Here is a 61,879-nt window from a genome sequence, read left to right as displayed (position 1 = left end):
GTTGTAGGAAGAAGTATTATTCCAGGGCAGGATGAAGTGTGCATTGTGTAAGAACTACATTGAGACTGAGGTTCTAGCTTGGCTTAAGGGAGGAAAAGAGTGGGGGTGGCAGAGGAAGGTGGGGAAATCAGAGGTTGGGAGCATAGACAGGATTTTATCAGAGGAAAACAGAGAGCAGATCCAAAACACCCTCAGGGCTGAAAGAGACCCCATAAGAAGTCTAAAAGCCTGCTCTCCACCCTCCTAATAGCCCTCCTAAAGGCAGACAGCCACATTCAGGGTCATAGTCAAGTTCCCTTATTCTCTCCTTGAGAGGTACAGTGAATTTTACATGCATTCAGCAGCCTGACCATTTGGGAAAATGCCTAATTATCCTTATTATTCCTCCAACCAGTATTTATTAAGCTTCCCCTATCCCAGGCACTGGGAACCAGTTACCTGCCATCAGGGAGCTTATACTCTGATACAGTTATTGAATGACCCACCTTCAAGGTGATCTTCTTTGACTGTTCCTCATATTCTCTTTATAAGCTCACACATAATCTAGAGTTTGCTTGAAGGGTAATGAGTTAATGATTTGACGAACCATAACAATCAACAGACTGAAGAGGGCATAGGAGTAAGTCAAGATCATTTCAACATCCGAAATGCGTTTTTAAGAAGACAGTTTGGAGGAGGTAATGGCTTTCTTAATTCCAAGTAATAAAATATTTATTTTTTAGATAGCCATACTCAAACCCAAAATCATTTATGTGATGGCTAAACTTTAATATGTGCTCAACTAGTTATGTTCATGTCAAAGTAATTACTGTTATAATCATCTAAATACATTTTTTTTTCTTTTTTTGGAAACTGCCTCTGTAGTGACAACAGGTCTTTTCAGCTTCATCATCCAAACTCTGAAGGCCTTCTCCATCACCACCTGCCTGGTGCCTCATCTGCTGGTCTCTCTTTTGGGGCCACAGTTACCACCAAAGAAGGCATAGGAAGTACCCAAAACAGGATTCACCTAGTTCAAGTAAGAGTATATGTTATGTTAACAAGTTCATGATAAATATGGATTTAGATGGCTTCTTAGTTGTCTGAGCCATGGGTTAGGGTTTTAGGCAGCTGAAGGTTTTTGTCCCTTTTATAGGAAGAAGTTACTCTTTTCTTAATTTTCTTATCCTTCTATGGATTTCTTTATTATTATTATTTGAAGTTTATTATACTCCCATAAAAATGTGAGGGCAGGTGGTGCAGAGGCTGTAACACCCCATCTGTGTCACCTTGAACCATCTCATTGTCTCGGGAAGGAATCCTCCCTCCAGGAAGGCTCTGGGTCTTGTGCACACAGAAAGGGGACAATTCACACTTTAAAGTTCCTATAATAAATGAGAAAAACAAGGATGCATATTCTATGTTTGGTCTGTGTAAATAGCCATGCTGCAACCTCTACCAGAAAAAAATACTTTTGTGATTTGGATATTTGAATTGGGCATGTCGTGTAATAGTCTTTAATCAAAACTACATATGTTCAGTTGCCCCCAAACTAAGTTATAAAGCTCTTGGGAGCAAGGATTATGTCTTGTTCTAAAAATACCTTTCTAGACTATAAAGAATTGATGTGTCCTAAAGGTTGCTGTTAGACCACTGTTCCAGAGGCCAGAGGGAAGAAATATCACTGGTCTGTCCTTTTGCCTTCAAGAAACTCCTCAGATCATCAGAGGTACAGAGCTGGGCACATTAATCTCAAGGCCCAGTTGTATGGGATTTTTTAACTCATGTACTTAAGATGCATTAGTAAAAATGTCCCATAGTGAATGAACATCAAATAGCCCTCCAACATCAGAACAAGAAATGAATAGTAGAAAAGCTGGAGCTCTCTTTATGAGCAGAAGACTTTACAATAAATCCCTCCAATTCAGGTGCTGTTTTTTCCCCCAAGCAGTAGCAAAATGAGGGAGAGAACAAAATAGAAGCAGATACTCTCAGTGTCTGTGGTCTTCAGATAAATCCAAACTGTGCTCTTGAAGTCATGCCCTGGGTTGACTTTGAAGGCTTCCTCTCCCAGCTACCTCCATAGAGTCTGTACCCAGAAAGCTTCTGTTGGCATCTTAAATGTGAACAATCACAGCACTTCCAGTTGATACCTGACAGGTCTGTGCCTACCTCTACCTGTACCAATCAGGAGCTTCCTACCCTTCACTTTCAGGGTGGATCCTCTGTGTTCCTTGCTTTTAGGAAAAGATTACTAAAGGCCATCCACCCAGCATGGATTCCACACCACAGGCCTGATGATGAGTGTCTGTATTTGCTAAGGAACTACCTGGAGCCCTCCACAGAGCAGTCCGTGGGGTGAGTCACAAACCACTACACAATAGAATGAACATTGTCTTTACAAGAGGAGCAGAGATGCTTGAACATTTTTCTCTGAGGAAATAGGTCAAAGGGCTTGGCCTTTGATCTGTATGATCCATGCCTCTCAAGCAATGTTAGCAAGTATTATCTATCCCTATTTACCAGGAAAGGAAACTGAGGCAGCCAGCCAGAGAATAAAGTGAATTTTCCATATGACTGTTACCTTCTTGGCACTATATCAGTTGTTCCTGATCATTTTAGAGTAATGTATGTTTCACTAGCATATGCTCGTTGAATCAGTCTGCATGGGTAACTGATGCAATTGCAATGTTATTGGAATGGTGTTTGGAAATATTACGGCTTTAAAAATCTTTTAATTATGTATTTACAGCTAGCCAAAAAAAAAAAAAAAAAAAGCAATGACCTTTGGGTTGTTTTTATTTCATTGTGGCTGTTACTGCTACAATTGTGATTTTAGGATTAATGCTTAGGAAATCATAGACCCTTAGGAATTAGGAAAAAATCATTTATGACTCATAAACTTACATTCAGTTGAAATGCCTTAAGACTTTTAAGGTAGTATTTCCCCCTTTTGCCTTTTGGAAACTAAAATTCTCATTAAATTTCATATATGCATTCTGTTCTTTTAAGATATTTTTAAACTTCTATTATTTGAAAATCTGATGAATGTTGCTTTCTATGTGATATGTCCTTAATTAAAATATTGAACACAATAAGCCAAGCAAAAAAAACAGAAGAAAATTAACCAACATTGTTAACATTGAGCTGTTGTTCAGTCAAGTACAAACCCTTCTGTGGTATTGTGCATTTAGATTTTTCTATCCCCTCCAAAGACTGAGCACAGACTCTGTCAGATGCCTTGTGAAATCCCTGTGCACTGTGTCTACAGCACTGATGAGTTTCTCATTCTAGAAATCTCATCTCAAAAAGGGAATGAGGCTAGTTTTCTTGAGTACCCAGTCTCCTCTTTGGGACCACTGCTCTAGGCCCTCTCATCAATAATCCATTCCAGAAGAGCTCCAGAAAGTTGCCTGGGAGCAAAGTCAACTTCAGCGAAATCCATCTTTTTGGAAACCAGGAACAATAGTTGCCTATCTCCGGTGTTCTAGCACTGCTCTGTTTTCTGTGATGTCTCAAAAAGATTACTCACCATGGTTTCACAATCTAATTAACAAACTATGGTAAGGTCAGAGGACATAATTCACCTTGATTGATCTGACCACTTGAACAAATTTAAAGGCCAAGTGCTTTCTTAGCATCTCCACATATCCTGGGCTTCAAGTCTTTTTTTTTTTTTAACTGTGCTTGTCTGATCCTTTCAGTTTACAAAGCATTCCTTTGGTGAGAAATATGGAAGAAAAAATAGGAATAAGAGAGTTCTGCCTTCTGACTTCTGTAAATATTACTCTATCTTCATTGAGCAGTATATTTGGTCTCTGTTTGATACATTTTATGGTTGGTAGTGTTTTCTGCAAAATATATCTCTTAGACAACTTGACACTGCTCTGCATCACACTTTAGCCTCTGTTGTCAGTTTGACCCATTACTTCCATCATTTGTTCATGTCCTTTCTTTATCTTGGCTAGTCAGAGTGCAGTCTGGTTACAGTGCCTTCCTAATTCCTTAGTTCTTCCTCATTTACAATTACATCTTCCAAATTTCATTTCTGAGAGCTTCCTGTGTATTTTGTGCTATATTTTCTTGTTATAGTTTCTGGTAAATGGGAGAAAGTCCATCATTGTGCTGTACTTTCTGAAACTGGCTTTTTATAATATAAGCCTCCAGCCCTGAATAACAACATTTATGTTCTTCTCTTTCTCATGTTATAAACCCAAGCATGTTCTCCCCAAACATTTTGTTACAGGCTTTATGGTTAGCTTGACAGCCACCCCCCTCATTTATTCCCCTCATTTTTGAGCCAGAAGAGAACCTTTTCTATCCCCTCTTCTTTAGAAATGGTAGAATTTTTCAAACCTGGGTAATTCCCAGCTGTATCCTTCCTCTGTTCCAGTTTTTTAATTTGCTTTAGGGAAGCCCCATCCATTCTTTGGTTGGAACGAGTGGCCTGTGTTGTCCACCCTGCTGAGAACTAGATGTTGGTTCAACTGGTAAGATGGGGTCAGAGGTGTGAAGAGATCCCGTATTGGGGCTGCAGAGGATGCTTCAGACAAAGGAAGCTGGGTTCAATAAGGCAGGAGTAGAATTCTCAACATTTAGCCAAAAACTGAGGACCTGGAGACAGATCTAAAAATCCAGTAAAGGCCAATAAAGGGGAGTCAGGTTAAAAAAGACACAAAAGAAGAAGTAGTGAATCTAGACAGTTACCTTCAGCAAGCACTGTGTGTAGGCACATTTCTGTTCATTTCTCTTTAAGCTCTCACCCAAAAAGTTTCTATCCTCTTCTTTCCTTTGAGGTTCCTGGATTTCCACTCATGTTTATATTTCATGAGTATATCATCTCTGCCTTCTTTGTTAGTTGTTTTGTTTTGTTTTTTTGTCAGATACTATTAGTGGGTCTCATCACTCTAGGTTTTTGGTGATGTCTGTTAGACAACAGCATCATTTTTTAAATTATTATTATTTTAATGTGTATTTATTTTTGAGAGCGGGTAAGAGGGCATGAGCAGAGAAGGGGCAGAGAGAAAGGGAGACAGAATCCAAAGCAGGCTCCAAGCTCTGAGCTGTCATCACAGAGCCCGATTCAGGGCTTAAACCCACAAGCTGTGAGATCATGACCTGAGCCGAAGTCGGACACTTAATTGACTGAGCCACCCAGGTGCACCGACAACAGTAGCATCATTGCCCCCAAATTGCAAGTCCTCTTTTCTTTATCACCCATAGTCTGTGCTTTCATATCTAGACACCACCATAAAAGCTAACTTTTACTGAGTACTTTATACCAGCCATATACTATGGCAGTTACTATGTGCCAATTGTGCAGATGACAAAACTGAAGTACAGAGTGCTTAACCTATTGCCCAAGATCACATCACTAGCAAGTGGAATAGTCAGGATTGGAACCCAGGCAATCTGGTTGTAGAATCTGTGTTCTTTTTTTTTTGGGGGGGGGGGTAGGGAGCTGCATTTTGCTTCCTTTTTTTTTCATAAAATTTATTGTCAAATTGGTTTCCATACAACACCCAGTGCTCATCCCAACAGGTGCCCTCCTCAATGCCCATGACCCACTTTCCCCTCCCCCCCACCCCCCATCAACTGTCAGTTTGTTCTCAGTATTTAAGAGTCTCTTATGGTTTGCCTCCTTCTCTCTCTGTAACTTTCCCCACCCCTTCCCCTCCCACCTGGTCTTCGGTTGAGTTTCTCAGGATCCACATATGAGTGAAAACATTTGGTATCTGTCTTTCTCTGCCTAATTTATTTCACTTAGCGTAACACTCTCCAGTTCCATCCACGTTGGTACAAATGGCCAGATTTCATTCTTTCTCATTGCCAAGTAGTCTTCCATTGTATATATAAACCACATCTTCTTTATCCATTCGTCAGTTGATGGACATTTAGGCTTTTTCCATAATTTGGCTATTGTTGAAAGTGCTACTATAAACATTGGGGTACAAGTGCCCCTATGCATCAGCACTCCTGTACCGCTTGGGTAAATTCCTAGCAGTGCTATTGCTGGGTCATAGGGTAGATCTATTTTAAATTTTTTGAGGAACCTCCACACTGTTTTCCAGAGCGGCTGCACCAGTTTGCATTCCCACCAACAGTGCAAGAGGGTTCTGTTTCTCCACATCCTCGTCAGCATCTGTAGTCTCCTGATTTGTTCATTTGGCGTGAGGTGGAATCTCAGCGTGGTTTTGATTTGTACTATCCTGATGAGGAGTGACGTTGAACATCTTTTCACATGCCTGTTGGCCATCTGGATGTCTTCTTTAGAAAAGTGTCTATTCATGTCTTCTGCCCATTTCTTCACTGGATTATTTGTTTTTCATGTGTGGCGTTTGGTGAGTTCTTTATAGATTTTGGATACTAGCCCTTTGTCCGATATGTCATTTGCAAATATCTTTTCCCATTCCGTTGGTTGCCTTTTAGTATTGTTGATTGTTTCCTTTCTGTGCAGAAGCTTTTTATCTTCATGAGGTCCCAGTAGTTCCTTTTTGCTTTTAATTGCCTTGCCTTTGGGGATGTGTCAAGTAAGAAATTGCTGCAGCTGAGGTCAGAGAGGTTTTTTCCTGCTTTCTCCTCTAGGATTTTGATGGTTTCCTGTCTCACATTCAGGTCCTTTATCCATTTTGAGTTTATTTTTGTGAATGGTGTGAGAAAGTGGTCTAGTTTCAACTTTCTGCATGTTGCTGTCCAGTTCTCCCAGCACCATTTGTTAAAGAGACTGTCTTTTTTCCATTGGATATTCTTTCCTGCTTTGTCAAAGATTAGTTGGCCATACTTTTGTGGGTCCAATTCTGGAGTCTCTATTCTATTCCATTGGTCTATGTGTCTGTTTTTGTGCCAGTACTAAGGTGTCTTGATGATTACAACTTTGTAGTAGAGGCTAAAGTCTGGGATTGTGATGCCTCCCGCTTTGGTCTTCTTCTTCAATATTACTTAGGCTATTCGGGGTCTTTTGTGGTTCCATACAAATTTTAGGAGTGCTTGTTCTAGCTTCGAGAAGAATGCTGGTGCAATTTTGATTGGGATTGCATTGAATGTGTAGATTGCTTTAGGTAGTATTGACATTTTAACAATATTTATTCTTCCAATCCATGAGCATGGAATGTTTTTCCATTTCTTTGTATCTTCTTCAATTTCCTTCATAAGCTTGCTATAGTTTTCAGCATACAGGTCTTTTACATCTTTGGTTAGGTTTATTCCTAGGTATTTTATGATTCTTGGTGCAATTGTGAATGGGATCAGTTTCTTTATTTGTCTTTCTGTTGCTTCATTATTAGTGTATAAGAATGCAACTGATTTCTGTACATTAATTTTGTATCCTGCGACTTTGCTGAATTCATGTATCAGTTCTAGCAGACTTTTGATGGAGTCTCTTGGGTTTTCCATGTATAGTATCATGTCATCTGCAAAAAGTGAAAGCTTGACTTCATCTTTGCCAATTTTGATGGCTTTGATTTCCTTTTGTTGTCTGATTGCTGATGCTAGCACTTCCAACACTATGTTAAATAACAGTGGTGAGAGTGGACATCCCTGTCGTATTCCTGATCTCAGGGGGAAAGCTCTCAGTTTTTCCCCGCTGAGGATGATATTAGCTGTGGGCTTTTTATAAATGGGTTTTATGATGTTTAAGTGTGTTCCTTCTATCCCGACTTTCTTGAGGGTTTTTATTTAGAAAGGATGCTGAATTTTGTCAAATGCTTTTTCTGCATCGATTGACAGAATCATCTGGTTCTTTTCTTTTATTAATGTGATGTTTCACATTGATTGATTTGCGAATATTGAACCAGCCCTGCATCCCAGGAATGAATCCCACTTGATCATGGTGAATAATTCTTTTTATATACTGTTGAATTCGATTTGCTAGTATCTTGTTAAGAATTTTTACATCCATAGTCATCAGGGATATTGGCCTGTAGTTCTCTTTTTTGCTGGGTCTCTGTCTGGTTTAGGAATCAAAGTAATGCTGGCTTCATAGAAAGAGTTTGGAAGTTTTCCTTCCTTTTCTATTTTTTGGAACAGCTTGAGAAGGATAGGTATTATCTCTGCTTTAAATGTCTGGTAGAATTCCCCAGGGAAGCCATCTGGTCCTGGACTCTTATTTGTTGGGAGATTTTTGATAACTTATTCAATTTCTTCACTGGTTATGGGTATGTTCAAATTTTTTATTTCTTCCTATTTGAGTTTTGGAAGTGTGTGGTGCTTAGGAATTTGTCCATTTCTTCCAGGTTATCCAGTTTGTTGGCATATAATTTTTCATAGTATTCTCTGATAATTGCTTGTATTTCTGAGGGATTGGTTTTAATGATACCATTTTCATTCATGACTTTATCTATTTGGGTCATCTCCCTTTTCTTTTTGAGAAGCCTGGCTAGAGGATTATCAATGTTTTTTATTTTTCTGAAAAACCAAGTCTTGGTTTCATTGATCTGCTCTACTGTTTTTTAGATTCCATATTGTGTATTTCTGCTCTGATTTTTATTATTTCTCTTCTTCTGCTGGGTTTGGGGTGTCTTTGCTGTTCTGCTTCCTATTTCCTTTAGGTGTGCTGTTAGATTTTGTATTTGGGATTTTTCTTGTTTCTTGAGATAGGCCTGGATTGCAACATATTTTCCTCTCAGGACTGCCTTCACTGCATCCCAAAGCATTTGGATTGTTGTTTTTTCATTTTCATTTGTTTCCATATATTTTTTAATTTCTTCTCTAATTGCCTGGTTGACCCATTCATTCTTTAGTAGGATGTTCTTTAACCTCCATGCTTTTGGAGGTTTTCCAGACTTTTTCCTGTGGTTGATTTCAGGTTTCATAGTATTGTGGTCTGAAAGTGTGCATGGTATGATCTCAATTCTTTTATACTTATTAAGGGCTGTTTTGTGACCCAGAATGTGATCTATCTTGGAGAATGTTCCATGTGCACTCGAGAAGAAAGTATATTCTGTTGCTTTGGGATGCAGAGTTCTAAATATATCTGTCAAGTCCATCTGATCCAATATATCATTCAGGGCCCTTGTTTCTTTATTTATTCTCTGTCTAGATCTTCTATCCGTTTTTGTACATGGAGTATTAAAGTCTCCTCAAATTACCACATTCTTACCAATAAGGTTGCTTATGTTCGTGATTAATTGTTTTATATATTTGGGGGCTTTCGAATTCGGTGCATAGACATTTATAATTGTTAGCTCTTCCTGATGGATAGACCCCGTAATTATTATATAATGCCCTTCTTCATCCCTTATTACAGCCTTTAATTTAAAGTCTAGTTTGTCTAATGTAAGTATGGCTACTCCAGCTTTCTTTTGACTTCCAGTAGCATGATAGATAGTTCTCCATCCCCTCACTTTCAATCTGAAGGTGTCCTCAGGTCTAAAATGAGTCTCTTGTAGACAGAAAATAGGTGGGTCTGATTTTTTTATCCATTCTGATACCCTATGTCTTTTGGTTGGGGCATTTAGTCCATTTACATTCAGTGTTATAATTGAAAGATATGGGTTTGGAGTCATTGTGCTATCTGTAGGTTTCATGCTTGTAGCGATGTCTCTGGTACTTTGTGGTCCTTGCAACATTTCATTCAGAGTCCCTCTTAGGATCTCTTGTAGGGCTGGTTTGGTGGTGATGAATTCCTTCAGTTTTTGTTTGCTTGGGAAAACCTTTACCTCTCCTTCTATTCTGAATGACGGACTTGCTGGGTAAAGGATTCTTGGCTGCATATTTTTTTTTCTGTTCATCACATTGAAGATTTCCCGCCACTCCTTTCTGGCCTGCCAAGTTTCAGTAGATAGGTCTGCTACTTCCCTTATGTGTCTACCTTTGTATGTTAAGGCCCGTTTATCCCTAGCTGCTTTCAGAATTCTCTCTTTATCCTTGTATTTTGCTAGTTTCACCTATGATATGTCATGCGGAAGATTGATTCAAATTATGTCTGAAGGGAGTTCTCTGTGCCTCTTGGATTTCAATGCCTTTTTCCTTCCCCAGATCAGGGAAGTTCTCAGCTATGATTTGTTCAAGTACACCTTCAGCCCCTTTCTCTCTCTTCTTCTTCTTCTGGAATTCCTATGATATGGATATTGTTGTGTTTGATTGCATCACTTAGTTCTCTAATTCTCCCCTCATACTCCTCGATTTTTTTATCTCTCTTTTTCTCAGCTTCCTCTTTTTCCATAATTTTATCTTCTAATTTACCTATTCTCCCCTCTGCCTCTTCAATCTGCACTGTAACCACCTCCATTTTATTTTTCATCTCATTTATAGCATTTTTAAATTCATCATGACCATTTTTTAGTCCCTTAATCTCTGTAGCAATAGATTCTCTGCTGTCCTCTATGGTTTTTTCAAGACCAGTGATTAATTTTATGACTATTATTCTAAATTCTTGTTCCATTATATTGCTTAAATCGGTTTTGATTAATTCGGTAGCTGTTCCTACTTCCTGGGATTTCTTTTGAGGAGAATTCTTCTGTTTCATCATTTTGGCTAGTATTCTGTCCCCTATTCATTTTAAAAGCTTGTTGTATGCTCTGCACCTGCGAGCACTGCTATATTAAAGGAGGGTAATACACTGTACAGGGCCTGGCCCTTCAGGAGGTATTTTTTCAGGGATTGTTACTTGCTCTGTGTTGTAACTTTGGTTATTTTATTACCCTGCTTGTAGTAATATTTTGGACCCTCCACCAGATGTGCTTTGATTTGTTCCTGGAGTAGCCCTGTAAAGGAAAACAGATAGACAAACAGAACACAAAAACATGCAAACACACAAACAAATAACACAAATAAACAAAAACAAAAACCTAAAGACTAAAAACAAAAAACCCAAAAACACTGACTACAAGTAAAGAAGAGGGTGGAGGCTGTGCTGATGGTAGAGCACATACAAAGAGAGAAATGACAGGAGCGAGGGTGGGAGGGGGAGAGGAGAAAAAATAAACATTGATTAGGCAGAGAGACTAAAAGGCTTAATCCAGAGAGAGAAAGGAAAATAAAGAAGGAGGTGGGGAAAATGAAATGAAGATATAGTTACTCATACAGAGAAACTATATGGCTTGATTATTTCAGAGAGAAAGGAGTGTAAAGAAGAAGGTGTAGAACATGTATCAAGACAATGGATTAAATATGTCTGTTTAGACAGACCAATAATCAGAGTAACCAGCCTAGTGGAGGGAAGAGATAAGGAGGAGAATTGGGGGGAGGGGGTCGTGGAATATATCTATATATCCAGAATTGACCTAGAGTTAATCCAGGCAACGCTGCATTGCTTGTAGGTAGTAGCTGTCTGAAGGGTCTGTGCTGCTCCCGTGCATGTGCTACAAAGGGGCGTGGTTTGGCATTATCTGGACCCACCTCTACTATGGGTCCAGGAAGTGATCCCTGAGGCCCCGCCTTGGGGGGGGGGGGGAAATAGTGATTTCCCCCCCCCCCCCCCCAGTCTCTTCTCCATGGAGCCAGACCCGGTGGACTCAGTTTGAGTCATCTTCACTGTGCTGCGGGCGCAGATGGGTGGTCCTTCTCGCTCCACCAACTTCCCTGACCCTACGCTTGGCTACGATTCAAAGTCCCACTCATGTGCTCTGGCCCTGCGGAAATGCCTCTCAGAGTGGTGATATGTGGTCCTGGCTGGCTTTGTCTGTGCCACAGCACTTCAGGGAGGACCGCCTTCTCCTGCTGTGCACTGAGCTGCCGCCCTCACCGCAAGCCTCTGGGGTGGCAGGCGCAGGCAACCTTTGTCTTTTCCCACGGCACTGCAGGGAAACCGTGCGGCCTTTTCCTCCTGCAGACGATGCCCTTGGCCCAGCCGCTGCGCCCAGGCGTGGCGGACACAGGCAGGTTACGTACTATCGCACAGCCCTCCAGGGAGGGAACCACTTTCTCCAGCTGTGGACTGAGCCTCTAACCTACCACTGCACCCAGGCCTGGCTCCCCTCCTCCCCAGGTGCGCGAACAGGGAGCCGGCCCCAGTCCAAAGAAAGCCCCGCAGTTAGAGATTGGATCCCTCTCAGTCTCAGTCCAAGGTCTTTCTCCTCTCCAGATACAGTCTCCCACTTCCCTAGCCGCTCTTTCTCTTCCCTTTGTCTTTCCGCAGAAGATAGAATCTGTGTTCCTAACCCCCTTCTCTGAATCTATTTGTTTTCCTGGTACCATTTTCTTTGTTATTTTTCCTGGAGAATCACCAGGACCCCCTTTATTATTATTACTTCCCTTTACCCAATGTCACTAGTATCCTCTTTAGTTTCATATTTTGGAATATCACGTAGGTAAGTTTGCTTTTGCTTTTGTTTGTTTGTTTGTTTTTAAGTAGGCTTCACACCCAGCACAAAGCACAACTTGGGGCCTGAACTCACGACCTGAGATCAAGATCTGAGCTAGGATCAAGAGTCAGATGCTTAAGCAACTGAGCCACCCAGGCACCCATCATCTAGGTAAGTTTTTAGTCTACTAATTTACTTATTTCTTTCTCAGATTTATTCATGTGCCCTTCTATAAGCATTAGTTGAGTTCCTTCTGTGTTGTGAGCTGTGTGACCATGGTTCTTACCCCTAGGGAGAATCAGTCCCTGATTGGGACTGATTAATGACTGATTAATGACTGATTAATCAGGGACTGATTCAGGGACAATTAATATCTTTAAGCAGTTGATGAATACAGAAAATTTTGTGCAAAATGTGTATATATTCACATGTGACTTTGAGGACATATTCACATAACTGTTACCAGATTCTCAGGAGTCTGTGACCCCCTCCCATAAAGATGAGAATCACTCGTCTAAAGAGACACAGAAATCGTTATAATACCATGACACCCTGATTAGATCTAGGAGCTATAGTCCCAAACATGCTTTCCCAACCTTATGAGAGGTACTTCCTCTTTGATTGGGTCAGTCCTTCCAATGTTATATGATTTTTTAATATCATCTGATGACTGACAGGAACTTTAAAGGGTCTGGGATTTTACTTACAAACTAACAAGTTAGGCTGATACAGTTTGATGATGCTAGCAGAAAACACAAGACTCCTGAGTCAGAGGCAAAAGACTATGTTCTTCACAGCAATAGCATTGCTACAGTAGTAGCATTTCCAATTAGCTTTCCAGGCCCCAATTCCCACAAAGCAATGTGGTGAGGGCCAGTTGACACCTGGAGGTGCCATGGGCTGCATATAGTAGAGGAACCCTGAGATTAAGGAACTCAAATCTTTTATAATGGGTGGTAAGCCTCCCAGAAGGTGATGTTATCTTATTATACTGAACAGTAAGCATTGCTGCTAATTCCTTCACAGGGGGACAGTTTTCCACACTGCTCACTATACCCACATCCTTGAGAAGGTAGTTTGAAACCAAAGCATGTGCCTCTGCTCATGCAATGTACTCATCTTCAGCATGTGACTTACTCCCCTCTAGGGGTTTCCTCAATCCCTTCCCTTCCTCCTCACTGATTTCCTGCTCTGCATCCTTCCACAGAGTGCACTCCAGAACTGTATCCTGAATGTCTTCTGAGGACACTAGTTCAATCTAGAAAAACTACCAGGATTTTGTATATGGTTTTTTGGAGGGAGAGGGGCTCCTAGTTATGAACAAGGGAGACACACCAAGGGCAGAGATGTGGCCTTTGGGTTGAAATATTGTGCGTTTCCTTCTACCTGGGCAATTACTGCTGCTGACCTGAACACAGACCCATTGTGGAAAGTGGGGAAGGTTTTAGTCCTGGGAGTATGAACAACTGATAGCTGCTGGGCTAGTACTTCTATGTTAAATAGCAAAGCATCACACCCATTACATGAAATTGGTCTTCAAGGAAGCACAATATTGTGCATTAGACTCAGAGGTTTACCAGTTTGCCCATCGCAGTGAGGGTAACTAGATGTTTTTCTCAGAAATAGAGACAAGTACCACCTTAATGGCTTCTTTGAAAGTGAAGGTTATAAAATAACATATTCTAACTGAAAACGGATTAGACCATCTTCCTAATATCTAGCTTGGTGATGAGGAGAAGCAGAGAAGAGTCTATTTCTCACACTGCCATTTCAGCAGAACATTTTATGGAATCATAGCCAAAGTAAAACATTTTTGTGAAATAAATACCTGTCTTCTCTGAATCCAATTCCATCTTTGATTAGTACTAATGGCCTATGAGGAAGAGAGGACAAACCGTTTTCATCTTTCATGTTGTGTGGAATCAGTAGCCACTAAGCATACGTAACATCCATAGAGCATTAGCATCAGACCCTCCTCTGCCCACTCCCTACACGCACACCCCAAAAACCTATGGTAAGTAGCTAGTAAAGACTATATGGAATTATTAATTTAAAAAATATATTTTTCCTTCAAAAATATACCTCATAAGCTGCAGAAGTTATATAGCCAGAGATGTTTGGATTCCAAAATTGTTGAAAAAAAAAATAAAAGGATATGGAAAAGTGAGAACAAGTTAAGATGATGCCCAACGGTCCATGCAAGGAAATATCTAAAGAAAAGACCGAGGAATGGAGACTAGAGAACTATGTAAACAAAATTGACATGAATAATCCATGTAAAACATTCGCTACAGTACACGGCAGCTATAAATATTAGTATTACTATTTACCTGAGCTGGGGAAGCAAGACAGATTGCAGTAATATGTGTTTATTTATTTATTCATTCATTTTTCAAGTCATTTATTCATTCATTATTTGTTTGAAATTATGTGTCCTAGAATTTAGGTACCTTCCATTGTCTCCTGCATTTCAGTTTCACTTTCTTCATGAATTTAAAGATTACTTGAATCAACTTACTTAGCTAGAACTCTGTAGTCAGATAAGCAAAGAGGAAAGACCTGTGCCAGATTTCAAGGCAGAAATAGATTCAACAGAAGGAAGAACCCCTCAGGGTAACAAGCCCCTGGGGTCAGTGGCAGCCTGGAGGGCTACTGTTCTAACTCAGGAGGCTCCAGGGCCTTTCAGTCTTCTCTTGGGAACCCTGCTCCCCATGTCTGTCTCTGAAGGGGTTGTTTTGAGCATTGCATGCCTTAATGAATGGGAAGCACTGTACTGTGGTAGACAACCAGACAATTAACAATTACAGGTAATACAAAGTTAGGTTTTATTAGCATGAACTTCATTATCAGAATGCACTGCTTCAAATTCTATTCTTTAGCTATATAATTTGATAAATTATTTGACCTTCCTAAGCCTCTGTTTCCTTATCTGTAAAAGATTATGATCATGAGGATTATATTATATCATGTCTGTAAAGTGCAATACATGAGACTAGCACATACTGAGTGCTAAATATAACGTCTACTACAATTAATACAGCTACTATTACCACTGCTACTACTATCATCATCATTATTATTATCATTATTAACACCTCTTTTGGGGGGCACCTGGGGGGCTCAGTCAGTTGAGCATCTGACTTTGGTTTTGGTTCAGGTCGTGGTCTCCTGGTCGTGGGATCGAGTCCCATGTTGGGTTCTGCCCTGAATGTGGAGCCTGCTTAGCATCCTCTCTCTCCCTTTTACCCTCTCTCTGCCTTTCCCTGCCTTCTCAAAATAAATAAATAAACTTTTTTTTTTAATACTTCTTTTGGTATTTAACAACTCTAGGATTCCTGCTTTGCCATCCTTGTTTTCTTCAATAGAGTTATATTTCTGTCAAATGAATGGGGGAGGGAAATGTTTGGGTCAAGAAGAAAAGAAACCCGAGAACAAAGCTAGTGTGTCTTTCCTTCTGTCTCCTTTAATCTGCAGCTTCCCATATTTGGTCTATCAGGATGAACCTGACCAACAGGGCTTGGGATGCTGGTGGGACCTCGTGAAAAGCACATGTTCTTCTCCCAGTCCTTCTACCCCTTCCCTTCCATTGGCCCTCAACCACCACAAACCCATCTTCCTGGGAGGAAGGAATCCTGGTGTCCCCAACTTTGAGAAGACAGGACCTCACTCAAGTCCCAGCCCTAAAACTTTCTAATTTGGATTTAACTTCCTCCATGGTATAATTGGGATAACACTTTGAGGAAGCTGTTGGGAAGACTAGATGATACACATAAATGATGTACATAAAGTCCCAAACACAGTGGCAAGCACATAACAGTTGCATAATAAATGCCAGTTTTTTCCTAATAGCTGATGTTCAGAATTGTTCTTAGAACCAATCTTGGAAGAGGTTTATTATATACTAGAGTATTTGTCACAATGTTATTTATAATAGCAAAAATTAGAAATAACTTAAATGTTCAACAGTAGGGGATAATTTCATTTTTTTAATGTTTATTTACTTCTTTATTTTTTTAATGCTTATTTATTTTCATGAATTTTAATTTATTTTTTAATTTATATCCAAGTTAGTTAGCATATAGTGCAACAATGATTTCAGGAGTCGATTCCTTAATGCCCCTTACCCATTTAGCCCATCCCCCCTCCCCCACCCCCTCCTGTAACCCTCTGTTTATTCTCCATATTTATGAGTCTCTTCTGTTTTGTCCCCCTCCCTGTTTCTATATTATTTTTGCTTCCCTTCCCTTATGTTCATCTGTTTTGTATCTTAAATTCCACCTATGGGTGAAGTCATATGATATTTGTCTTTCTGTGACTAATTTCACTTAGCATAATACCCTCTAGTTCCATCCACATAGTCGCAAATGGCAAGATTTCGTTCTTTTTGATTGCCGAGGGATACTCCATTGTGTGTGTGTGTGTGTGTGTGTGTGTGTGTGTATGCATTGTGTGTGTGTGTGTGTGTATATATATATATATATATATATATATATACGCACACCACATCTTCTTTATCTATTCATCCACCGATGGACATTTGGGCTTTCCATACTTTGGCTGTTGTTGATAGTGCTGCTATAAACATGGGGGTGCATGTGCCCCTTCAGAACAGCACACCTATATCCCTTGGATAAATACCCAGTAGTGCAATTGCTGGGTCGTAGCTGGTTGTTCTATTTTTAATTTCTTGAGGAAACTCCATACTGTTTCCAGAGTGGCTGCACCTGTTTGCCTTCCCACCAGCAGTGTAAAAGAGATCCTCTTTCTCTGCATCCTCGCCAACGTCTGTTGTTGCCTGACTTGTTAATGTTGGCCATTCTGACAGGTGTGAGGTGGTATATTATTGTGGTTTTGATTTGTATTGCCCTGATGATGAGTGATGTTGAGCATTTTTTCATGTGTCAGTTGGCCATCTAGACGTCTTCTTTGGAGAAGGGTCTATTCATGTCTTTTGCCCATTTCTTCACTGGATTATTTATTTTTTGGGTGTTGAGTTTGAGTTCTTTATAGATTTTGGATACGCTTTATCTGATATGTCATTTGCAAATATCTTCCCCCATTCCATCAGTTGCCTTTTAGTTTTGCCGATTGTTTCATTCACTGTGCAGAAGCTTTTTATTTTGATGAGGTCCCAATAGTTCATTTATTTATTTATTTTTATTTAAATGTTTTTATTTATTTTTGAGAGAGAGAGAGAGAGCATGAGCGAAGGAGGGGCAGAGAGAGAGAGGGCAATACAATCTGAAGCAGGCCCCAGGCTCTGAGCTGTCAACACAAAGCCTGATGCAGGACTCGAACTCACAAGCCATGAGATCATGACCTGTGCTGAAGTCAGACACTTAACTCACTGAGGCACCCCAGCAATAGGGGATCGCATTTAAATTTAAATAAAACATTTAAATAAATGTTTAAATATATTTTTATTTAAATAAATAAATTTAAATTTAAATAAAACATCGCATACCCACATGATTGGAACTTAAGCTATCTTAAAAAATCTTTTTTGTGTAATATTGAATTTGAAAATAAGAATGATATAAGTACAAAAAATTTTAATTGAGCACTCTGACACCAAATTTGTAAGGAGAAAATTGTTTATATATACAATATATACACAGTGAGAATAAAAATGGAAGGAAATATGTATAACATTAATAGTTCTCTTTGTATGGTTGCATTTTGAAGTTATTTTCTAGATTTTACAGCAACTGTACATGATTTTTTACATGAATGTGCATTAATTTTATAACTGCACATACAAAAAAAAAGTTTAAACAAAACCAAATTCCTATGGACTAGAAACACATTCCCTCTAAAAACCAAGTTCCTTAGTTTCTAGCATAGATTGGAAAAGGGAGAGGAAAAATTTAAAGATTGACATGACTGCTTACCTGGTGACCACCAAATATCACTGCCGGGCTGTCAGGAAAGAGCAGACCTGCCCCTAGCATTTGCAAGACCTAAAGCAAGAGTTCCAACAGGAGGTGTCCAGTTCTCTTCTCTTCCTGCCCAGCTCTGTCCTGCACTGATGCCATCACAGACTGGATACCCAGCTCACATCTCCAAGTCCCATCTACCCCCCAAACAGACACCTCTTGGCCACCACATTGGCTCAGGGGTAAGTTCCTAGTTGCACATCTACCCTGTCTGGGAGGAGGGACCAGACCAGAGGCCAACATGGGCTCTGGAGGTGGGTCTGGGGCCTTTGAGGTAGTGTGTCCCCACAGCTTGTGGCTAGAAGATGAGTACTGGCTGAGAGTAGAATATCCCTTTGATCCCGAGGACTCCTAGTCCCTTGAGGAAGGGGTGTGGCAAAAGAGGGACAGAGTTGGAACCCAAAGCAGAATTCCAGTGACCTGAGGCCTAAGGACAAAGTTGGGAATGGACTCCTGGAAGCCACATTTGATGTTTCTGACATGAATAGAAATATAAATAAGAATGAACTCCAGATAGCAGTTTGTATGCTTAAAAGATAACGTTACAGAAAATCTAATAAAGTGCTTAATTTAACCATTACTCATTCTTCAGCTGTAATTTTCCCTCCATCACCTTCCCGCATAGTGTCAACTAATCATGTTTAGTTCCTGTTAGAACGTAAACTTCTCAGTAGTGAACTTCCCTGGAGCTCCACCGGCCTGCAGACGGAGCTGTGTTCCACGATTCCCCAGGCCAGCTCTGTTTTAGAAAGCCATTTCCCTATTCCAACTGAGCTCTGCTTTCCTGTAATTTCCATATACAGGATGATATTGGGCAAATCTGTGTCCTCTGTGTTTCTCCCAGACGCAGCCAGCTCTCTTCCCCACTTCCCTTCCGTACTCATCCCCCTGCCTCTTGTCTCCCTTCCAGCTAAATTCTTCTCATGTACTTTCTTCACTTAATGTCTCATCCATTCCTGAGATTCCAAGGAACATCTCCATAAATGATTCCCAAATCCTTTTCTACCTCTGCTCTCTCCACCGTTCCCTCACATCCCTAATCCTGAGCTCATAGTAACCAGTTTCTCCCCTTACTCCTATACCTACATGAATGGTACCACCCTTTTTTGTTTTTTCTCCCCCATAACCAAGGTGTCAGATTTTTGCAGGCACTGGTCCTCAAGCTCACTGTTTGCTTTTCCTCTGTACTTGCACTGCCTTGGTCCAGACCGTCTTCATCTGCACTGAGATTATTACAAATTCTATACTTGGTCACCTTCCTCCCAGCACTTCCCCATACAACCCATCTCATGTCAGGGTTCCCAAACTTCCCAGGATTCCTTAGGAAGCTTTTAAAAAATGTGATTGCCTATTATGTTTTACTGGATTGGAACCTTGTGTGGTATGGGCCCATCAGTAGCTCCGAATTTTTATGAGGCTTCCCTGGTGACAGATACAAAGTCTGCAGGTTTCCTGTTGGGAACCACTGCATATCATGGTCAAATTAATCTTCCAGAAATATTGGCTTAGAAATGCTGAGTGGCTCCCACTGGCCCCCAATACTATCGCAAATCTGAATCCTGCCTTTTAAAACTTTCTGTAGCCTGCTCTGACCTGCCTCATACACCATCTCCTTCTAATCCCTCGCCTGTAGTCAAGGCCATCTACTTGATTTCTTCCTAACACCTTGTGAACAGCCTCCCAGCCTCTGGTCTGAATTCCCTCCTTGCCCCTCTTCCAGGAAGCCTCTACTTGTCTTCACTTGCTCCCTGAGTGCCCGGGGAGTGTGCTCTTTGTACCACCCTTCTGACACTTGGCTTCTGCTGCCCCTAATTGCAGTTCATCTTTGTCCGGCTGGGCCCAGAACTGGGCAGGAGCAGGTATTTAGCAGCTTCCAGTTTCCTCCCTCCCCGCCCCCTACCACTGCCCATCTAAGCCAGAGTAAAATTGAGGAGCTAATCTTTCTCACATAACCTTGTGCTCCTATCACCCAGTCCAGGGCCTTTCAAACAGGGCAAGTGCATAAAGTCAAGTTTTGACTTTGTTTTTTACCAAGAGACTAAAACATTAATTGTTTTTTCTTAAGGCTTATACCAAATTGTATAAAAAAGGATTTCAGCTCTCGCACCCAATCCAGAAATGTATATTTCCACCTCAGCTAACAGTATGTTCTTTTTCTCCTGATTTATTTCTCTTTTTATGCTTACAGTGAGGGAATAAACAGTCCCATCGGCTCATCCCCAGTTGATACTTTCCAGCATCTTTTACTCCGATATCTTAACCTGAATGTCAAAACGAAAATGTGAAACACCTCCCAGGCAAAACACACTCATCCTTATAACCTGTTTCTTTAGTGTTCACCCATTGAAAATAAAGCCAGGGCAAAAAAGGATTTAAAATCTGTCATAGCAGATCTTACTTACTTGAAATGTTAATTGACTTAATATTATTTTGTCTCCATGGTCACCTTTGCACTACTGACACTCTCAGGGACCTGTGAAAGGCATTTTTTTTTCTCCCAGGACCCACCCCTGGGTGAACCCACCTTGTCCCTGACCTCTCATCTGGTAGAACTTTCCCTCTGTGACCAAAGCAGGAAAGTCACAGAGTCTGTTCTGGTACACCAAACACCTTTATTAAAAATCCAAGGAAAATTCAGGGCACAAACCATAGGCAGGTGAGGGTAGTTACCACCTCCATATCTCACCTGAGAACTTGGCAGAGTTTTGAAGCATCTAACTGCCTCCTTTTATTTTATTTTATTTTATTTTATTTTATTTTATTTTATTTTATTTTTACTTGTTCCTCCAGGCGTCCTTGGACCTACTTGTAATTGTTTCACAAACTTCTTTTGAGAGCCTCCCAAATGTCAGCACTAAGCTAGACACTTGGGAACAGAAATGACACACTGCCTGTCCCTCGGGAGCTCACAGTCAAATGGAGGAGTCAGACAGGTGTGCCAGTAACCATTAACAAGAGAGCATGAAGAAGGTTCATATGACCTAAGAACCAGGTTCTGGGAGTAGAGCAGAGAGCAAGAGGTGGGATAGGGAGAGAAGAGAGAGACTTCTCCAAAGAGCCAAACTTGAGCTCAAACTTGAATTGTAAATAGAAGTTATCTGGAGGTGAGAAGGGGGAATGAATGGGACACAAACAGGGAATCCTAGGTAAAATAAAAATCACACACATTGTCTTATGGCTTTGCAGAGCTCGGAAACTTCAGGAAAAACAAGCAATTCCAAATGACTAGGGCATGGCATGTTGGAGAGTCCACTGTAACCCCATCCCTACCCTATAAGGTGAGTCTGGGAAGGGAAGAGGAGGCCAGATCCTGATACGCTTATAATATTGACCTAAAAATATGATGTGTTTGTACATGTAATGAAGAGCCATTACAGGATATTTACAGTTTTGAAAGATCACCCTGGCTGTTGTATGGAGAAGATTGGATTATAAGTGTGAATGCAGGGTGACAGGTGGGTATTGCTGCAGCTCAGGAGAGGGACAGTGGTATCTTGGATTAGGGTACTGGGGGTGGAGATGGAGAGAGGGGACAAATGGGAGAGATAATTAAGAGGCAAAATCAAAAGGGATATTGGTGGTGGATTGGATGTAAGTGGGTGAGAGAGGAGAGGGGAGGGTCAGGAGTGACTCCTAGGCTTTCAGTCTACACAACAAGTTGCTAAGTTAGGACCACCAGAGTAGAAGCACCTTTGAGAGGACAGACCAGGAATTTGGATTTTCACCTCCTTTTACTAAATCCAAAGAGAAGTAATGAGTAGGTAGTTGGGAGCTCAGAGGAGAGGTCAGGATGGAGTGTTTACATTTGCAAGTCATTTGGGCTCAAAGCCCATATGATGAGCTCAGAGCTGGAAAGAGGCCCTGGATCTTAGTTCTCAGGGGATTCCAACAGCTAATGAATAGATGGAAAGATGAGTGGACTCTTGGGTAAGAACAGGAGGCCAGAGGGGGCATACAAATCAGAAGACAGAAATTCCAGAAGCATTGGAAGGGTCCATTTTGAGAAGGAGAGAGTGGTCAGATGCAACAAGTATTGTTGAGAGATCAAGTAGGATAAGAACAGAAGACGGGCAAAGACAACACTGTTCACCTTCACGAAAGCAGGAAGGAGCATGTCACAGGAAGGGTGGGAAGGAAAGAACTGGAGCCAGGGAGGCAAGAGTGCTTTACAAAACTGGCTGAGGGAGAGACAATAGCACAGTAGCTGGAAGGGAACTGGGATGGAAGAGTTTGAGTTTTGCCTTTTTTTATTACGGAAGAAGATGTTGATGGGAAGAGTGTAGGTAAAAGGGAGACACTGGATACTTCAGAGATGGAAGGGGTCAGTCCAAAGCATTGAATGAGAAGTGCCTTTTCTGTTCCTTCCAGAAAACTTTCACTGAAACATTCCTGCCAAGTTTGGGGAAGAGGCCTCCAGTGCCCCCTAGAATTTTGCTTTTTCCCGTAGGGTATTTTTTGCCCAATGCGGATTGCCTATCTACTCAGTAGACTGAACTCGAGTCAGGTCTGGGAGGGATGTGTGGTGTTCACCATGTGTCACCAGCCTGGCACAGTGACTCTCAAGTGTTTGGTCTCAGGGCTGCTTATACCCTTAAAAATTATTGAGGACCCAAAAGAGCTTTTGTTTATGTGAGTTATATCTATTGACATTTGGAGTATTTGAAATTAAAGCTGGGAAATATTTTAAACATTTATTTACTTATTTATCTTATTTATTTATTTATTTATTTATAAATAAATAACACAATTAAGCCCATTGTACATTAGCATAATAACATATTCATGAAAAATAACTATATTTTTCCAAAGAAAAACCATTGAGAAGAAAGGCATTATTTCACAACTTTGACATATCTCTATAATGCTGGCTCAAAAGAAGCCAGCTGGATTCACATATCTGTGTTATATCCTGCTAGTCATGATACTGTACAAGGTCCAGGCTTTGGAAAGCTCCACTGTACATTTATGAGAGAATGAGAAAGAAGAAGGCAAATAACATTTTTCGTTATGAAATGGTTTTGACCTTGAGACCCCTGAAAGGGTTTCAGGGACTCTCAGGGATCCTTGGACTATACTCTGAGAACCATTGATCTGACCTGTTGAGAGGACCATATGAATTATTTCATTAACCAGAGCTTTGAATACATTCCCAGGGATTTCCATCTCTCTATCATGCTTTCCAACAAAATACATAGCTCAGGGCAACAATTATAGAATCCTTATGATAAAGAACTTCTCATTTAGCCAATCTGCCTTTAATTATTGTTCCCATTTCCATCCCTTTAGTCAGTTAACAGCTTCTACCATGATTTTTGTTCAATATTGAAATTATTTGGTGTGAAATGATTTATAAAAACACAGAAATTTCACCAAAAGATCTGTCCTTTTGATGGTTCCCACAATGAACAAAATAGTTTTATATAAAATATTTTTATGAGTATATTATCAAATTTAATTTCAAAAAAATTCAACTCCCTTGAGAAATGGTTCCCTTGTTTATTATTAATCAGCAGAAATTGTTTGAACCATACTTCTTCCAGGTGCATGGAACCATTTCAGTTTCAGAGGACTGGGCAGGGAGCCTGATGTTTTTAGGTTCATGGTCCTATTCACATTAACCTTCTGTGTCACCTTGACCAGGTCACTTCCCCTTTGGGCCTCATTGTTACTTTCTTCTATAAAACTAGACCAGTGGTTCTAATACTCATGTGAAGGAGCAATCAGAAGTCAAGGGCTTTTCCTCGAATACCATATTCTTTGCTGAACACCATAAAATAGTGGCAAATTTAGTTAGACTGAGTGGAATAGGAACAGTTTTAGACTTAAAAAATATGTATTATATGATCCCTTACTGGATCAAACCAGGGGGCACAGAAGTCCATTAAAAAGAAAAGAAGAGAGGGGTACCTGGGTGGTTCAGTCAGTTGAGTGTCTGACTTCGGCTCAGATCATGATTCTCACAGTTGGTGAGTTTGAGCCCCACATTGGGCTCGCTGCTGTCATGCAGAGTCCACTTCAGATCCTCTGTCCCCCTCTCTCTGTCCCTCCCCTACTTGTGCTCTCTCAAAAATAAATAAAACATTTGTAAAAAAAAAGAAAAGAAGGGGAAAGAAAAGAAAAAAGTCATGCAATTAATCATGGTCAACTATTTGCAAATTATCCTCATAAATATTTATTTTCCATTTGTTTATTCCAACTTACTGTCAACCTTCATTTGCAATGCTGTGGCTTTTAGAGTAATAGATGGGAAGAAAACTTTAAAGAAATTCTGTCCATCAACTACCTATGCTAATTGAATAAAGTCCAATTTTAAACTATAGCTTTGAAACCCCTCAATTTTGCATGGGAAACAACAAACCTTCCTCATGAAAGGAAGGTTCCTATTGACTTTAAAAAGCCTAACATCCTATGCTTTTACTATAATTCTGCTGTTCAACAAACAGACTATGAGAACCAAAAGAGCTTCTAGTCAAATTCCTACTTACAGATAAAGCAAAGCCAGACCTAGAGAGATTCTGGGGTTTTCCTAAATTCACCTAGCTAATAGGCAGCCAGGGGGACTTCCATCCCAGGTTTCTTGCTTACTGGTGTACTCAGTATTTTTCCACTCTACAAGCTTGCCTGATAATAAATAGCACATACACTCCAGTGCACATATAGTTTGTTGTCTCTTGGTATTCTATCATCATTTGTAACTTAGCCAACAATTATTTCTTCGGTTGAGAAGTTGACATTAGAAATCTCATCTCTGGCACATAAGATTCTTATTTGTTTATAAGTTAAGATTTAATTAAAATTCACTAAGTTCTTTTTAAGCTAGAAGAGATGGAAAAATATGCAAAGCAGTGAATTTAATTATGAATTGATTAGTCCACTGTTCTATAAGTGTCTGTCTTCTTTTTGTTATCCATTGTACGTGCCATTCATTCTTGTTTGGTTTGTGAGCTATAATGAAGTCTATGTGTTTGTCGTTGAGATCAGCAGTAAGTCTGCATTTATCTATTGTAGTGGATGACAGAAGATCTCAAAAAGAAATTTCTGATTGTCCATGGGGAGAAGACTGCTCACATCACTGTTGGAACCCTAAATGACCTTCTGAGAATGAAGTACCCCAAAGCTCCTCGTGTGATGGGGAACACCTCCCTTAGTGGGCAGCAAAGAGGCCTAAGTTCCCACTTCTTATATTGAAAATCAAAGTTAGTTAGAAATCAAAGTTAGAAATCAAAGATTTCTTCCATAGGAACTCATAGAATTATGTTAAGAAGATGTGAGTTGTAGCAATTCTGTAAAGAAGATGTGAGTTGTAGCATCTAGTCACAAACAAAAATACCTACCTGGTGAGTCAAACCTACCATTTTGCCCAACGGATAGCCAACTTGTTATATACTAATATCTCTGGCTCCTCAAAAGCAATTTGGCCTCTCATTCCTACTCTGGCATGCAGTCGGATTTTTCTGAGGTTAAAATTTCCATTCTTGAAAGCATCAATAAATAAATAGTTCTCTCAGGATCTAGAGTGAAGAAATCTGCAGATGGGTTTACTGCTTAGGTCAGACTCCACTCAAATATGGAGGAGATTGCTGAGGAGAAAAGGCTTCAATTGTCACAGTTTTGTTTCACTTTGCTTATTAGGTCTAGGCACTCCTAGGTCATAGTGTTGTTTGCAACACAAAATCTAGCTGGCTTCTTTTCCACTCATGATAATTCCACTCATGATAATTCTTCTACCTTTTTAAGGCCTGATATGAAGTTTAAAGAAGTTTTCCATCCAATTATTGTCTCTCTTGCCAGGATTTTGGGATAGTTTGCAGTGACTAACACAAAAGAAGGTATGTTCCGTTTATTAGAACAAAGTCCTTATGTTGCAGATGTTTCTGCTACAGAAAGCTAAGACTATTTGACATTAACCAAATCACAGGATCGTGCCAATGGAGGAAATCATATTTTGTCCTGTAATGCTGAGCCACATCTGATCTTTTAAAAAGAGTATCTCCTAGATTCAGGAAATCCTGGTAGAGAGTGTACATCCTCTCTTGAGACTCCCATTTTCTGATCATAGCTGGGGCTCCACAAATGTTTGTTGATTCATCCAAAAACTCAGTCAGCTGTCTCTAACCACCTCCATTATTCAGGGAGTCCTTCCCCTGCTGGTTCCCTCCAGCAGCAGATGAGAGCAGCTACCATGTCCTCTGTTGAATTGCCTGCAGCATTTTCACCAGGTGTTTCTTGTTTTCCCTCCTCCCACTCAGCAGAACCAATTTCAGTGACTGTCCCAAAGGTATCCAACAAGGAGAGGCATGTATTTTTTTGATATTCACAATTTAGGGCTCAATTCTCTAGATCAGTATTCTTCTGTGAAAAGTACAGGTGGAATAAAATCATGTTGAAACACTCATTTGTTTATTAATGTCATAGTTATTAAGCATTTACCCTGTGCGAGGAACTGGGTTATATGCTGGTAAATCAAGCCTACTGAAAAAGACATGGTTTCTTCCATAGGAACTCATAAAATGATGTTAAGATAGACATTTTAAAACATAATTGTAGAGCGAAATAATAAGTGTGATATTTGACCTTTATATTTTCCTTTATGATTAATGGAATCTTCCCACACAATCTAAGGGATGCTTTCCAAATTGTACTGTTCGGGATTAACCCGGTTATAGCAATTTTTAGTTTTAATTATGGAGAATTTGGAGATTTTTAAGGAAGAAAAAGACAAAAATACCCATTTCAAATGCTGCATACATTAATTTTAAAGCTAGATATAAAGTTATAAGCACTAAGTAAAATAAATAACTTGTGTACTTATCCCCTTCTTGACACTTTCTCCTGTATTTTCTATTAACAAGTTGGTTTGACTTTATGAGGAAAAATAGGGTTTTTTTAAATGTTGCTTTCTATTTTATAGAAATGTACGGATTAGATATGTACAATAAGAGCATGGGTGATACTAGTGAAACTTCTATATGCCATTTTCTGATATGCCATTTTCTGTCACTGTTACAGCCTTTGGATAACTGGAAAATTGTAGTTCACATACACACACAACCCCATCTGTTAGTGTTACTGATTGACCTATGATTTCAATACTGCAGAGTCACTTCATGGTTCTCTGGCTTTTAATCTAAGAGATTTATTTTCTCAATTTTTATTTACTTTGCCTTTTAAGTTGGATCATGTATAGTAAACATCCTTCAAAGCCTAAATAAATATCTGTTTTATAATCTCAAAGAGCAGAGAGACTTCTATATGCAAGCATTCAAGTCAAATCATAGTCATGTTAAAACAAGTCACATTTATGTCCTGAGTTTACAGCACAATATAAAAAGCCATAGAAACCAGGACATGTGGATAGTTAATCATCTTTCTAGATGAATCTTGAGCTAGGATACTTGTTCTCAGTTAGCTGGTTTGGTAAGCAAAACAGAACCATTTTGAAAAACTTCTGCCCCCAAATGAATTCATCAGTCACATCTATTTATGCATATGAAAATTAAATTATCTTTAATCAAATGGTCTTTGCTCCCAAATATACTAAAAGGAGACCTTATTAAAATGAGAGCTGCAGAGTTTAGTTCAGGTTCTTTTTACAAGAGCTTTTGCTTTCTGTCCAACTTCCCAAAATTAAAGCATGAGCTCCCTCTGCTGAGTGAATTAACACATGTCAGTGAAACATTTGTAACATTTATAACATCTCTAACATTTGTGCATTGCCTATTATGACATTATGATCTTAGAGATGAAAACAATTATGGATTATAAAAAAATTTTCTTCTTTCAAAACTGATGACTCTGGGGACGCCTGGGTGACTCAGTCAGTTAAGCATCAGACTCTTGGTTTCGGCTGGGGTCATGATCTTGTGGTATGTGGGTTCAAGCCCAGCATTGGGCTCTGCGCTGGCTGTGCAGGACCTGCTTGGGATTCTCTCTGTCCCTCTCTCTCTCTGCCCCTCCACTGCTCACGTGCTCGCTCTCTCTCTCTCTCTCAAAATAAATAAATAAACTTAAAAAAAAAAAAACAACCTCATGACTCTGATATGGGGTAGAATGGAAAGGTAGAGAAAAGTAATTTATGAAGTAGAGATTCATTAACTTAGATTTTTCCCCAAATGCTGACCCATGCAGGGCATGGCAACGCTTTGTAACCACCATTAATCTAGTTACCAGGAAGTGTATGCAAGACCCTGTTCTCACACCTATTAACATGGCTTTGGTTCTTCATAGCACTTGTGATATCTGAAATTACATTACTTATTTATTCATTGATCTGATTATGACTGTCTTCCCCTACTAGAAAGTTAACTTCCTGATAGAAGAGACTATCGCTCTCAGCCCCTAGAACAGTGCCTCACACACAGTTGGTCTACAGAAATACTTGTTTAATGAATGGAAGAAAGAATGAAAGCAAACAGGCAGGTCTGTAATTACTTATTGTCACTTAGGATTATGATTCAATTACAGAACAATGCAGTGCTAATCATATGGAAATGGACACAAATTTAGTAGGAAATGAAAGAAGGGAGAAAATTAAAGAAGGTGTGGTAAAAGAGGTATGGAATTCAAACCCAACTTTAAAGATGGGGAGGGTTCAATCAAGTTAGACAAGAAAACAAGCATTTTGCTAGGTACTGGGGATATAATAGTTTATTAAAAAAAAAAAAAAAAAAAAAAAAAAAAAGACCTGGACCTTGCCCTCATGAAGCCTACAGTCTGACAGTGAAGATGGATGGCAAACAAATAATCGCTCAAATAAATGGTGGGGGGGGGGTCAGTTAGGGAAGACTTTTCCTAGTGGTGATCAAAGGATAAATGGGAGCAACCAGGTAAAGAGGGTGGGTGTAGCATGTGTCAAGGGCCAGAGACAGAAAAGAGTACTGTTGCTGGAGAGTGCGAGGAGAAGGAGACCAAACTCCCAGCCTGGGGAGGGGGCACTGTCTTCGTCCCAGAAGCAAGAAGTGGTTCTAATGGTTTCCTTAATTTTTCAGGGATTCTAAGTTATTTTTACTCTTTTTACTATTTTCTGTATTTATGAGATGGTCTGTTACAAGTATGTGTTACTTGAATAATTAGAAATAATGCAATATTTAGAAAAAGAAAGGGAGTACTGTATGCCCACCATAGCATTCTTTTCCTGCTTGCCTTATGTTTTTCCAGGCTTACAGAATTAATGAAGGTAATCTCACTTTCAGGCTGACCCCAGGTGCTGGCCTGAGCCTGACCAGATGCAGGGCATCCTGGGACATGCCACCCTAATGTTCCCAGTCACAGAGACACAAACATAAATCATCTGAGGACCCTAGCTCAGGAACACAGCAGTATGTTCTCTTCACCCACCACCTGGGTGTGGGCACTTCAGTGAGAATATCTTATCATTTAATATTTGTACTGTTTCCTGCCATATCCATCTGTGTTTTTCACATGGCTGAATCAGATAGATTCCTTAATTTCAGACCTTTATTGTGTAAGCCACATAAATGACCAGGTTTTGGCTGAGGTAGGAGGTACTGCCTCCCTGGTCCCCCTACCCATGACCCACATTTGTCTGCTAAGGATCTCTCCTGTCCAGAAAGGTCTGTATTTAACAGTGCCCAAAGGGGTTCTTCATCTTGTTGTCTTATAAAGACAACTAATGGTTTCATTGACAGCAACTGACCTGGTAACAGAGGCAAAGGAGTACAACACAATTCATTCAGCATTTTAGGGTAATTTTATAACAACTCTGATGTATAACAATAACTATGAAATAGCAACTATAACATAACATACTGCACATAACTTTAAGCTATAACACATGACAGAGTTATCCTTGTTAACTCCAGATCTCTCTGTATGAAAGAACTGTTGTGGCGGGTGGGGGGCAGGGAGTGCCTGGGTGGCTCAGTGGGTTAAGCATCCGACCTTGGCTCAGGTCATGATCTCGAGGTTCGTGAGTTCAAGCCCTGTGTTGGGCTCTGTTCTGACAGCTCAGAGCCTGGAGATTCTGTGTCTCCCTCTCTCTCTGCTCCTCCCCCACTCATGTTCTGTCTCTCAAAAATAAGCAAACATTTTTAAAAAATTAAATGGTGAAAGAAAGAAAGAAAGAAAAAGAAAGAAAGAATTAAGAATTGTTGGGTTGTGTCTGCAGCCCAGTCTAAATCCTCTTCTGGGAGAACTGTGGCCTCGTATTTCTGCTGGCATCCCCTGAATCAGGTGATGTTCACATTCTAGCTGCCTGAGTTACAGCGCCTGCATCTCTCTGCAAAAGCCTTTAATTGGGGAGGGTAATCTCAGTCCTTGTATCTGCAATCCATTGTTCAAAGTGGATTCCTTAGAGATGGAACCCCTCATCAGCAGTCTTCCCGGGGGACAGCCTCCCACCCCAGATGGGAAGGCTATGACTGTGTACCCCACAGGCCATCTCTCCTCCACCCCCACTCGCATCTGACTCTCTTACCTGTCAGCTCTGAACTACCTGCATCTGTACTGCAGCCATGGGAGGGATTTTACAGTGCCTGGCTGGGAAGGTAGAAATTCTTCTTGTCCTGCATATGTCATTGCCTCAGGGATGCTGCCTGGTCCCCAGTTTCAGTCATGCACTGATTCAGCTCCTGCATTACCCCACACCTCACCATCTCCCCATGTCTCCATCCCAACCCTATCTTAATAAGTTCAGGCTGTTAGAACACCACAGACTGGAGTTTATAAACAACAGAAATGTATTTCTCACAGTTCTGGAGGCTGGAAGTCCAAGATCATGGTGCTGGCATGTCACAGTCTGGTGAAGGCCCTCTTCCTGGTTCATGGCTGATGCCTTCTCACTGTGTCATCAGATGATGGAAGGGACTAGAGCTCTCTCTGGATTAGTATCTCTCTTATAAACTGCTAATCTTATTTATGAGGGTTCCATCCTTGTGGCCTAATCACCTCCCAGAGGCTCCACTTCCTAATACCATCATCTTTGGGGGTTAGTATTTCAACATATTAATGGGAGGGGGGCAAACATTTTAGTCTCTAGCAGCTCCCCACCCCACTACCTACCCACCCTACTCTCCCTACATACCCGCTGCCAACTACAAATACCTTACTCTGCTTAATCATTTATTGTCTGTTTATGCAAGTTACACATGCATCATTTCAGAATGAATTCTTCATATATAAATCATAATCTGAGTCCCTCCAACTCAGAAATTAGAAGTGGGTGGTGTTAAAGTGATTTTCACTATTTGTCTTCATAGTTTCTGTCATGTAAATAAGTTTTCATGATTCCTGTAAAACATTTTTAGGATTTGCAGGGAAATCTCTCATGCTGGCATTTTTTATTCTAATTACCCACAGTGAAAAGAAATGTTATTCTCTGTTTAATTCAGCATGCACAGTAAAAGCCCCAAGGTTGTTGATTAATCTTTCTTTTGGTCCTTAGGAAGCCCCTATTATGAGCAGACGTTTAACTTATAATGCCAACCCATTTTGGGTATAGGTAACTGCATCCTCAGTGTGGTTTCAAAAGGCCAGCTGCCAAACCCCCTTATAAGTGCTGATGACAGTTTTATAAATATATTAAACACAGAACTGTGGGATAATATGAAGCCTCATTTATGTCCCTAGATACAGAACTAGCTTTTCTTTTGCTGTGGATAGAACTGAAAGCCCATATATCATGTGGATAGTGAACAGAAATGAGACACTTTAGGTAATCAGGAAGTACCAGTGAAGCATCTCAACTTGTCTTTCTTCTTATCTATTCATTATCAAGAGAGAAAACATTTACAATTGAAATAAGTTTGTGATTAGTGTTATATAGCAAGGCTATGATATGATGGAGCATAGTTTAATTTTAGCGGCAGATTGATTTTAATCTTTTTGACTTTCTGTCCTGGATTTCTATGTTTAGGTTCCTAAGAGCGCATTTACCTTTTTTTAAAGTTTATAGGTTGGAAAATTTTATGCAAAAAATTTTAATTATAGTGGAATCCCCAGAAGAAGATTCATGAGGATTACAAGACATCTTTCATGGTATCAAGAGCCAATTGGATATGAAATATCTAATTTTATAATACTGAGCTTGTCAGATAAATTAATTGGAAAGGAAAGTTCCAACAGGACCAGCCTGGGAAAGTGGCCCCTCTGAGGTGAAACTGAAGACAAAACAGAACACTTTTTGGTTTACAGACTACAGAAGAAAAATCTGTCTCTTTCTCACTTGACTTTTGACCAAAAAGTATATTAGCCAGTCTGACGACTGCCTCATCCATTAGGCTGGCTCCTGAATGTCTTTTACCTCTAACCACTCAAACTCACCTTCAAAGGATAAAGATTTGTCACCATAGGGACCACAAGTGCCGCAAGCACATCTCCCAATAGAGTTCCCAAAATGTCCAAGAAGGCCAGCACTATCGAGATAAATGTGTAATCTCTCCTACAGAGACTGCTTCAAAGGAAATAACATTTATTTGCATGTCTGTGTTCCCAGATTTGGGTTGTAAATACTCACATGACTTTGTGGCCATCTTTCATGTACTAATGTCACTATTGTCATTTGTGTTTCATTTGTTGATGTCGCTGTTCTCATGAGTAATATACCCTTGTTTCCCGGTGTCCCTCCTGAGATATTTCCTCTCTTTAAGCTTCTACTCTTGCTCTTCACACAACATACCCATCTGTCTTTATTGTAATATTTACCCACTGATTCAGGCTGTTCTAGCCTATACATCACTGTATAGAACTGGAGAAGTTGTACTCTGTTAGCCCAGGCAGAAGACTGTTTTCCCAAAGCAGGATTCCAGGGATTCTGGATGTAAACATATCATGAGAGAGTCATGATATTATGTGTGGCTATTTTTCAATTTGAAAAATACTTTAAAATTTTAGAAAGCATTTTTATAACAATACCACTAGATCTAATAAATTATAAAGTCATTTCAGTAGTATATGGTATCTTGAAATGAAATGTTTTTTTCTTCCATGAAGAGAAGGTATGCCAGCAGATTCCTTTAAATTATCATTTTCTTGATGGAGAAACAACTGAAGCCTTAAGCCAGACAAGTCCTAGTTTCTGTTTCCATTCCTGTCTCTAAAAAGGTACAAGATTATCAAGTTTATGATGTCTACTTTTATCTATTTTAATTGCTTTATTTTTATCTTGAATTAAATTTAATATAACAAAAATGGAATTTTCTGCAAATATTTTATATATGCCTCGGTGCAAACAATAATAATAGATTAAATATTAATCTGCTTCATTAGAGAGCTTCAAGACATTACATTTTCTTTTCTTCAAACACTGCTAATCTAGGATCACTGAAATCACAAATCATGTCGTTGTAAGAGACTAGCTAATTGTATAGGTGAGGCATTGAGGTGCAAAGAAATTTAATTATTTCAGTGAAGTTTCACAGTGAGAGGGAGGCAGAACCAAAACTCTTGTATAATAAAAATACTGCAACTTAATAGCATAATCTTTTTTTCATTATTTTTTTTAGTGCTTATTTATTTTTAAGAGACACAGAGAGGGAGGGAGAGAGAGCGTGCAAGCAAGCTTAAATGGGGCAGAGAGAGAGGGAGAGAGAATCTAAAGCAGGCTCCAGGCTCCGAGCTGTCAGCACAGAGCCCAATGAGGGGTTCGAACTCATGAACTGTGAGATCACGACCTGAGCAGAAGTTGGACACTCAACCGACTGAGCCACCCAGGCACCTCTGAATAGCATATTCTTAAATTTTTTAAATAAAATGTTTAGGGTTAGCAGGAGCACACCAACAGGGGGCAGCAGAGACCTCCTCTGCCTGTCTGTATTTTATTCCCAGTTTAGGAATGTAGCTTTTTCTGACAAGGTTTCAAACGTGACAAAGCCTACCAAGGAGGCAGATTTGTTATGATTTCTTGTTGTCTACTAGTGGTGGATGGCCAAGTGGTATCTCTGGGGCCTTCTTTTCATATTTTATTGTAATTAAATATGTGCATCCTTTGTTGCTGGAATCTTGCTGTCCCACCCATCAGAGCCCAATGGATGACAGGGCCTCTGTTCCTAGGTTATTACTGAGTTGTGCAGCTGTCTTTTCAGGAAGCTGGCATTTAAATCACCAGCACTCACATCTGGATTTTCCACTGAGAATCCTTTCTAATAGTCAATAAATTAGGCAAAGTAGAGCAATGAAAGTAGGAAACTGCCAGGAATTGTCATTTGCATTTCCAAGCAAACACTAGCAACCATAGTCAGGTTGGCTCCATGGCTTCAAGGTTGGAAATGGGGAGCAGTTGGGAGGGGAAGATGAAAGACAAAATCTGAGTGCAAGTACAAAAGACTAGGCTGAACCAGTTCCCTTCCCTTCCTATAAGGTGCACTGGGGTCAGTGCAGGCTCCCTCTTCAGGCTCTTTCCCATGCTTCTGCCCCTTTCCTCCTATAGTCCTCTCTGCCCTCCCCTGGGTCTCTCATTTGAGACCTTCCTGTACTTCCCAGAAAAAACTTTGTTTCCACAAGTAAAGGGCCCGTGCCTATTCAGGCACTTGTCTTCAGCTCCCACTAAAGAAGTCAGTCCTACACCCAGTTCAGCTATGGAAATAGGTTTCATCAACGTTAACCTGCACTTATCCAGCAACACAGATTAGTTTTCAAAGACATCTTTTCCTCTATGTCCCCTGGAGTCTGAATTCAACCTGCCAGCTTCAAAGTCACTTTTTAAAAGTCTTGGGGAGGTAGGCCCTTCATTGGGTATAGGGGCAGGGAAAGCATGGGCTGAGAAATTAATATAGAATGTGCATGTACACATATACACATACATATTTGCACTTTCTTAATATAAAAGTAAAATGTGTCCTTTAATAGATTGACATACATAAAAACAATATACAGGAGAAAATTTAAATCTGAAACTTAACCACCCATATACAGCCATTGTCAAACTATCTTTAAAATACTAAAAATTTGATTCTCATACAAATCTAAAGTAAGCACATGTCAAAGACTTCTCTCATTAATGAGGGAAGCAACAGGGTGATAAACTGAATGGAAGTGAATTTGAGAGGTTGAGGGTACAGACACTGAAAGAACAGTGACAGAAAATTGCTGGTTTAGATGAAGAACTGGTTGATATCTTACAGAGAATACAACTGTAAGCTTTGAGAGCAAAACTGATTTGATTTGCTGCTGGAAAAAATCCTATTATCATGTTACCTCACAGAGTCTAGGTTTTGCTATTTCAATAGTAAATAATAACTTAAAGGAATGTCCTAAAAGGGAATCAGATAATCAATGGGTGTGTCTGCTAGACTGTTACCATATGACATGGAAAAGATATACAGTCTTTTTTTTTTTTTTTGCCTTTTTTCCAAGTTTTGGACAGTTTTTCTTAATACGCAATTGTTATTTTAATAAATTTCCTTTCATTCTTAAGATTTTTCGAGTGCATATAAAAAAATAAAACACATTTATACAAAGTGAGGGTTAGCTTGTATATATAATCATATATATTTCTTCTTTCACTTAATAATGTATCAAACATTTTTCATGTCACTAAATATTTTTCAAAAACAAAATTTTGTAATGATTTTTTTTCTCTGCTCAAATTTATGTGCCATCATTTCTTTAATACCCCATTGTTGAGAACATATAATATTTTAGTTAATATTTTAGTACATAAATCTTTATATACATTTCCAATTGATTCATGGAGTTTCTTTCTCAGTACTTGAGAAATAGCCTTTAGAAAGATTGTTTAATTTACACTCTCAGCAACTGGATATGATTACACTCATTCCATCACACCCTTACCAGCATTCGGTATTATGTACTTCTAAACTTTGACAGTTTAGAGAAAATGATATCTTATTTTGATTAGCATTACTTTATTAGTGCAGGTATACCTTTTTTTAGATGTTTATTGGCCCTCTATAGCTCTGTTATATTTTTATGCCAATGAAATTTCATAAAAATGATCACTAAAGATAGGCTTAAAGAACAAGAATACAACAAAGAGAAGCTGGAAGCCTGAGGGCAATGTAGGGGAAAGGATATTGCAGCTGACCCCTGTGGCTGGAAGCAGGACTTATGGCTGTATATGTGCATATGACATATGGTCACTTGCACGTGACCCTCAGAAGCCCAGGCTAAACCACACTGTATACCCACTACCAGGGAAGGGAAGATAGAGCATTGGTCAGATTTGTTTCCCAGATCAAAGAGCCTGGGTCTCCCACTGGCATCAGCTAATCTGCTGTAGCTGGGCTGGTTGTAGGTCCATGTAGGTTTACCGGATGGCTGAAAAGAACCTGTTATTTGGAGAACTGCCTGGTGCTCATCCCCAGGATCACTGAAAGACATTGGCAAGGAGTATTCACTGTGTAACTCTAGTTACACAGAATCACAAAATTTAAGAACTGACATTTCTGTAAGATCTTTTTTTTTAATGTTTATTATTTCTTTTTTGAGAGAGAGAGAGAGAGAGAGACAGAGTTACAGCTGCCAAAGAGCAGAGAGGGAGGGAGACACAGAATCTAAAGCAGGCTCCAGGCTCCAACTTGTCAGCACAGAACCCGATGTGGGGCTCGAACCCACAAACTGTGAGATCATGCAGGAATCAAACCCACAAACCATGAGATCATGACCTGCGCCGAAGTCGGACGCTTAACCAACTGAGCCACCCAGGTGCCTTCTTTAAGATCTTCTGTTCCATTATTACAGGTTGTCCCATTTGCCTGAATGGGACTTTATCCTCACTTGCAAATTCAGAGTCCCAGGTCAATAGAAAATTTTCTTCTCTTAGTTTATAAGTTCAAAATAGACTTTTTTTTTTTTTTTTTTTTTTTTTAGCTGAAAAGCATGGATCTAAGCTTACACCTTTGTTCTATAGAATGAGCTTAAAACAAACAAAAACCCCAGCCCAAAATTACCTATAGCAGAGCTGGGACTAGAATTCATGTCTCCCAGTTTCCCATCTGACCCTCATTTGATCAGCACTGCCTCCCTGCCTGAGGTAGACATTACCCAGTCTGGCTACACATTTCCCAAAGTTTTAAGATAATAGTAACCAGAGCACATGGACTCCAACCAGCCAATCTTGGAAAATTTTAAAAGTGGTCTCTCACTAACATTGGTTTTATAAAACATACATGTTTTCTCAGAAAACAGTTTCCTGTATGCTAGCTATCACAGAATCAGTCTTCATTCATGGTCCAGCCCCTTTCCTGCCTCCTCTTCTTTACACCTACCCTCCTTAGCTTTACATATATTGACAATGAGGAAGAAGAAAAATCCAGTTCAAGCTAAATAGACTCACTTGGAAAGTCCTACATCACATAGGGAAAGATCTACACTTTTCTTACCAGATGTTTCTATCTCATAAACCAGTTGGGGTCAAGTTGCTTTATTTTTTAAACATAGTGTGTAGATGCCCAGTGACATCCCCAAGACCCAGTTGGACATTTCATGATGCATCAGTCATGTGTTAAACATGGCATGGGAAAGGCTGTATTTTGTAATGACATGCCTGCCTTGACGAGAGAACTTTTCCTGGCCGTGGTAACCAGCACCAGACCACATGCTGAAATCATGTTAATAAATTAAGGGCAGTGTTGGAAAGCCATTAATACCTAGCAGGCACTTAAAGGCCTAGTTATCTATTAACAATCTTCTCAACTTAATACACTGAAGTATTTCACAAAAAAAGCAACCCCAACATTTAGCTTAGTAAAAGAAAATTAAAAAAAAATTTTTTACATTTATTCATTTTTGAGAGACAGAGACAGAGCACAAGTGGGAGAGGGGCAGAGAGTGAGGGAGACACAGAATCCAAAGCAGGCTCCAGGCTCCGAGCTGTCAGCACAGAACCTGACTCGGGGCTCAAATCCACAAACTGCGAGATCATGACCTGAGCCGAAGTTGGACACTTAACCGACTGAGCCACCCAGGTGCCCCAGTAAAAGAAAATTTAAAAAGAAGAAATAAAACTGGGTTTGGGAATGGATAAAAATGCAATCCCCTTCCAGGATAGAAAGCTGATATCTGAAGCACCAGCTGTTTTTATCTCAGAACATAAAGGGTGAAAACAACTTCCTCAGCTCATGAGATCCCAAAGAGCTATAATTCTCTCTCCTGTTTTTCTGAATGTCCAGCTTCCAAAGAGCCTGAGTTCCTAAAAGTGCCACTGATTGAGTATTGGTTTAGGAAACCTCAGGGATACGCCTCCAGTAGAGGGTGAGAATAACAAATGCTGTCCTGACGATGCTTTTTCTTGTCATCCTTTGTATCCATCAAAGCCAATGGTTTCCACTTCCCTTTATGGACTTGCCTGGTGGTGCTTCTGTGGGTTAGGGTCGGTTCTTGGGATTCCACATAGAAGGGGGCCACACACATCATGCCGTGTAACACTTGGCACCTTTAGAATTTTTTTCCTTCTCAGTCCCATTGATGCCCCTGAGGCCCTGGCATTGCCTGGTCCATGTGAAAACTGCTCAGGATGTTCCCTGTGACAGTGGCAGCAAAGAAGAAAGACTATACAGTCCTTCGGCACAGGACGAGGTAGGATGATGATAGTGTCTGAGATTCTCACAGCATTGTAATAATACTGGCAGCTGCTGTTCCCTAGTACTATTTTCCAGGGGCCTTTATACACATGACCACATGTAGTCCTCCTAACAACCTTAGATTATTTATTTGTACTAAGCAGCTAATTTCAGAAAAAATTTAAGGCAGCTAAGAACCCTCTTAAGTTGATACAGATGTCTCCATTTTAAGATGAAGACACTGAGACTTAGAGAGTTCTAGTAAATTGCCAGAGGCCATATAGTTAGTTGTGACAGAGCCAATATTCAAACCCAGCCCCAGGGTCTCTCCCACAAGTAACCCCACACACATCATCCGGGGGCATGTTGTCCCTGGCCCAGGAGACCTTGCTGGTGTACATTTTTGTTACTTTCTGGCATGTTACTTGGCCTATTTTTTTTCTGCAGGTGATTTGTGCGGAGTCAGAATGTCTGTATTGTGGCTGCTGATTCATATGCTTATGCCAGGCAGGTCACAAACAAAGGGAAGATTGTGTACCAAGATGTGGACCCTGTGATTATGGGCATTCAGCCAGAATTCAATCCGTCTTTGGTCATTTAACTGTGATTCTTTCCAGAAAGTTCCAAAGCATATTGTTACCACAGCACTTGTGAAACCTCTTTATCTTGTGTGGCATTTCCCAGCTGCTGCAGAGATATAACACAGACCAGAAAGCATATTTTCTCCTAAAAATTTCATTCTGCCTTTCTTTCTCTTACTGCTACCTGGAAATGTGTCCTCTCAGCCCACAACAGATCCATAACTGTGCCTGCTGCCCGTAAGTATTCCTGGAATGTTTCTGATTTTCCTAAAGGGAAACCACTAAGGAATGCCCCAGATTCCAAATTTGACATTCAAACCTTGGAAAGTTCAAATCCTTGTCCTTTAACATTTTTAAATTTGAACTTTATTTCTCTCAGCTCCTGTCCCATATTCCACCTACCCTAGTCTCTGCCTCTGTTAAGTTTTCTCTCACTCCATATAGAGAACCAGCTTACTCACCACTGAATGTGAGAACTGTCCCCTTTTTTTCTGGGCTCTTCTGTACTTTTCGCCAGGTTCCAAGGTGAAGCTGCAATCATTCCTTTTGTGCATTCCTGATAGAGCCTCTAAAGAGGGAAATAGTCATAGGCCAATGTTTGTATTACATTGGCCAGGGTAGGAACCCTGCTAGACATCCTTGGCCCCTTTACCTAAGAACAGAAACTGAAGATTTGTTTACAAATGAATACCACAGAATCACATCTCACTTGGTGTCAGCTTCCAAGTGAAAATCAAAAATGATCAAAATTAACCATAACATCGTAACATACTGCACCACTACGCCAAGATAAACCAAGATAAAAAGGATTAAATTTTAAATATCAGAGACAAAATCCAAAGAGTAAAAGAGGAAATCATGGGAGAATTCCTTGACAGTATTTCTAACTATGATGCATACTCTAAATTCCATAAAAGAAAAGATTAATAAATTCAATTGCATACAATAACACACTTCTGCATAAAGAAAAATATAAGCAAAGTTCAAAGACAAGCACCAATTGGAAAAATATTTTCAAACCACAACACAGACAAGATAATTTCCTAAGTATTTAATGTTTTCCCAGAAATCATGAAGAAAAAGCCAATACAGGGCTGCCTGTGTGGCTCAGTCAGTTAAGCGTCAAATTTTGGCTCAGGTCATGATCTCACAAGTTTGAGATCAAGAGTCCAAGCCCTGAGTTGGTCTCTGTGCTGACAGCTTAGAGCCTGGAGCCTGCTTCAGATTCTGTGTCTCCCTCTCTCTCTGTCCCTCCCCTGCTCATGCTCCATCTCTCTCTCTCTCTTTCAAAAATAAATAAACATTAAAAAAATTTTAAAAAGAAAAAGAGCCAATACAAAAGTGGACAAAGGATGCAAGCAGACAGATCACAGGAAGAAAATATAAATGGCCCTTTTATATATGAAGAGATGCTAGGTTTTACTACAAACAGAAGAAATTCAAATTAAAAGCTACAATGAAATGAATACCATTTTAACCTATCAGATTGGCAAAAATAGTTTGACAACATATCCAGTTGCAAGCTACGGGAAAAAAACAGGTAGTCTCTTACTTTGCTGATGGAAATGTAGACTGGAACAATCTAAGGAAGGAAATTTAGCAATATTTATTAAAATTCCAAATGCTTATGCCCCTTGACCCAGCAGCCCCATTGTGGGAATTTATCCTGCAGCATAGCTTGAACACATTCAAAATAATATACTTTCAAGGCTGTTAATTGCAGCATTGTTTGTAATAGCATATAATATTAGAAATAATTCATGTCCATCCATCTATAGAGTGAAATTTTGTGTAGTTGTATATATTTAAAAAAAAGGAATGAAGACATTCTCTATATGTAGATATAGAAAGATCTCCAACTTGTACTGGTAAGTGAAAGGAAAATGCAGAAAAATGTTTGTACAAAGGAGGGTCACAGAAATATTCATATTTGATTATATTTGCATATAAAAACTCTGGAAGAACACACAACCTAACAATGGCAGTCACCTTTGATAGTGGTAGGTAGAAACTAGATGGAGGGACAGAGATAGAAGCAAGATTCTTTATCAAATACATTTTTTTGTTTCCTTTTTAAATCATTTGAATGTGTTTTCTACTTTTTAAAAATAAAAATTTTTGAAAACATTGAAAAATACCTTAAATTGTCCATAAAGTACAGAACACAAGGTTTCATACATATGATCCTATTCCATAATGTTTATGCAGACTAAGGTTTGAGAACAACTTGACTAAAATAAGGAACAAAGTTTAAGTTGCTATGGAGGTGTTAAGTATTGAAATAATTCTCCTTTAACATGCCTGCCAAACTCCTGGCTGGGAGTGGGTGAGAATTCTAAAAAGCACCTGCTTGCCTGGAGGGATTAGACTAATCTAATACTAAGCCTCCAGAACAAACCTGTTTGTTGTGAGAATTAAAGGAAATGAAGGAGTTCCCATTTCAATGCAGGTTGAAGTTTATGGGTAAGTTAAATATGCAGATGATGGGACTCCATGATATGGTGGTGATATTTTCTAAACTGTGCCAGGCCAGGGTACATGATCTGAAAAGTGTAGCCGTACCCATTGAGACACTAGGAGGTCCTGTCTAACATCTGTTCTGTCCTAGGGAATTCTAGGAGTGATGGTTAACATCATGTATGGTTTTCAGAGTGAGGGATGTGGAGGTGACCAAAGTCAGAAATCTTGAATTACACTACATTGGTAATGCCTTTTATTTATCTCCCAAGATGCAGTACAACACAAATAACTCATTGGGCCTACAAAAAAAGAAAAAAAAAAAACTGAGAAGAAAGAAACATTGAGAATGCATTCCAATCCACTGATCAAATCATTGAAGGTGTATTAAGTACTTTTTCATCATGAGAGTTTTTAATATACTGATATAATTTTAATCAATAATGCTGATTCTATAGAACTTGGGTGCAATCAACTCATCTTAACTCTTCTCGTGGAAATTAGTAAAGGGATGGACCATCCAGAACCTCAGACTCTGAGAGGAGGGGGAGGTTTTATGAAGGACCTTGATTCCTTGGCCAAAAATGGTTCCATAGACTATGGAACACATTTGAGATTTTGAATGGGAGGATGATGGGATCAAAACATCCCTTTCCTGAATCTGACAATGCATTTGGAGCCAAGAGGGAAGAGAGTGTCCATGGTAAACAAGTTGAAGTTCATTATAGTATGCCAAGTGAGAGATAATGGCTGGTGCACTGGAGTGAAGAGAAGAATATAGGGACAAACCACTGATTAGGTGCGAAGAACAAAGGAGGATCAAAGAAAACCTTGAAATCAGAGATTGGTTGACTGGGGCAAAGGTGGTATCATTAATGGTGTGGGAGACATCATGATCTGTTTGGAAGTAAGTGGAAGATGAGAGTTCAAAGGGCTGGCAGGGCATTCAAGGGGCATTGTCCACAGGCAGCTAGAAGGGAATTCTGGTGCTTTGAGAGATGCTGAAGCAGGAGTTGTGGGTTTGGGAGAAGCCATGGTAGTGAATTAAGTCACCAAAGAAGAGAATACTATCTGAAAATCTAGTTTTAAAGTACTTTTAAATAAGAAGACAAGTACTTTAAGACGAAAATCTGAAGTAAAGGAAGTAGGGAGAAAAGGAATTGGTACTATGATTGAGTAATGAAAATTATAGCCACCAAACACATGACAGAAGCAGGAGGGAGAACAGAAAGAGTCAGGAGAGATGGCCTGAAGATAGAATCTTTAGCAGCACCTTCAGTTGGAGTTATTATTAATTCCCAAACTTCTGTCACCTAGAGAACTAAAACTTATGAACCTAGTAATTTCAGGATGCCAATCCTGGACATTCAGGGGTGTGAATTCAAGAGCTGCCCATATATATTTTTTGATACCAGGTAGATTTAAATTTTATATTGATGGCAGGGGTGGGGGAGCGGAATCACTAAATGCATCACCAAGTCTTTGCAATTGCCCTGATACTTTTCTGCACCATCTCCAGCTTCTGGAACACAAACTTTATTTTCTAATACCTATGATTAATTATATATTTCTGAAGTTTTTACTTCCTACTTGGGTGAAATTTATTTTTTTTTATATAATTTTTATCCTCCACTCCTTCTCCCTTCCCCCCAACTTCCCCTCACATACAACCGTATATTCTTCATAGCTGAGGTCCCTATGGGTTTTAGGGATGCCTCTTTCAGTGGGTGCTGAATTGAGGTTGGGGGTTTAATCTTTTTAGTAACTAAGTGAACAGTGTGCAACTGGCTGGGTGTCAGTGCTGAAATACAGGTCTCATTGTGCTGTGTGACGTCATCTCTGCCCCCAGGCAGTTTCACTGTGGGAGACTTTCTAATTACCCGTAACTCCTCAAGTTCTTGTGTATAATAATAGCTGCCTGCGAAAACTTTGCCAAATTATAATGAGACTTTGAAATCAAGAAGGGAAACCCAATGTTATCCCCATGAACTGGAATATTTATGTTTAGTAAAATGCACTAGCATTCTGTTTAGAATATATTTAAATTAAGGATCTCTAAAAACAAGAGCCTCATCTGCTTGCTGTGTTTAACAGGGAAAGTGCACTTTGGAGGACAGCAACATTTTTACATGGAAACTCAAAGTGAAAGTGAAGTGGCAAAGGCAGAGGATTAAAACATGGACCTATATGTGTCATGCCAGGATGCAGCATTTACACAGGTGGGTTTCCTTTCCAGTCATGATTTTGGGGTCATAGTTGATACATTTCTAAATGCGGTGTTGTCATTTTCTTGATTTATAGCTGTAGAACCCAGGTATAAGAGATAACGCGTAGTGGACATTGAAAATCAGGATAGAGGCAAAGCCCAGCCCCAAATTGTACCAGTCTCCTCTAGTCCCCCGAACAGTACTCCTCCCCTTCTTCTCAGATGATGGCTGCCTCCTTCATCTCCATCACCATCATCACCATCATCACCATCATCACCATCATCACCATCATCATCACCATCATCACCATCATCGAGGCCCATTTCCCTTCCTCACCCCCACCACATGCACAGTCTCAGGGAGTAAGGGATCCTCCCGCTTTTGGGGGGCCAACCCTTACACCAGCACCTTTGGTTCCACTCACTGTCCACAATTACCCCTTCTATATTCTTTAACTTGCATCCCTACTGCCTTGTTCTGGTCAGTCCATAAACTCAAGTCTGTCCTATCCTTACAGGTGACCTTCTCTTGATCCTGCTTCCTCTTTTAGCTATTGCTTCTGTCTCCTTCCTTTCTGAGACAAACTTTTATACCAATTGCCTACCTTTTCTACTTCCTTGCTTCCCATTTATGCCTCAACATACTGCTTCTGCCAAGGCCACCAGTGGCTTAATAGTTCTCCAATCAAAGAGACACTTTTCTGTCCTTTCTACCTTCTGCACTAATGCCATCTACATTGCAGGCCATTTGATCCTTGCAAATGGATATCTCTCCGATATCTCCTTATGTCTCTTTGCTCTTTCTTTGATTCCTCTCTGGGCTCCTCCATTTCTACCTGGTCCTATTATTCTTTTGGGATCCCAGATCTCTTTGAGAGTTTAGAAGTATGGACCTTTCTCCCAGAGAAATAGGACATAAGCAGCACTACCAGCTACAACAAACAACCCCCAAATCTTCACGGATTAGCACAATCGTGGTTGATTTCTTGATTGGACAAAGTCTGATGTGGATGTTCTCCTAGGCACGTCTCCTCCAAGTGTGACTCAGGGATCCACCTCCTTTTATGTGACTCCACCATCTTGGCTTCTTCAGCTTCCAGCTGCACAGATGGGGAGGTCAGGGCAAATGAAAGATACATATGATCCTTCCCCCATTCCATTGGTCAGAACTTGGTAACACAATGTCACTTAGAAGCAGGAGAAGCTAAGAAATGTGGTTAGCTACATGCTGAGAAAGGAACAGAATTGGATATTGGTGAACACTGGGGGTCTCCCAGACTCCTTGAACCCTAAATTAAGAATCTGATAAGATGCTGATAGAAATGTATGAAAACTCATACTATAGCAGGAAAAAAAGCTACAGAGGAGTTTGACAAGCAGAGTTATTGGAAGAAGAAAGGAATGGCCATTATCCCTATGAAATGCTCAGTTAGATATCCAAAGACATTTTATTATCAGGTAATTTTCAGAAATGCTTCTAAGTCTGAAAACAATTTGTTAAGGCCTTATAATAAAAGATCTTTTGGTACTAATTTTTAGAAAACTATTGATCAATTCCCAAGGTTTTGGTACTGGTTTGTCAGATTTGTTTCTATTTGCTATAGTGGCTACAGTGCTATTGGTTAATGAACAATTACTAACAACAAGAGAGATCTGCAAGGAAAACTGATACTAAAACCACCAAAATTCTAATGTACAGATAATTTTGAAGACTACCTTAAGTCACAGTCCCACTTAATATCTGTTGTCATGGCTCTTTGTAACCCTTAAGTATTACTTCTGGAAGGCTTATATAACCTACAATACCTGCTTTGCACCACCTGCTCTTGGTTTTTACCTGGTTGCAGTCACACAATGGTAAAACTGTTGCTTTCCCTTTAGGGCTCCTCATTACAAGCTATAGGCTAACTCATCTCTCTGCATAGCACAAGGCATAAATGGATGGATGGATGGATGGATGGATGGATGGATGGATGGATGGACGGATGAACAGATGGATAGATGATGGATGGGTGAATAGATTATTACATAAATGAGAAGGTGAAACAACTTTTGTGGGTATTAGGTCTTCCTTTCTAATGTCTTTGAAATTGTTTTACTAGTTCTAGAAAAATAAGATCCATGTTACGGTCTTTCCTATAAAGGCATAGTGGAATCATTGGAAAATTACAGAGAAGATACCAACATTCCTGCTAGAGATTTGTGCCATTGAAATCAAGCAGGGGTGCCTGGAAAGCACAATCAAGTTAAGTGTCTGGCTCTTGATTTCCTCAGGTCATCATCTCACAGTTTGTGAGTTTGAGCCCCAAGAGCTTGCTTGGGATTCTCTCTCTCTCTCATTCTCTCTCTCTAAAAATAAATAGATAGATAGATAGATAGATAGATACGAAATCAGTCAAGAAATCAAGCAAACACAGATTCCTGAAAGACAATGTTAATGAGTGGAATTTTAGAACAACTTTTAACTGAGTTTTGTGGGATTGCACTAGTTATTGGGGAAGAAAGTTGAAAATATATAAACACTGCTACATGGAATATTCACAGACTCCTTGCCAAAGAGATGAGACTCCACAAGATACCTCTCTTGCTTCTAGCAACCACTTTCCCACAGATGACCCTGGGAAAGGAAACAACTCCAGTATTTTAAATTGCCCTAAACTGGGTCATGTGTATACTTCAGCAATTTCATTTACTACTAGATGATTTGGAAACATAATCCATACTTTGTAAACATAGATTTCTTTGAAAAGTTTAATTAACCACACCCAAAATTGTGATTGTAACCATTAAGTTTAGGAAAGACCATGGCTAGCTTAGTTTTTTTCCCCCATATTTATTTACATGTCCAGTGTTGCCTGTCATCTTCCCTCTAGTTACACCTGTCTCTCAGTACTTTTGTATCTGCCCCTCACAAAATTTACCTGACTAGGATCTACTTGCTCAAGACATTCTCCCTTCTACACTTGAGAGATACTAACCTGAAATTATAAACTAATGAATTGCACCCATCTGGTAAAATCTGTATTTTAATGAGAGATTTCTAGAATGGTGCCTAAATCTCCATGTTTCCCCAGATTAGGAAACTGTGACAACACTCAGAGCCCCCATCTAACACATGCTTGGACAATGGGATGCCAAGCATCCAAGCATCCTTTATATATACTGACCACATAGACTACATAGAAAGAAAGATACCTTCTTTCAAAGAAAAGTTGTTAAAATGTGTATTTTAGTGGCCAATGTTTTTTTCTTTTTTTTTAAGTTTATTTATTTTGAAAGAGAGAAAAAAAAGCGTGAGCCGGGGAGGGGCAGAGGGAGAAAAAGAGAGAGAGACAGAGAATCCTAAAGAGGCTCTGTGCTCTCAGCGCAGAGCATGATGTGGGGCTCAATCCCACAAACTGTGAGATCATGACCTGAGCCAAAGTCAAGAGTCAGAAGCTCAGTGCTCAACCAACTGAGCCCCCCAGGAACCCTGGCCAGTGTTTTTTTCTGAATGAAAATAGCTTCATTGCTTTTCTTGTATAAGTAATATGCTTATTGTTATTGTAAAAATGTTCAATGATATATTAATATCCTTTTCTACACTTCTTAATATATATGTATATGTCTGTATAACTTTACATATTAGAGTTCATTTTGCACATGCTGTATGTAGTCATAGGCACATTTTAAAAAGTTTTGTCCTTTTTTTGTTTTGCTTTGTTTTGGTAGTATAAGGGAATATTGCCTCTCCCCATACACACACACCTGCAGGTAACCAGTGTTAATAGTCTGGCATACATCCTTCCATTTCTCTCTCCGTGTTTGTATAATCACAAGTAAACATTCATCTACATAAATGGAGTTATGGCATACATTATCTTAATGTCTTTATATGAGAATAATCCCTCATCCACTAGTTCCTACCATTCTTCCTCACCCAGTGATTAAGTAAATTGAAACAAACTTAGTATCAAACTGAGTGGAAAAGTAGTTGGAAGGGAACTGTAATGGGTGGGGGTAGGGCTGCTGTGGTAAGGCCTCTCTGCCTCCCTTGGAATCCATGTAATACATTCCCTCTCAAGTCACCTCTGTTACCTGCTCTTGTTATCTGCTCTCCATCAAAAAAGATGAAACCTAGAGCCAGTCCACTCTGCACACCTTTACCTGACACCTGCAGTGAGACTGATGATGTGATGGAGGCAATGGGCTGCAGCAGGGGGTTTGCTACGGGAGGTCTGAGTTTGCGCCCTGGTTCTGTGTGTTTAATGGCTGTGTGACCCTGACAGGTCTCCAGTTCTTATCTCAGTTTCCTCATCTGCAAAATGAGAATACTATAGTAAATCTCACAGGATTGTCAGGAGGATTAAATGAGATAAAACATGTGAAAGCATTACTAAGTGTGTTAGATAGTGTGGGAAATAGAAAGGAAGTGTAAATATTACCCATGTTGATGAGATTAACACAAAGGGAATTGTTTCAGTCCTGGAGCAGCTGACTGCTGAAGGGTAGGACCATATATCCTCATGACCAAGGTCAGTAACTCCCCTGGATAAGAAATGTGTGCCCACGCACACACTGCATCAGCTTTGTCCCATTGGTGGGGTGCCACCCTCCCATCCATGAAAAACTGGATCTCATGGGAGCAGTGCAGATTCAAAATACTACCTGTCAGAAGTGAGGTCCCTTTTATGGTTACCTTTCAGGAAAGCCCTTTCCAGGCCCCTATACTCAAGGGCATTCCTATAGGCAAACAATGACTACCATGACTTAAAGGCTCAAGCAAAAAAGCAGAGTAGTTCTGGTGAGGATATGGCTGAATGTGTACCATTCTAATTACAAAAAGAACTATAAACATTCTACTATATGTATCCTTGGACCTATTGCTTTCACTGCTAAGAGTTAATAGCTTCATTGAGATATAATTCACATACCATAAAACTCACCCTTTTATTTTTTTTAATGTTTATTTATTTATTTATTTATTTTGAGAGAGGGGGAGAGCATGTGTGTGGGCCAGGGAGGGGCAGATAGAGAGGGAGAGAGAGAACCCCAAACAGGCTCTGCACTGTCAGTGCAGAGCCCAACACAGGGATCCATCCCACAAACCATGGGATGATGACCTGAGCTGAAATCAAGCGTCAGACACTTAACTGACTGAGCCACCCAGGTGCCCCAAAATTCACCCATTTAATAAAGCCTACAATTCAGTAGTTTATAGTATATTCATAGAGTGTGCAACCATCACCACAGTCTAATTTTAAAACACTTTTATCACCCCAAAAAGAAACCCTGAGTCGACTGTCACTGTTAGGAATATAGGACATATTCACATATTTGCAAAAAATTTTTGCCAAGATGTATATGCAAAGATGTTCATTGCAGGGAGATATTCATACAAGAGTTCAAGAAAAAAAAACGAACAACAAAGTAAGCCTTATTTGGGACTTCTTAAATTATGGTGCATCTATATATAATGAACTACTAATCAGATAATAAAACAAATGACATAGACCTATGTATGTTTGATGAGGGAGCTTAAGGCAGGCTGATACCCCTCAAACCACCGCCCCCCCTCAGGTGGGATATGTGTGACATTTCTCAGGCACTCCTGGCTGCCCAAGAACAAAGGAAAGGGAAAAACAAATGGTTAACTGATAGAAATCACAGTCCTGAAGGACAGGAGTCTCCATCAGTTTATAAATGTCTTAGTAAATTACAAGAAAAAGGCAATCTTATCAACAGCCTTATCTCAGTTTCCTGGAGCCCCAACATTACCCTTCCCACCATAGTGATGTGGGGAACAAAGGCAAGAAGGAAATGGTAGGTAAAATTGAATTTCCTTATAACCTGCAGCCCATTGACAAATACTTGCTATAGGCAGAGTAAAACCTTCCTCCAGGAACTCCTTATTGTCTAAATGTTAATGCCTTACTAGAAGGAAAAACAACCTTAGCTTGACAATAGCTAGGCCTTCAGTATCTGGTGAGTCTTCTTTAGCATATGAAAGTCCTTTTGGAAACTCCCTTTAGCCTTTACCTCCCCCAACTCCCAGGTGTATAATCAGTCGCTCCTCACAACCCTAGTGAAGTTCTTTCTGCCCATGGGTCTTGTCCCCTTGCTTTGGTAAAATCACCTTTTTGCACCAAAGATGCCTCAAGAATTCTTTCTTGTCCATTGGCTCTGGACCCCAACCACCACTCAAAAACCACATCATGTTGATATGGAAAATTATCCAATACTTGTATTTATAATGTTGTACCTTTTAAAACATTATTTCCAAATATTTATAACATATTCATGAAAGTAAATTCTAGAAGAAATTACAAGGAACTGATGTTAGTGGTTACCTTTAGGAGGAGGAGCAGGACTGATGAGTAGGCAGGAAAGCTTTCACTCTTCATATTATGCCTTGTTTGATTCTTCTATGTACACGTACATGTTCATAATCCCTTCTATGGAACCTTGAGGCCAGATGTAGTTTGGAATTCTACGATTTTCTGATTTAAAAAAAATTTTTAAGTTTTACTTATTAGAGAGAGAGAGCACGCACAAGCAGAGAGGGGCAGAGAGGAGAGACAGAATCCTAAGCAGGCTCCACACCATTCGCATAGAGCCCCATGTGGGGGGCTTGAACTCACGTGAGATCATGACCTGAGCCAAGAGCAAGAGTCGGACACTTAACTGTGCCACCCAGGCACCCCTTCTGATCTTAAAATATCATATCTGTATTACACATACTACATAAAATGTTCAGTGGAGTCTAAGGCAACATACCCAATTTAAGCATGTTAACATTTCCTCAGTGAAGTGTATGATTATTCACACTAAGTGGAATTTTTAAACGACTATGACTCTCATCATTGCATTATATTGAGGCAGATTTGTCACCAAATTGGTTTTCAGGGTTTTTTGGCATTCAGACTTGCAGTTAAGGGACTGTGGACTTATATTAACAGGATTTGATGTTTCTTATAATAACAGGGTGTGTGTGAGTGATGAGATGATGGACCACTTTTGTCTTTACATGTTGCTGTATTTTATTCCTTACTTCTCTTCATGATTTTTACTCCCCAGAAGCAGTTGAGAGTAGTGTGCTCAGAGGAATATGGAGAACGAACTCACTAGGACTGAATGTCAATCCCTAAATGACAACTAAAGGCAGAGAGTCTGTAATCCAACAAAGGACAATAAGGTCTAAATTCTACTGGTTGTTAACAGTTTGGGTCAATTTGTTATTGTTTCACAGAGTAAGTGAAGCAAGGTGAAGAGCTCTCCTTGTTGAAATCAATGGCATGCTAGAAGAGACTCAGAAAGGAGAACAATGCCCACCAGGCATTCAAACTAGTCAGCTGCTATGGAAAATGTCAAGAGGACTGTGAGATATCTCATGACTGAATTCTAACTATAAGGTATACATTTAGGCTTTTACTTCTCAGTTTTCATAGAATGGCACCTTTGCTGTTCACAGGCAGCACACATCTTTGAATGAAACCGTTGGTCCTGTACCTAATAGCATGAAATTGTAGCTTTATTTCAGGGTCTTTGAGTAACTGTATTTGTTAGTGCCTCACTGTCTAAGAATCCTGTACAGATGGCAGGAGGAACAGATTTCTCATTTTTATTTCTAGGTTGCTGTGTGGTTCACATCTACACAGATGGGTCTGTATTTGTTGCTCGTGGTAGAGTTGAATTGGAACAAGGTGTTAACACCAAAATGATAGAGGTGAGAGAGGTAGTTTCACTTTTGCCATTGGCCAAAATTAGACTTTATAAAATATTACTAGATGCTGTAATACCAGTTCCAGTATTTTACTGCATTTGGGCTTTGTGATCCAGTGACCAGAATTGCCCACAAGTGTCACTAGGAGCTCATTCTGAATTACCGGGAAATGAGCCAGCTGGGACTTGGGAAGGGGGCTTCACCTGCCTTCTCTCTCACCAAAACTCCACTTCCCCAGGAACCAGTGGCTTCTTTCCCTCTGGCAGAAGGTCTGTGACTTCTCATGGACTCCTAAGTCCAAATGCTGGGCTGCCGATATGCTCAGACCACTCCTGTACCTAGATAGCACCCCAAATTCAGACCTCCTGGTGCTAGCCAACCTGTTCATTTCTCCAACTACAAGTCTACTTCTTTATGATCACCCTCCAAAAGGAGACACATGGTAGAGTGAGGGTCCTTCCTCTAGATTGTGGACTCATGTTGCATATCCAGCAGGCCTCTCCATGGGTCATGAAGGGATGGGAAATCTGTGTTTTCTCTCTGTAAGATTCCCCTTTCCACAACAAAGCCTATTTTAAACCCACGCCATGTGGCATTCTGCAATTTGTCCTGACCCATGGCACTCGAGAGGTTTGGGATATAGAGAAACATTTCTCATTTTAAAACTTTAAAACTCTTGGGGTGCCTGGGTGGCTCAGTCAGTTAAGTGTCTGACTTCGGCTCAAGTCATGATCTTGTAGTTTGTGGGTTTGAGCCCCGTGTCAGGCTCTGTGCTGACAGTTCAGAGCCTGGAGCCTGCCTCAGATTCTGTGTCTCCCTCACTCTCTGTCCCTCCCTCACTTGCACTCTGTGTCTCTCTGTCTCTCAGAAATGAATAAATGCTAAAAAAATTTTTTTTAACTTTCAAACTTTATAAAAAATTTTGGTTTCAAAATGTCTATTTGAACCATAGATTATAAATCTCCTTATTACTTTTTAAAAGAGGGAAAAAAGCTTTTCTAATAGGTTTAAATTATTGTCCCAGTTTTACTTTGGACTAGCACATTCTGTCTTGTTTTCCTGTGCAGGTGGCCAGCCATGAATTAAAGATACCAGTATTTTCCATATACCTTGGAAAGATGAATACCATGACAGTGCCCAGCACAATTCCCATGGCAGCCTCTACTAGTGCAGATGCCAATGGAAAAGCTGTGCAGGTGAGGATTTTACTGATTCCCAGCCTCAAGTGTCAAACCCTTTTCCAGAGGAGCCTTATGCTCCATTCTAGAAAATTTCTCCTGATGCTTTTCCCCATGAGCACTAGGGTCACGGATGACAACCCTGAGGCATGGAGAGTATAAGTCATTTGGATGCTGAGAAGAAGCAGAGCTGTTCAGTCCCAGAGGTATCTGACTCCAGAACCCACATCTCTTCACACCACACTGCCTTGCTCTGTACCTGACTTGGGGTTAGTTCTTGTGCTTGCTGCTCTGGTTTTCATGACCTTGTTAAGTATTCAGCAAATTTTAAAAGAAACCTTAACATAAGGCAAATAAAAGCATAACTGTTGAACAGGACAAATAGGGCTCACATTCTGTCTGGCTTACCTCGGCCCTCTCCCTCACCCCCTGGGTGGCCCCTTAAACCCCACCTCGGTCCCTCTTCTACAGGGAATCCCAGTCTAGTCTTACATTCTTCCTTCCTTCCTTCCCTCAACTCTCAGTTATTCTGCATCATCACTTCTTGTTCCTTCTTCACCTCCTCCCTTGTTGCAGAACCCCTTCTTCCTTCTAACACAGACCCTTCAACAGTCTTACAACACTGCCCCCTCTTGTCCCCCTCTGAGAGTTTTTTTCATCAATCATCCTTATCTTTGAATCTTTCTTCTTGTTCATTACTTCTTCATACAAATGAAGAAGTATGAAGAACTTGCCCTGATCTATTGAAAACAAACTGGCTTCTGCCCTCAAAGCCCCAGTCATTGATGAACAAATAAGCTCATTTTCCCTTGGGAGCTTCAGCTGCAAGCCCTGATGTATATAATGTTGGGAGTTACATGGGAATACATTCAGAAATTCCTTTGCATAAAGTGGAGGTAAGAAGGAGAGTTTTTCCATAAAATACAGCTTAGCACCTACCAAGGGGATTCCAGAGTTTGGACAGCTCCTCTGTGGACAGTGCCCCAAGCTTTTTCTCATTAACCTGAAGAAGGAAGAGTCAGAGGTCAAGAGGAAGGAGAGAGAATGCGTATTTAGCAGCCTCCTCCCTGGAGAGTAGACCCAGTGCTGCCTCTCACCTCTCCAGCCTCCCTTCGAGAACAGCACCAACTTTCTCACTCCTCTACCCCATGGACAGAAAAGCACCCCACATGGGGGCAAGAGAGCATCTTAGGTTGAACTTGCCCCTAGGAAAGGCCTTCTCATTGAAATGTCCTTACAATGAAAGCAGTAAACCAATAAAATATCTTTAGCCCTTGGCCTATTTTTGGTAGCAACACTCCTGTCTTTTAGAGGGAAATGGGGACAGGGAGAATTCTGGTTTTCCCTTAGCCTGTAGAACATGCATCCCCTCTTTGAACCTTTAGCCATCTTTACTGCAGTTTTCTTGGGCCGGCTTCCCCCCCAAGTAATTACATAATGCCTCCATGAGGATCTTGGAGCCTGAAAGATCCCACCCACTCTTGGACCACATGATGTGGTAGCCAACCTGCACTGCTAAAAATCTCAAAACAAGACTCCAAGAACTTGTTTCATAGTCAGCTTGTCTGAATTATATCCTGAGCTGTTTTTAGGATTGTGGAATGTCTTCATAGCGAAACAACAGTAGAGGCCATTCACCTTCTCTGAAAGGACAGATGAACTAGCAGATGATGGTCAATGGATTCCTTTAACCTTGTTAAGCGCCTAGACCAGCAGCAAGTAGAAGGAATGTCTTCCACCCCCTCCAATATGAGAGAGACTGTATCTTATAATACCTACACACACAGGGAAGAATTTTCTATATCATCATCTCTCTAATCCCTCAACCAAGAAGCAAGCTAAGTTCACAGTAATATAACTTTTACTGAGGACCTTCCTTCCTGAAGCTACCCTCACCAGTGAGAGGGCAACCCCAACCTTCCAAAAGTGAAATCTATACCTGAAGGAAGCAAAGCCAGGGCACCCCTGCTAACCAGGTTCAGGATGCTAAAGCAGAAAGCCGGTACTGTATTCTTATCACCCCTGCTTCTAATTTTTCCCCAACCCCATATGATGCACAGAGGGATCCCCTGCACTTCCTCAGTCCATCCGGTGTGCAGCCACAGATCCCCTACCTTGAGCCAAACTCAGAGACATCATTGTATGTGGAGCTTAGCCCATTCTACAGTAGTAATATAACCCTTTCTGTGGGTGGATAATTTGATGTGTCACCTCATCCAATTTTCTAGGGCCCCCACTCCACTCCTTCCTGTCAGGCCAGTTATACTCCCAATTTCTCAGGAAATTTTATTCATTTTTTCCTATTAAAGGCAGCTGAAAATTGTATGCAGTCATCTAAATGTCACATAAGGGGATTGAGACCTGGGGATCCCATTTTAATACAAGGGGCTTCCAGTCCCTGGAGAATCTGATCTTCCATTTGATTTTTCCATAGTTTTAAAGACTGACATTCCATTTGATAGGTTGATTTATTTTCTGTCTCTGATCAAATCAAATCTATGACTGACCCCCAGATCCACTTCATCACCCCATTTTTACTGACAAAAAGTGTAGAGTTCACTACACTCTACTTCCTAGACAAAGATAGAGATTGTTTCTTTCCTTTGCCCTCTCCTTTCCCTTGGGTAAAATTTCTCAGGTAAGCTTCTGAGTAGAGTGCCTATTAGAGGATTATAAAGTTAATAGACTAGTAACAACCACCATTTTTTTTTTTGAGAGAGAGAGAGAGAGGGAGAGAATTCCAAGCAGGCTCTACACTCAGCTCAGAGCCTGATGTGGGGCTCCATCTCACAAACTGTGAGATCATGACCTGAACAGAAATCAAGAGTCAGACACTCAACCAACTGAGCCACCCAGGTATAAAAAAAAATATCAAAATGCTATACAAATAGTAAGGGAAGTGATTTGTTTCTTATATATCTGTGTGTGCACATATTGCATAAGTGAGTGTACTGGTAAAAAGTAAAATGTGTATCTTACATTGAATTAGGGCCAAAAAAGTGTGAGGAAACACTGCCATGCAGTGTCCACATCCTGTATCCAGGTCAAGTGCAATCCCAATACGTTTATCTCACATAGAACATAGTGTGATACATATCCTTCTTCTTCAGCCCTAACAAGCATCATGAACTTAAATCCATTCCAGAACAAGTTTCAGAAGGAGTAATCATTTCATGTGCATGGTTTCATAAAAGGACAGGCTACTCAGAAATTTGGGTTTGTGTTGCCACTTAAGTTTTTTCTTCTTTTAAACAGACTTTCTTAAAATAAAAATTTTAATGTCTTGATATATTTTGCCAAAACATATTTTCATATCATCAAAATAATCTGTTTCAGAAAATGCATAGTTCTATGTGGACTGGATCACAGGGGTTCTAGATAAAATTCTATGAAATTCTGTAAACATGTGACAAGGTAGGACTCCCGCTGGAACTATTCAGGCCTGTGAAGGTGACCCATGGTTCTTGCACTCTACTTCCTCCAGGGAACTTACAAGAGGAACAACTAGGTACCTATTCCAGATCCTAGAAATAGAGTGTTTTTAAGTTTTAAAGACTGACATTCCATTTGATAGGAACCTCCTTTCCAATCATTGTGACCTTTTGAAATATACACAGGGAAAATGTCATAATGATGGATCACAATTTCTTTCAGTTGTTTCCTTTTTTTGTTTGTTTGTTTTTTGTTTTTTGAGGTGTGCATTTTTCAACCAAAACATGTATAGGTTACAAGAAACCTCCTAATCCAGTACAGTATACACCACTGTCTCCTACTTTCCTCTTCCCCCTATGCACCCAACCCCATACCCATCCAGGCCATAGGACAGAGGAGAATGAGGAGGACCTCACTGGACAGCTGAGATTATCAACCTGTCATCTATCCTTTCCTTCCCTTTTGCCATGGGAGGTATCTGTATCTTTTTCCTGAGCATCCTTCACCCCCTGGGACTCTTCATTCTTATGTGCAGATGGACTGGACTTCACAACCTGTCTTAGATGTTGGACTTCTCACCTGGTGCAGTACTAAATTATATAGTTGCTACATGCCAACCAGGAGAAAGGGAGAAGTCCTTGAAATAAATAAAGAAGCTCTGTGTAATAGAGACAGGTGGATACCTGTAATATCACTAAGAGCAGAGTGGCCAAAAAATGAGACTAGAGAAATCCCCATGTAGCCTAGAGAAATCCCCATGTAGGAGAAGCCAGGCACATCAGCAAATATGACCACTCTTCAGAGGAAATAGTATTTACATATGTAAAGAAAAGTAGGTCTATGGAAGGAGTGAGTCATGACCAGCTATACCAAATGGGTCTCAGAGAGGAAAGACTAGGTAGTGTAAATGCAGCTTTGTTCAAGGAGAGCAGTGCTAAATCACATAGTACATGTGGCTTAAGGTTCGGGAATGCAACTGTTTTGGTTCCAGTCGCAGCTCCACTGCTTTCTAGCCTTGGGTAGCCAGTTACCTAACTGCTCTGAGTCCCAGTTTCCTTATCTGAAATGAGGATAATGGCAGTTTCTGCCCCACAGAATCACAAGGACAGAAGGATGCAACTCATGTAAAAGGCTTGGTGGTGCCTGCACATGGTCAACCAATAGTAGTGTTATCTGCTAATGCTACTTATGTTCTTGTTATCACTAATAAGCAAGCTCTTCCTAGACAGGTGCTTACTCATTCATTTATTCATTCAATAAAAATTTACATCAAGCCCCTGTTATATGGTATTTGGGCCATAAACCTGATCCACACGGCCCATCAAACTTCTCTATGGCTAGAGTGAAATATCACTGCTATACTTCTGACTAATTCTAAGCCCACCAAGGACACTTTTGATCACAGTTTGACTTCTCCTGTAAATTTGCCTGCAGGAAAAATTCACTGGCCCAACAGTCTGGTTTCCCCTTGTAAATTAATGTAGTAGCATTATAAAGCAGTTTGTGAGGGAATGTAAGCAGTCTTCTGGGGGCCCAATCAACTCTCGAGGTCTGATCCAGTTAGGGGTCTGGTGGGTTAAAGAACAAACCTCAGGCTACAATGAATACCCCCTCCAGGGCCCTGTTCTACCCCATGTCTCCTCACCTTGTGAAGCATCCCAGCCCTGGAAACTGCCCAGTGGGCTAGTATCTGCTTGCTCTCATATGCAGATAGTTGAGGCATGGGGCTGCAAGGCTTGAGCCTGAACCCTGAGGACTTCCACCACATGTAGCCATCTGACTATATGCAGGACACTTGGGAATTCAGGGACCTCATTTACCAGGGTTGTTGACAGAATTCAACAGAATATATATGGAGAGGCACTGGTGGCATCATGCCAAAGGCAGGTGTTAAGAATTACAATAGGATCCCTCCCACCTACCTGCAACACTCTGGCTTGCCCTGTGTGCGCATGGGTTGCAGGAGGTGGTGGTGAGCCTGTGTACCTGCAGCTGTATAGAAGACTTGACTGCTGTTGAGGACAGGCCTTCCCCATGGTCATTGGGGACCTGATTGAGCCAGTGTAGGTAGAGTAATAAGCCACCTGTTAATGTCATTTGAAAGCCCTTGGAGGCTTTCCTGACCCAAAATAAATTCCCCACCTGCCTGCTAATTCCCAACATTAGTCACTAACTGCTCGAAGGATGTCTTAGGTGTATTATGTGAGTTAAGGCATGATTGATCCCTTAGGCAACAGATTAGCTACAGAGCACCTGAGTGAGGAGAAGGTTATGTAATTCACAGTAAAAATCCTTTGATGAGTTCCCTTGCACTGATAATAAAACACATAATTCTTAACATGGTTTGCATGTTCTGTCCTGCCAATCTTTCCCAAGGCTTCTTGTGCCATGATTACCACACTCAGGCCACACAGCCTTCTTCAGACCCATCCTCTCCTTCCCTCAAGGGCTTTGCACCTGCCACCTGCATAAGTCAGGATTCTCCAGAAAACCAGAATCAGCAGGGTACATACATGGATGTATGTGTATGTATATATGTATGTGAAAATATATAATATATATTATGTAATATATATTGCATATATATTATATAATCATTTATAACATATGTTCACACATATATATAATTCACACATAATATACATACATCCATGTACAAACATACATATATACACACACATGCACATATACATACATATACTTATATACACACACATAAAGATATTTATTTTAAAGAATTGGCTACATAATTGTGGGGGCTGACAAGTCCAAAATCGGTAGGGCAGGCCAGCAGCCTAGAAAGTCAGGTAGGATTTCTATGGTACAGTTTTGCAGCAGAATAGTTCCTTCTTCTCTGGGAAACCTCAGTTTTTTCTCTTAAGGCTCTCAACTGATTTTGAGGCTCATCCACATTATCAGAGGTAATCTCCTTTACTTACAGTCAACTGATTGTAGATGTTAATCACATCTGCAAAATACCTTCACAGACTATGTTTGACCAAACTACTGTGTACCATAACCTAGGCAAGCTGATGCACAAATATAACCATTATACTGCCTCTCTGCTGGGATTTTCCCTCCCACCCCCTCCCCTCTTCCCTGACTGATGCCTTCTCACCTCTTAGATGTCAGTGTAAATATCGCTTCCTCAGGAAGCCAGCTCTGTCCCCTCACCTTATGTAGGTATCATGGTTGTTCTTTCCTTTTTCCTTGTTGCCCTGCCCCAATTCTAAGCATACTTTGTTTCTGCTTATTTCCTCACTGTATCTCTCTATCCTAGATCTAAGCTCTGTCAGGGCAGGACCATGGAGGGTCTGGCCACCACAGCAGGGCTGCTATAGCCCATAGATCATCTTTGGGTACATTAGTAAAAGGCTCCCTTCCTCTAGGCGGATATGTTCCTCACAGGTCAGGGTCTGGGGAGCTGGATTTCACCCCACTGCCTGGAAGCCCTTGTTCAGGAGTCAACCTGTACAGCCAGGCAGAATGGGAGACAGTGCTCTCAATAGAGAACAGGACAAATGAGTGTCCCTGATACAGGGACAGGGTCCTGGTTATGGGATACTTAGATAGATTTCATCTTGAGAAGAAGATTTGTAAAGAGGTAAGGAATTTGGGGATGAGGAAGCAGGATGAGGGGTAGGGACCCGGGCAGTAGGAATGCCTTAGTCACCATGGTAGGGGGTGGACAGAGAGGAAAAGCCTACAGGGTGAGAGAGAGATGTCAAAGAAAAACACCCCTTACCAGGAACAGGACAGGGTGGGGGCATCAGCAGTAATTGGCAATCGGAAAGGACCTAGAAACATATACTATCACAGTTAGAATAGGCCCCAGGGGACATCTAATGCAGAGACTTTCAATGGCAGGCCCCACATACCAATGGGATACATCAAATCTCCAGGAAGGAGCTTGTATATTTTGAAAAAGCATTGACTCATTATTATAATACTCTAAGTTTATACTTTGGGAAAAGCTTTTTAAAGTCTTTTATTTTCTAAATTTGAAGTACAGAAGATAAACCTCTGGCATGGGCCAGACTAGAAGTATAATCAAAAAGCAAGATATTCCTAAACCCTCCTTATCTTTTAACAGTTCAGATCCTGCTGTGGATAATCCCTAAAACTTTGGCCAGCTTCGCCAACCCCACCCACACTGTCTCCTGGGGCATTTGCACTCCAGGCCTGACAGTCTCTTGCCATTTGATGAGCTGGGCCAGCTTCTGAATTACTGCCTGGGCCTACCCTCCTCCAGAACAGAGCTCCTTCAGGGCCCAGAGAATTCTTACAAGTAGAAACCAAGCTCTGCAGCAGAACTCAAAGCTGCCTTGGAACTGGTCATGAGGGACAGTTGAAAACACCATCATCTTAAAAAAAAAGAATGAGCCCAGGCAGGCAGTGATTTAGAAGAGGCCAGAGACTGTCAGCCAGGACTTACACGTGTTGAATTAATGGTGTATTTATTCAACAAACAGTCGCTAAGCTCCTGCATGGATTAGTCACGGGGCCAGGCAGGAGCAGTGAACAAGAGTTCCCACTCAGTGCCTTCCCAGTGGTCTGCCAAGGGAGAGGGACCCCTTCAGATGCTTTTCTAAATCAGGTCAGTGCCCACCCCCCATGGGCTGGGTGTGTTTATTAAAAATTCTCTCCTTAAATTTTGTCTTCTCTGCACTCAGGGCCTAGGGGAGTTAGAAGTGTTTCTGGGGTTTTCTGTGTTCTTCACCAAAACAGACACTATGACTGCAAGCTCACAGGGAGAGAGGCTTGGCCCCAACTTTGACAATAGTCTAGCCACACCAGTGCCAATTCAAATGGCCTGTGTGGATCCATTTGCAGAGCTGGTATAGGGTCCCTCCTTGTCTTGTTAATTCTCTGCAATTCCTTCAGAGCTGCCTAATGTACATAGGGGCAGGAAACATCTATGTCAGTTTAAAAGTAAATTCACAAGTTCAATAGAACGCCTTCATTCAGAAAAACGAAAGTTATCCATGTGAATGTTCAAATAGGAAGAAAAAAAGCTTTCTGTATTTATCAAAAGGAAGTATGGATTTTATTTATTTTTTTAATGTTTATTTTTGAGAAAGAGAGTACGCAAGCGTGAGCTGGGGAGGGACAGAGAGGGGGAGACAGAGGATTCAAAGCAGGGTTCCTGCTGAGAACTGTAAGGGGGTGGTGCTCAACCCATGAACAGGAACAAGACCTGAGCTGAAGTCTAAGTAGGAGGCTTAACTGAGCCACCCAGGCGCCCCAGGAAATGTGCATTTTAAAGGTCTGAGAAATGGTGCTTCCCACCCAGGCCTTGATCTTTTGAGCTGTTCACAACCTTCAGCCACAGTCCTCCACTCACCCCAATATTGTGCTGCACAATATTATTACTTCCTAAGAGTGGCAAGACCTGAGAAAGGTTGGGAAACCCCACCTATGGCTCAGGACGAGCACTCTTCAATACCATAGATAGATATGAGCTACAGGTCACTACTGAGCCCTTGAAATGAGGCTAGTCATTAATATAAAAAGGGAGGGGGACAAAACATAACAGACTCTTAAATACAGAGAACAGAGGGTTACTAGAGGGATTGTGGAAGTGGGGATGGGCTAAACAGTAAGGGGCATTAAGGAATCTACTCCTGAAATCATTGTTGCACTATATGCTAACTAACTTGGATGTAAATTTTAAAAAATAATAAATTAA

The 61,879-nt window shown here is 40.4% G+C and overlaps 1 long non-coding RNA gene across 2 annotated transcripts; it reads left to right on the top strand.

Moving 5' to 3' along the window:
• The first annotated feature begins 2,163 nt into the window (after window positions 1-2,163).
• On the top strand, window positions 2,164-51,265 carry LOC125911787 (uncharacterized). 2 transcript variants are annotated; one of them, XR_007454448.1, is made up of 9 exons: window positions 2,164-2,337; window positions 12,272-12,392; window positions 21,344-21,435; window positions 25,895-25,986; window positions 38,532-38,650; window positions 39,420-39,452; window positions 41,945-42,054; window positions 43,767-43,891; window positions 51,107-51,265. It is a non-coding gene; the product is annotated as an uncharacterized LOC125911787 (long non-coding RNA). The 2 variants fall into 2 exon arrangements; XR_007454449.1 differs by lacking the exon at window positions 25,895-25,986.
• The last annotated feature ends 10,614 nt before the right edge of the window (window positions 51,266-61,879 follow it).

The sequence above is a fragment of the Panthera uncia genome, assembly GCF_023721935.1.
Source record: "Panthera uncia isolate 11264 chromosome C1 unlocalized genomic scaffold, Puncia_PCG_1.0 HiC_scaffold_3, whole genome shotgun sequence".
NCBI classification, from domain to species: Eukaryota; Metazoa; Chordata; class Mammalia; order Carnivora; family Felidae; genus Panthera; species Panthera uncia.
The sequence above is the reverse complement of the archived record's forward strand: the minus strand, read 5'-3'. Positions and strand labels throughout refer to the sequence as shown.